This window comes from Cnephaeus nilssonii (assembly GCF_951640355.1).
Source record: "Cnephaeus nilssonii genome assembly, chromosome: 1".
NCBI lineage: Eukaryota > Metazoa > Chordata > Mammalia > Chiroptera > Vespertilionidae > Cnephaeus > Cnephaeus nilssonii.
This window is the reverse complement of record NC_137072.1, coordinates 74,927,609-74,999,697: the sequence shown is the minus strand read 5'-3', so window position 1 is coordinate 74,999,697 and position 72,089 is coordinate 74,927,609. Positions and strand designations below refer to the sequence as shown.

At 36.8% G+C, this 72,089-nt stretch overlaps 1 protein-coding gene and 1 long non-coding RNA gene across 2 annotated transcripts; both read left to right on the top strand.

Annotated features, from left to right (window-relative positions):
• The first annotated feature begins 21,096 nt into the window (after positions 1–21,096).
• ODAM (odontogenic, ameloblast associated) lies at positions 21,097–30,443 on the top strand. Its single transcript, XM_079769936.1, has 12 exons — positions 21,097–21,120; positions 21,840–21,905; positions 21,990–22,031; positions 22,561–22,608; positions 23,164–23,394; positions 23,918–23,965; positions 25,806–25,910; positions 27,652–27,699; positions 28,447–28,518; positions 28,921–29,082; positions 29,313–29,371; positions 30,323–30,443. Exons 2-11 carry the CDS (start codon positions 21,855–21,857, stop codon positions 29,340–29,342), a joined length of 837 nt encoding a protein of 278 aa, XP_079626062.1. The 5' UTR covers positions 21,097–21,120; positions 21,840–21,854; the 3' UTR covers positions 29,343–29,371; positions 30,323–30,443.
• A 13,916-nt stretch (positions 30,444–44,359) lies between these two features.
• LOC307104552 lies at positions 44,360–46,801 on the top strand. The gene is made up of 3 exons (XR_013813900.1): positions 44,360–44,382; positions 44,851–44,883; positions 46,625–46,801. It is a non-coding gene; the product is annotated as an uncharacterized lncRNA (long non-coding RNA).
• The last annotated feature ends 25,288 nt before the right edge of the window (positions 46,802–72,089 follow it).

Here is a 72,089-nt window from a genome sequence, read left to right as displayed (position 1 = left end):
GAGGAGGAGGGGGGAGATGGGATGAGAGAAGGTAAAGGGATTAGACAAAGAGCACATATGCATAGTCTATAGACACAGAAAACAGTGTTGTGATGGCCACAGGAAAGGGGGAGTGGGTATGGGGGGAGGTGGGCAAGACTTAAGGGAGTTAGGCAATTGCGGGGGCCTGATGCGGCGGGGGCCAGACATGGCGGGGGCCAGACATGGCGGGAATCTCCCTTTTCCGCGTCCTGTGCAGAAAGAGAGATGAACGAACCGGTTCTAAATGGAGGTGGCCAGGGATTGAGAAATATTAGAAATAAAGAAAACAAGACACAGAAATAGATTCATGAAGCTGGGAGCTGGGTGGATCTTTCTGTGCCTGGCTGAGGCCACAGAACAGATCCATACTGCAAAGCTGAGGTTTTATTTATAATCGGGGACAAACAAGGCAATTAACAATGTTCTTGTAAGTTTCACTTGTTTTGGCAGCACTTGCTGCCCCTCCCACAGCCCACTAGCTACCCAGGAAAGATCTAGGGATCAGTTACAGGATCAGGCTTAATTATGCTGGGAGGGGTCTGCCCTCCAAACGAACTTGTTTGTGACCCTGCCACAGGTCAGTCCGAGGCTTAACCCTATAACCTCTTCCTACAGGCAATGATAACATCTGTATTAGTACAAATGATAAATAAAGTTAAAATATGTAAAGCAATAAAAATTAATAGTAATAATGATAAAAGTGTCTACTATGTGCCAAGTTCAGTGACCACACACTGCCTTCACCTTCACAGATATTGTAATACCATTCCTATGAAAATATTAAATGCACAGAAATATTTATTGTGTCAATAAGTATCATGGGAGCCCTAACCGGTTTGGCTCAGTGGATAGAAAGTCGGCCTGCAGACTGAAAAGTCCCAGGTTCAATTCCAGTCAAGGGGATGTACCTGGGTTGTGGGCACATCCCCAGTAGGAGGTGTGCAGGAGGCAGCTGATCAATGTTTCTTTCTCATTGATGTTTCTAACTCTCTATCCCTCTCCCTTCCTCTGTGTAAAAAATCAATAAAATATATTTAAAAAAATAAGTATCATGGGTGACTGGGATTACACAAAGAAGGTTATTTTTATATGGAACAGAGGCTGCTGTCTCCTTCCTACCTGGACATACAACTATGTTATATTTACCAGCTTCCCTTGAAGGTAGTTCTGACCATGTGATTACGTTTGGGCAATAGAAAATGAATGGAAATGACAAGTGCCAATTCCAGGCATCACCATACAAACCTCCCATGTGCCCCTCACTGCTCCGCCCTTTCCTAAATGACTGGGATGTTGATATCCTGGGTCTACTTGAAAGCTGCATGTTAATAATAAAGTTTACATCAGCTCAGGTCCGTGAATTATCCCATGGAGGAGACTTGCCCTAGTAGCCTGCACGTATATGCTGATTTGACATATAAGCAAGAGATAGATTCATTTTTGTCTTAGTCACTAAAGCCTAATCTACTCCAGTAGAGATATAAGGTGTTTTTGAGAGGCAAAAAGGTGGGCCTGGTACATAATTAGTGGGCAATTATGTTACATTAATATATATTTTTCCCTGGCTTATTTATATTCTATATGTGTGTGTGTATGTGAAAAGGTGTGAATGTACATTTGCTTGTCTCATAGTTTATGCTCAATAACATCTCCAAATATGTTCAATTATTTTTTGAAAGTGAAATGAAGTCAGCCTTTTCCAAAGGTCCCCTAGAGGATGCAGAAATCCCAACCAAGTTGGAAATACCAGTTCTCTTGAGGAATGTGAGCTACCGTTGGAACTTTGGGGCTGGCTCCAGTCCATCTCCCTCCCATCCCTGACCAACGGTTCTTCCATATACTGGTTAGTTGTTTACTTGTAATCTCTATAGTAACCAAAATGTTCCAGTTTTCCATTTTTCAGAAAGAGCCAAACTTTCTCCTTAATTTAACCATCATTATTAATGGTTATTTTATTTGTGTGTGTGTGTGTGTGTGTGTGTGTGTGTGTTGCATGTGTGTATCCCATTTTTTCTTACATTTCACATAAGAGGCCCACATTTACATCTTCATAATCTAAAACAATTTTTTTTTACCCCTGAGTAGATAATTTCTATCTGACATTAAACGCTCATCCCTACACAATGAGTTTAAGTGTTCAAAGTCCACCCCCTCCCCCGATTTATTCCTCACCTCTAAGAGCCAGACTTTCTTCTTGATTAACAGGAGAATATACTATTAGAAAACTAATAATAACATTTACTTTACCAATGCTTTTAGGCAGAAATCATACAGGGAAATACATTTTCTAAGAAATATCATACTAATCAACCACTATGTCTCTAACAGAGTAACCCAGAGGGACAAGGTGCTGGTAGCACACGTCCTAAATCACAATGACAAGGACCCAGGCATCTGAGTTTACTCTCAGACTCCCTGGGCCCTCAACATGCACACATACATCTCTGTCTCTCAATGTCTCTCTCTCCCTCCCTCACTCCCACCACCCTCTCTCTCTTCCCCTCCTTTCTCTTCTTTCTCCCCTTCTTTTCATTCTCCCTCTTCTTCTCTCTTCCACCCACCCTTCGCTCCCCTTACTCTCTCTTCCCATCCTCCCTCTTTCTTCCTCACTCGCTCACTCTCTCCCTCCATCATCAAAACTAGGAATTCTCTCTCTCTTTCTTTAGAAAACAGTACCTGGTTACCCTATGCCCTGAGAATGTGTGTAACACATACCTCTTGACATCCTTGCAGTTTTGATGAAATACTTGCCTTCCAGATGTTTCTGTTTCTTTTTATGCTTCATGGTTCAACTCTTTAAATCAGATACCTTTCTCCCTCAAACTCTGCTCTCAGTGTGTCAGTTGGTGATGACAAAGAATCAAATTAACAAATACAATCAATATAAACAAATTACTATCAATAAGAGACGATTGATAGACCTCTCCTCTCACCAAATCAATGTTCTGACCAGTGCTTAGGACACCACCAGGGCAGTTATGATGCAAGTCATCACCATGGTCTCAGTGGTGTTCTATGACCAGTGCATGACATCAGTGCACCCTAGGCACCCAGCTAGTATTCACAGGACTGCAGGGCCACCACATCCAGTGGCCAGAGTGATTCCTTTATCCAATGGAAATACTACCATTGACTTGAATTTTTTAAATTGTTTACTTCATATCTAAAGTAAAGGATAGGTGACTTGAATGAAAAAAGGCAATTATTTTATGTGTAGGATAAGCACATTCCTAATTCTCTCCAGTGGTGAGGCTAAGCAATACTGAGAAAATTAGGCTTAGAACCATGCTTGTCTCACAGAAAGTGGTATTGTTATATATATGCTATTGGCAGCTCTATTTCACTAATGTATAAACATGAGTTATATGTGAGGTATATATTGGTGTATATATGTGGATTTGAAAATTACACACAACTCTATCATTTATCGAGCACCCCCCACTATGGGGAATAGTCTCCTACATTTTTACAACAAGCCATTTTCTCTTTGGCTATGCTTTTCCTTATCATGGCCCCAGAGGATTGGGAAAAGAGGGAGCCTCTGGCTGTTGTCATAAATTGTGTTCTTATCAAGCCAGAAGGTCTCATTTCCAGGCTTGTTCTAGGCCCCCAGCTATATCTTCTGGAAACAGCTTGGCTCTAAACAGGGTTTGAACTCTATAGACTTTTTCCATTCTACATCCCACCCACCACAGACTATGCCTCCTCCCTTAAGAGCAATATGTATTTACTTCCAAACCTTAGCAGTTACATTAAAACCTGGCCATGACTTAGCCTTCTCAGTCTTCCTTATGCCCAGTAGGCCTTGCCTCTGGGTCTTACCTCATGTAACGATGGGCAATATTTTCCAATGCTATCACCAACACACTATTATAAATAGTTGTGTAAAGAGACTGCACTTGTGGTGGTGAACACAATAGAGATGATGTATTATAGAATTGTACCCTTAAAACTTATATTTTGTAACCAATATGACTCCAGTAATCTCAATACAAATAAAATAAACTATAAAACAATAGATGTCATTAAAAAATTATGTTTTCAAAGTATTTTGCTACTTCCAGGCTCTTCTACTTTTGTCAATGTTATTCATTTATAACTTAGCACTGGACTCTGTCAAGTGTCTCCTCGTTTTTATCTTGGCACTAGGTTTCTTTGAGAAGGCATTTTTACCTTCATGTTTGAATAGCTCTCTATCACCTGAATTATTATTTTTATTTTGTGCTCTTTGTTTCCCATTTGTCTTTTCCTTCAAAGTTTCTTGACCTAAATTATAAATGTAGAGCTTATAATCCTAGAGAATTTAGTGATATACTTAATAAATAAAGGAGTGAGCAGGATCAAAGTGTATAAACCCTGGTCATCTGGTATATGGTACACTATTTTGTCTTTTCTCATGATACTTGAGATTTCCATAATAACTTAATTGCTGTAGTCATCCCTATATGTAATCTAAGAAAAACTTTTGGATCATCTTTTACTACTATACGATATGGCTAAGATAGACTCCCTCATTAAAACACCCATTATTAGGTTTCCTTAAGGAGGACATAAGAATTAATAGGGTAAGATAGTAATACTATATAAAATATAATAATTAAAGTGTAATGTGCTAATTAGACCAGACATCCTTCCAGACGTCCTTCCAGATGACCTCTGGTCAAAGCCCGGCTGCGAGGGAAGCCCGGGTCCCGGGTGCCTGCTCGTGGCTAGAAGGAAGCCCAGGTCCCCAGTAGGACAGGGAAGCTAGTGCCAGCATCCGGTGGAAGAAGGCCTACTCTTGCATGAATTTCATGCATCAGTCCTCTAGTAATATATAAAACATTTTTAAGCTAGAGGGTTAGCCCTTGCTGAGAAACAAATGATCCAAAGGACCTGATATTGCCTGGGTTATGTGGCTTCCATTCTCATTATTATATTGTTCTTGTGAAGTTGGTGGTAGTATTTACTTTCATCATTTTTGGCTCTACCATCCAATTATTTTATTTGAGGCTCCTTGGTGCCTTTTTACCAATCCATCCCTTTCCTCTCTACTCCTCGTCAGTGTGTACATGTATGTTACCATCCACTCTTGTGCTGTTAGGCTGAATTATCTTGACCTAAATCCTTACTTCTTGTAGGAGAAAGTGTTGCCAAAGCATAGTGGCCAAGCTGGGAACTATTCAGGGCATTGTGATAGCTCCTATATTTGAGAGATAGAGAATACAATTCTGAAATGGAATAGGAACAATAACCAGGTTAATTAAGAAAAGCTCTATTAAAGAAGAGAGAAATGATTCTCAAGGCTACTCTTCAGGAATAATAGCATATTACATCCTCAAATATTTGTGACAAAACTGTATTTACATTGCATATAAATATATGCTCTCTCACCAGAAACGTTGCTTTCAATTTCACTTTGAGGAAGCACCATATTTTGCTACTCCTTCAAAATTACTATTTTTATAACTTTCAAACCAATTTCTTACATTTAAAAATATATATAACATCACATATGATAATAGCATGAATTAATTTATTTAGTGAAAAGGTCTCTACAGAGTGCCAGGCACTCACCAGGATTTGATGATTCTCTTGAAATGATACAACCTCTACTTTCAAGGAGTATTATTTTGATGAGGAAGACAAACAGGTAAAGAGGTTATTACAATATGGCCTGTTAAGTGCTCTGATAATATTCTGCAGAGTTTTGTGATTCATTTTATTTTAGTTTGTTGTATATTTTGTACCCTACTAAACACCATACATACAAAAGATCAATTCTAGCAACATTGTAGAACTAGATATGTAAGATATAAAAATACAACTAGAGCCTGGCCAGCTTGGCTCCGTGGTTTAGGATATATCTATGAACCTGAGTCTTTGTTCAATTCCCAGTCAGGGCCCATGCCTGGGTTGCAGGCTTGATCCCCAGTATGGGGTGTGACTTCCTGTCAGAGTCTGGGTGCACCACAGGACCCAGAGTCAAGTCCCCACCCACCCACATGCACCTCAAAATTGCGTGAGACCCAGACCTGGCTGCCACCCCCCCACCCCCACCATTGGCCTAGATCCAGACCCGGCCAGTCCCACCTTTGTCAAACCCTGCTGGGCAGGGGGCATAGCCTCAGGTCCCTTGGCCTAGCTCCAGGATGGGGGGCATGGCCTGAGGTCCCCAGCCCAGATAGGGGCAGGGAGCATGCCTTGAGGTCCCCCGTCAAGCCCCACCAGGTGGGGGACACGGCCTGAGATTCCCTGTCAAGCCCCTCTGGGTGGGGGGCATGGCCTGAGGTCCCCCATCAAGCTCTGCCAGGTAGGGGGGGCACAGCCTCAGGTCCCCCAGCCCAGCACCAGGAGGGGGTTTAGCCTCAGGTCCCCCGTCAAGCCCCACTGGCAGGAGGGCGCAGCCTCAGGTACCCCATCAAGCCCTGCTGGGTGGGGGGTGTGGCCTAAGTTCCCCCAACCCAGCACTGGAGGTGCACCTTGAGGTCTCCAGTCAAGCCCCACCTGGTGGGGGGTGCAGCCTGAGGTCCCCTAGCCCAGCACCAGGATGGGAAGCGCACCTTGAGGTCCCCCGTCAAGCCCCGCCAGACAGGGGGCATGGCCTCAGGTCCCCTGGCCTGGTGCCGGGGTGGGGGGCATGGCCTGAAGTCCCCCGGCCTGGCACTGAGGCAAGGGGACCAGCCTGAGGTCCCCTAGCCCAGCACCAGGATGGTAAGCACACTTTGAGGTCCCCTGTCAAGCCCTGCTGGGTGGGGGGCATGGCCTGAGGTCCCCTGTCAAGCCCCATGGGAACTCAGGGGGCAAGGGAGGACGTAGCCTCAGGTCCCTGATAATTGCTCGTTAAGGCTCCTTATGGGAACTTGGCCTCAGCTGTGGGTGCAGCCATCTTTGTGACAGATTGATGGTCAATTAGCATATTCCCTCTTTATTAGATAGAAGATATACTAGAGGCCTGGTGCATGAAATTCGTGCATGGTGCTGGGGGTGGGGGGTTCCTTCAGCCCAGCCTGCACCCTCTCCAATCCAAGATCCCTCTCACAATCTGGGACTGCTGGCTCCTAACTGCTCACCTGCCTGCCTGCCTGCCTGCCTGATCGCCCCTAATTGTCCCCCCTGCCAGCCTGATCACCTCTAAATGCCTCTGCCTGCCTGCCTGGTCACCCCTAACTGCCCTCCCCCCCACTGGCCTGGTCGCCCCTAACTGCCCCCCCCAGCTGGCCTGGTCACCCCCAACTGCCCCTCTCTGCTGGCCTGGTTGCCCATAACTGCCCCTCCCCACCAGCCTGGTCATCCCCAACTGCCCTCCATGTTGGCCTTGTTGCCCCCAACTGCCCCCCCACCTCCCCCCCCCCCCCCCCCCCGCTGGCCTGGTCACCCCTCACGGCCGCCTCTGCTGGCCTGGTCGACCCACGCAGCCTGCTGTTCAGTCGTTTGGTAGTCCCTCACTAACCCCCCTACCGGCCTTGTTGCCCCATGCAGCCTGCTGTTTGGTTGTTACTGTGAGGGCATCCTGACCAATTTGCATATTATCTTTTATTAGTATAAATGTGTGTGTGTGTGTGTGTGTGTGTGTGTGTGTATTATGACCACCCCATCAGTACTTCATTGGGCCACCTTTTGCCTTCAATATTGCGGCAATTCTTCTAGGCATTGACTCCATGAGATGTTGAAAGGTGATGCAAGGAATCTGACACCATGCCTGATGAATAGCACTGTCCAGTTCTATGAGATTTGATGGTTGTGGGACCAGCTGCCTGATGGCTCTTTGAACTTCATCCCACAAATGCTCAATTGGATTGAGATCTGGTGACTTTACCACCTAAGCAAGGTAAAGTCTCCCTCATGTTCTTGAAACCACTCCTGCACAATATGAGCACTGTGGCATGGTGCATTGTCTTATTGGAAGAAGCCATCTCCATTGGGATACGCCATCAGCATGATAGGGTGAACTTGATCAGCAACGATACATAGGTAAGTTCTGCTATTCAGACATTGTTCCACACGAATTAAAGGGCCCAAATCATGCCAGGAAAATATGCCCCAAACCATAACACTGCCCCCACCAGCTTCAAGGGTTGTACTCATGCATGTGGGGTGCATGCTTTCATGCTGTTTCCGCAAAATTTTCACTCTGCCCATGATGCAACTGGAAACATGATTCATCAGACCATATGACTTTTTTCCAATGCTCAATTGTCCAATCCTTGTGTTCCTGTGCAAATTGGAGACATTTTATCTTGGTAACTGCAGACAGCAAAGGTGTTTGAATAGGCCTTCGGCTTCCATATCCCATACGATGCAGTGCACAGCTAATTTGCCTACAAACATCAGGTGGTCATCATAATCTGGCCACTCAGTAGATATATATATCTGCTGAGTGGCCAGTATTTATTGTGAAATTCATGCACATTAAAAGGGAATTAGAGGAAATATTTTAATATTGCTATTTGCCCTTTCTCTATAATAGAAGTGTTTGAGATGAAAGAAAATTAGTAAAATGTATATGAAAATCTTCCTCCTGTCAGAATCTGGGGCACGCTGCGGGACCCAGAGTTAAGTCCCCATCCATCCGTGTGCACCTCAAAATTGCAAGAGACCCAGACCTGGCTGGCCCCACCCCCATTGGGTGAGATCCAGACCCATCTGGCCCCACCCCCGTCAAGCCCCACCGAGCAGGGGGCGCAGACTCAGGTCTCCTGGTGCACCCTCAGGTACCCTGGCTCAGCACCAGAGCAGGGGACACAGACTGAGGTCCTTTTTTTTTTTTTTAAATATATTTTATTGATTTTTTTTACAGAGAGGAAGAGAGAGGGATAAAGAGTTAGAAACATCGATGAGAGAGAAACATTGATCAGCTGCCTCTTGCACACCCCCTACTGGGGATGTGCCCGCAACCAAGGTACATGCCCCTGACCGGAATCGAACCTGGGACCCTTGAGTCCGCAGGCCGACGCTCCATCCACTGAGCCAAACCGGTTTCGGCCTGAGGTCCCTTTTCAAGCCTCATTGGGCCAGAGGTGCAGCCTCAGGTCCCCCAGCACAACCTCAAGTACCCCAGCCTATAGCCAGGGTGGGGTTGTGGCCTGAGGTCCACCATCAAGCCTCACCAGGTGGGGGACATGGCCTGAGGTCCCCCATCAAGCCCCAATGGGCGGGCGGGGCACAGCCTCAGGTCCCTGCCTTGGCCCAGTGCCACACAGCCTCAGGTCCCTGCTGATTGCTCATTAAGGCTTGTTATGGGAACCCCATCTCTGCTGTGGGCACAGCCATCTTGTGATGGCGTGACAGAGTGAGGGTCAATTTGCATATTGCCTCTTTATTATATAGGATATATACAGTATATATATATATAATATATATGATGGTTACAGCTTCTGTTTAATGAGTATCCATTATATGTCAAACAATGATAAAGTGCTTCCAAGAATGCATTTTAGTTCTCATAATAGTCTCACAAAGCAGATATTATTTGTCTTATTTTATAGACCAGAAAACTAGGGTATAAAGTTTACATAGTTCACTTGGAGTCACATAGCTAGAATGATCTGATGCCAATGTAACTTATTGCTCTCACTGGACAATAAAATGGATAGAAAAATCCTAGGAAAAAAACTTAGTAGGATTATGGAAAAAATACATTTCAGTCATCTACATTGCAATAAGAAAGTGTTTTGGCAAGGTAATAACATGACAGGGTAATAATAAGGACAAGCTAAATTGTTCTGCAATAACTAACAGTCTCCAAACCTCAGTGCTTGAAACTATAAGATTTCTCCTTATACTACATATTCACTGTGGGTCAACTTGAAGTTCTGTTCCATATTGTTCTCACTGAGGGATCCAAATTGAAGGAACTCATGTTGATGGAAAAGGTAACGTTTGGAACATTGTCAGTGGTCACAACAGAAAGGCAGAGTGGTGGGTGAATTATCTGAAGCTTCCAACCAGAGGTGACACATGCTATGTCTTACTCATATCTCATTGGCCAAAGCAAGTCACTACTTTTCAAGGGCTGGAAAGCAGAACTTTACATGGGACCAGGAGGAGGAATGGAAACATATGCTAGACATTACTCATGACTAACACAAGTATTCCTTGCTTAATTGATAGATGCCAGCTGCCAACAGGACAAAATCCAAGCACATTTATCTTGTCTTCAAAAACCCTCTATGCTGTGACCTCTGAGTACCTGCCATACCTCATCTCCCATCATTTCCCACAGGAACCGATAATTATACCCCAAAAGTATCAAGCTATGTCATGCCCAGGTATTTGTACATGATGTATACTTGGCTTGGAATTTTCATTCCACCTGTGTCTGCCTGGTGAATTCCTACTCTTCTTTCAGGGTCCAGCACAGGGTTTCTCGGACCTATAAAGTTTTATCAACCCACTCCATGCCTGATCCACACACACCATGGCCCTGCTTCTAGTCTATCTTCATCAAGCAGCATCATATTTGTTTAAATATAAGTCTCATCTATTAGACTGTAGATGCTCTGAGTGCAATGTATGTAGATTATTGCTAGTACTCAATGTTTGGTTGAAGGAACAAATTACCTGCATTTTAATAAGGGATACCAAGATTAGCAAAAAAGAATGCAATATGAATATTAAACTCATCAATAAACCAGGGAATGTTTGGAAAAAAAATGTAGGACAGCAAGGGATAGGCATATGAGCATTAGCTTTTTATTCTTTACTGATAAAAGTAACAGTAACATTCTTTACTGATAAAAATAACGTAACTTCTAAATAACTCTTCTTTAATCCACCTGGTTATTTTAAATTAAAATGGAAGGTCACATATATGTAAATCAGTTTGGGAGGCTTTTCAAAACTATTTTAGTTCTCATAAATATAAAGGGAGGCTTTTCAAAACTATCTTTATCTCTGGAAAATATGATGTGTCAAGTTTCCCTTAAAATAATATATTAAGAATCACTTCAGTGATGAGCAATGCATTTTCTCATTTAGTAGTATTTACTTTCCATAGCAACCCTGGAGATAAGTATATAATTTTTCCCACTTTACAGAGAAGGGAAGAGGTTCAGAGAATTTTTGTGACTGGTAAGTGGCTGAAATGGGATTCAAACTCAAGACTTTTAATGATGAAACCATGCTATCAATAATACCATTTATGCAATTAATGTAATAGTGAATACATTTATTATACTCATGCAATTATGGAAGTTGATATACTAATAAATCACCCTTTCCTGTGTTTTATTATGGTTTCTCTTCACAAAGTTTTTATCCAAAGAGCACTTAATAACACAAACTTCAGGCTTTCTCACTTCTGTAGGTGATAGTTTGGGACTCATAAATTTTGCTAAAATTGTACTTCACAAACAGCTGCTGTTTTTGCCAAAGTTTACGGCCTACTTTGGGCCTGGTACTGAATGGTGGTTACACACCCAGAAATCATATTACCATCTCACCTGACATGTCATGGGGTAGAACATGTCCTTGAATTCTTTGGTACTTTTGACAATCAAAGGAAAAAAGCAATGCATTTGTTTTCTAGGAACTTCTACCAAGAATGTCCTAATACCACAATGGAACTTCCAGAGATTTATAAAAAAACATTTTGTTAAATGCCCACATTTAGCCCTAGGCCAGGTTTTCACAATTATTCCTTCTGGACTCAAATTGTATCCATTTGTGCCAACAGAATTTTTATCTGAAGGCTCATCTAATCATTGAATCTAGGTTAGTTCTCTGAAGTAACCATGAAATACAGAACTAGGAACTTCATTCTATCATCCAACATAAAATCATTTGTATTCTTTTATAGACATATTTTTTATATAGAAGTATTAGAACTGTTTTTAAAAATTCTACTTAGAATGGAGATTTTACTTATTTCAGCTTCCAGGAATATCCCAGGCTTATAATTTGTGTTAAGGCCCCAAGCATATGCAATTGTTATTTTCAACAAGAAAATCCCATGAGCAAATAAGTAACATGACTGTTCAGTAAATTTTACCTTCCAGATAAATCAGAATAGCTAATGACTAAAGGAGTGCCCAAGTGGTTAGTTCTGCTGACCTTGCACCCACACAGGTCATACTGTTTCAAAATTACTTCCCACAAATCATTTTATACCTGCTGGTTTTTATGAGAGTCATTTCAATCCAACCTAGCACTTATTCAAAGTCTGGGCTCAGACAGATAACCCAACCTCAGACATTTTGCAAATCATTGCACAATGTTTACTCACAGACTACTTTTGTCTCCTTTATAGAGATTAATTGCCAATTTTGTGAATTGTTCTCAGTAACAATTTTTTTATCCATTCAGACCTTCTGTTTTTGCCAAAGTTTAGGGCCTACTTTGGGCCTGGTACTTTATGGTGGTTACACACCCAGAAATCAGATTAAAATTTACTTTGTAGAATTTTCAATGACTTTCTCTCAACTTACTATTTTTTTTAGAAATCTTTACCCAATAAATGACAGCATGAGAAACCAATTTTTTCTCAATAATGTAAAGTATATTTCCAACATAAAGGAATATTTTAATAATAAATTTACATTTCTTCAACCCCTATGTGTGGATGTTACAACAGGATACAAAAAAAAAAATACATTTGCAGAAATATCGGTTCATATTCATTAGACCCATGTCAAAAACCATTCAATTTACTAAGTGGGATTTTTTTAAAATGTGCACATACATGCAAATGCAAACATTAAGGTTATGGAATAGGTCTGTAATAAATTATGTATTTCAGTATAGTTGGTTGTTAAAGAGAAAATTTTAGAGTTGTGCAAACCTTGGTTCAGATCCTGGCTCTGGAACACTTTTATAATATACCCTTGGGGAGATTTCTGAACCAATGATCCATATGTTATTGACCTATAAAATGAGAATATCAATATCTAAAATCTCAAGGTTGCAAAAAGATTAACACAATTAATCTTGAATTGATTTGACTTGAATTGATTTATGTAAATAAAGCACCTACTGTAATACCTTACACAATCTACAAGTTAGTAAACAATATTTTTGTTCTAATTAATATCATTATTCAGAAATAGGTGTTGAATGTGATGTTTTACAGAAGTTAGCAAATAAATGTATGTTTGTTATACACATTCATACATGAAAAAAGAGAGAATGCAAGTGCAAAAATATGCTTTAGAAGATAATAACACATACATTTAAAAATTTGATGAGGCATCTAATGTAGTCATGAATTTAATTTCAGAAGAAAAGATGAACCCTTTATAAGTAGTATTACCATTTGACAAAACAGAAATTGACTGTTAATTTATAAATGTTTTTGGCTACTGAATCTAAACTATCCAATGAAGCAAATACTTTATAAAGACACAATATTGGTCTTTACATAGCTTCTACACTGAAAGCAACCCTAAGGAAGAAAGTTGTTCGTGACACTGGTTTATTAGTTCTTGGTGACTAATACTGTGATTGTTTTTGCAGGTGGAAGACCTTCTTGGAAAAGGAATAAGAGAAAATCAAACTTCCTTCACTGAAATGTGACCAGAACAATAAGCACTGTTATTGGGTGACCTTCATGGTTAGTAATCTCAGGTGAGGGCACTTAAACTGTAGACTGGAACAATAATCCTGAGTATACTAGTATTCTCTTATCTCAGAATGAGTTTTTTAAAGCCATTAAAGAAGCAGAAACAAATTGTCTGGCTTAACATCTTAGGAAACTCCCAAACAATCTAAGGCAAGCCTTTCAAAATTCAGAATTAGGAAGATATTTACAGAATATATGTCAGAGATTATATAATTTAAGACACCTGTGACTCAAACAAATGATGGGAGAGAAAACTTAATCAAGAAAATTATTACATTTATTTAATGTATCTCAAAAGTACGTGGAAAAAATTTATCTAATATTTGTTCCTGTGTTAAGCATAGAGAATGGTGTTGAAATAAGTATTTACTTTGTAGAAGATCTGTGTTCAAATGTGAACTCTACCACTAAAGAACTATGCCACCTGGGGCAAATTACTTAACTTCTTTGAGTCTTGGTTTCCTTATAAATATAATGATGATACTGATATACATTGCAGATTCTTATGAGAATCAATTGGGGGAAAAATGTATTTAGAAAATATAGCCAAGAACCTGATATATAGCACTAAACAAATGTCAGTTTCCCATTTCTCAAAATACCTACATTCTCAGCTTAAATTGACAGATTTATGACATTACATGAGATGCATCAATAAAATACTTTTGACCAGGGCAATAAAACTATATGATTCAACCTTTATCTATTATGTAAAGGCATTAATTTATGGAGCTTCACTTTGACATTCAATCAAATAAATATTTAGATATATTAAATATTTAGATATATTAAAAGCCAGTTGGTAATTGGACATGGACCTTGGTGGGAGTATTTCCATTATGGAAATTGGGAAATACTACAAATAAGCGTTTTTGTTTGTCAGAGATCTTGTTTACTAGTGCATGACTGACTAAAATAAAGGATAAAATTTGAGAAAAAAGAGAGATGGGTGGAATCAAGTGAATTCTCCTTAATAAAATGTTGAAATTAATATTTTTGAAAATTTTAAGAATGTTTTTAATTAAAGAACTAATTGACATTTTTATTTAATTTTGGTTCAAGGGCCTACCTCTACCCAAGTACTCTGTGGACCTATTACTAATATCACACTGCTTCTTTGCTTTTCACTTTTGTTCTGAATCAAATGTCATTCAATTTACCATGTTTCCCATGTTGATCTTTGTAAGAATGAACATTTCTTTGTATTTATGGTTCATTCTTTCATTCATTCAACAAATAAATATTCAGTGCCAATCTTGTGCCAGACTGAGATGTACAAGGTGCCTACAGGGTAATGCTTAATGTAACTAACATGGGAGCTTTTTATATGCTCAGAGCATTCATTATATCAACAGTCCCATGAGGTTAACACCATTACAGAAAGATAAATTGAGCTTGAGAGAGGTTTAAAATTTGACACAATTCAAGAGTTTGCAGCAGGCAGTTAGGGTTAGAACCAGGCCCAATGCTCTTAATGTCGATGCTATACAGACCCTTTGAACGAAGATGAGTTTTAAAAAGATACTTAGCAAATGAATGCAATAAAGTGGGTGGTTTTTATGATAATTTTTGAAAATTAAATTTCCATAGGCCTAGTTTGTCCTGTTCCTAACTTGGTATCTTGGTATTTATTCCACAAATGCAGGCAGTGCTAAACTTCCTGGTGTAGTCTGTTTTCTCTATCTATCTATCATTTATCTATCTATCTATCTATCTATCTATCTATCTATCTATCTATCATCTATCTATCTATCTATCTCTCTGTCTGTCTTGCAACTTGGTCAAAAATGCTATGCAATGATTTGGAAGAGGGTCAAGTTTCTAAACCATTCTATAAAGTGAGTAACCAGCAAAAATCTCCTACCACGTACTCTATATGTAGGGCCTTAGGGATTTCCTGTCTAAGCATTTTATACCAACTGGATCTTATTCAATATATGTCTAATTACTAGAATATATAATAAACAAAATGAGAATCAACATGGGATGGAGGAGAAGGAAGCAGAAACAGGCAAAGGAAGAAGTCCAACTGCTGTGTAGTCAACAAAGGCTGCAGTCAATTCCATGGAAAAGCCTGGAGCTGGAATGGTGAGAGGCTTGGTCTTTAGTGAATTAATTAGTTAGAGGGTGTTCCTGGCCTGCAAAGGGAGCATGCCCTTAGGAGAGGTAGGGAGGCAAATCCTGAGGAGGTTGTCCTGGCTGCTCTACCAGTAACTGGGGTGTTAAGTCCTTCATTCCTGAATGGAGCTTTGGTTGGAGAATCACAGCCTCACTACAGGGACAGATAGAGAATTTGACAAAGGAGAGTTAGAAACTAAAGATGACTTTTTTCCATCACTAACTCTAGAGTTTAGGGTGATATGAATATGAGTGACCGACTGACCAACACTGGGAATTTAGACAATTATTCCCAAAGTAGAGCAGGATGACAGAGTAATGTATAGCAGCCCTTTCATCTATATTTGTGTCTATAATCTGACCTGATTATATTGAATAACCTTCAGCATACAGTTCCTCTTTATAGCATCATTTTTCATAAACTTCAGATTTTTTCCTAATTCTGATCTTTCTGTCTGCCGGTCTAGCTTCCATTTCTGTCCTTGACACAAATATCAGATTTGACATTCAGCCTATTTTCCAAGCAACAAATATCAGTTCCCCTTCCACTATTAAAACAGCATCAGGGAAAAAAGTAGACATTTCTAAAATTGCTAAGGTATATATAGATTAAGACATTACAAATATAGAACCATATAATTACAAATGACCACTCCTTCTTACCACATTCGTCATGTAATTTCACCAAAAGTGAGGTAACAGATTCTATCATAGAGAAGTATTTAAATCAAGCTAATTGTTTATTTTTTTTAATATAAAGGACATTTCATTAATATGTCTACATGACTGGTTGAATTTCTAGAAAGAAGAGTAATTATATTAAACAATATAAAATCTGATCTCAAACACTCCAATGACTTTCAATATTTGTCAGTGCTGTAAGTAACATTTAATCTCATTATGTAAATGTGTCTTTGGATTTTCCAAGTAAGAACAGGTATCATATAAATAGTTGAATGCGATTATAGGCCAGGAACTAGAGATAAGAAATGGACAAAATAGTCTACACTAATGAAGTTATATTTTATATTCTAGTGATAGAAGGTAAAAAAAATAAAATAAAAACAAATGATTATAAATAATGCTAATCAAATAAATAAACAATTATATCAATTGTGAGACCTTAACACAAGCTTTGCAGAACATCTAAACAGGGTTATATGTACAGTGAACAGAGAGAGTGCTTTCTAGACGTAGAACTTAATGAACAAGAACCTGAGTGAAAAGCCATGAAGCAGGAGCAAGAGCTAGCTCATTAAGGGCTTTGTAAACCAGGTTAGGTAGAAGAAAGGGTAAAGAAACAGAGTAGCAGATAAAAGAGAAAAAATAGTAAATCAATAGATGGAAGAAGGGAAGGAGAAAGAAAGAGGGGAAGGAAGAAGGAAAACAAGATAGAAAAATTTTGTGAGCAATAAAAGGCCATTACTATTAGAAAACATAAAATCTTGTTGTGAAAATAAACTTAATGTTGTAACAAGATGAAAAAAACAAAAGACAATCAACAGAATTCTGAGGGGGAACTAAGGCAGACTGGCCTGGGGTACTACTACTCCCCTTGACTGGGACATATACAAGAGTCCCATGACCACAGCATGGGGTTGGCTAGATGTACGAGAAGGAAAAAGCCAGAAATCAGCCAAGAACACTTATCTTAAATCAAGTTACTAGAAATATAAGATTTTGATTAAAATGAATATGTTTCTGGGAGGTTATAGTACAAAAACCTGGTTGGGGCCAAACTCTGATTACAGGCTCAAGAAGAAACAGATATAAGGATCATAAAGTAGTGGGTTTGAAATTCACAAAGAACAAAGGGTACAAACAAATTCTATAAAGTTTCAGTAGAAAGAAGGAAAAAAAAGAAACATTTCAGGTCAGGGGACAAAAGAAGTGATAGGCCCAGACCAGGATGGGTTGTACTTGAGAGGATGCATTTGTGTCTCTCATTAAATGCTCTGGAGGCCCCGCTTCAGGGAATCACAGGCAGTTGATAGCTTGTAGCCCAAGTCTAGTTTTGTGGGCTGGCCTCTCTCAATTTCCCTGAAACTTATGGGTCCTTTTGTGAAAGGAGGAGGTATGTATTACTTTCATTTTCTTAATACTCTCTATTCCTGAACAAATTACTCCTGGATATTATACTTTATAGTCACAACTCACATTCACATGCAAATCTTAAACATAATAAAGTTAGACTCATATAATCAAGCTAGATCCATTAAGCTAGGACATATTGTAATTGTGGACATGTAATGATTAATGTCCAGTAATATACATTATTTAACAGAAGGGGGCACTTTAGCGGAGTTTCATAGAAATTAAAAGTAAACACTTTATGTGCCAAAATATATTTTATTAAGAATTGCTTATTCCCTTTATTTACTGCACAAGTCATGAATAAAGTAATTGTTAAAGTCAGAAAATCTATTACTTTCATTGAGTTGATATTCATTATTCAACTCTGGCAACTTATAAAAACCCTCATTTTTATCATTTATAATTTTTATTTGTTAACTGTCTTTGAAGCTGTTCTGTGTCTCCTCTCTGGTTAGGCAGCTTGGTGCTTTAGAAAAACTACTTTGATTAAGAATAAAAAGACCTGAATACTAGCCATAATTCTGCATATTTTTAATAGTGTGTGTGTGTGTGGGGGGGGCAACACAGTAATTTTCATGAATTCAAAGACCATGCCTGTTTAATTGACACTAAGTTCTCAATGCTTAGCAAAGATGTGGACTGTTGAAGCTGCATAACTATTAGTTGTATGGATAAATGAGTGAATGAATGAAGTCACTGAGCCTTCTGTAGCTCAGCTTTCTCTGAAATGTGGAAGTGATATATACTTTAATATGTAATTATAAGTTCCTAAAAAATAAAACACATATGTAAGAAAATTATTTTTATTATAAACAATGCTAAAATTCAATTTGACTTTCCTGATTCACAGAATATTGGTCTACTTCACAATAGTTCTCTGTGAGCCTCTTAATTTTTCAGGTTAGTTGAAAGGGGGGAAAAAGTGCAGTGATAACATTTTGAAAGGACTGACTTATAAGCCATTATTGTTTCTTCGTCATTTATGTTATTGGAACAAACCGGATCATTTCAATAGCACTTAATCCAACAGTAATATGTACTTGGCATTAATATGTGTTTTTGTGTGTTTAGGTGAATGAAGGGTGTCCGTTGTTCTAGTAACTGAACTAAAACAAAATAATGAAGGTACAGTAACAATACCTAGTTCAGGATTTCCTCATTTAAGGTTTCCGCTCCTTAATCCATACTGACTGACATTGCTCTGGATAGGTATCACCTTTTTCGTCCCCTGAATGACGGGACTCATTTATTTAATTTCCAAGTGGGTATACCTACTGGGTGACTCACATGGGATAGGAAAATAAGTTCAACATAGCTGAATGGAGAATACATAGACAATATCCACACTGTAAAGTAATATTGCTACTTCCTCTCCCACCCAGAGATAACTTTGCCTCCAATGACACAGGGAGTTAGAAGCTATCAGATAGGAAAGCATAGCCTGTTCTTTATCATGTTAACTTGAAAAAAGGAGTTTCAACTGCTTTTCTTTAGAATATTCAAATAATAGGGGGAAATGAAATTTTCTTCTAACCTCCTTCAGATTTGAGGAATATATCTAGGTGAAAATATCCATCATCAGGATAATTTTTACATTGACTATTTTGGCTCTGTAATATAATTCCTAAATTTTTCTGAGGTTAGCCCTGACAACTTTCTGGCGCAAAGTGAAGTTAGCTGTCTAAATCTCCGCACAATGCCATAAAAATCTCAGGAGACTGAGTTTATGGTTTACTAATTTTTTTTATGTTGTCATATATTTTATTTATACATATGTTATCAACCCCATAGTATATTGTTTTTAATTTGATGATATTCAGAATAGACTATGGTCATTAATTATAAATATGTATAATTAGGCAATATAGCAACATGTACCATGTCTACCACTCAACTAATCTACTGGGTTTTCCAAGCAACAATTTGTTACATTAATCACCCAGCTATAGCTAAATCAGCCATCAACATCTAGAGTGGTCTACTTAGCTAATCTAAAAATACAACATTCATAAATCTTGGGGAAGTTCCTTTCTAACAGATATACGATCCTAGTAGTAGCTTTACTTCTTTAGTAAAGAAAAAGGTTTTGTTATTTTAACTAATTTTCTTTTGTCCTTTTGGTTTTTTAGGCTATATAACAAATGCTATCATCATTTTAGTACTAAAGAGCCTTGTAAGTTCTAAGAAGTGTATCATCCTACTGAGAAAAAAACGAGTTTATTTAAAGGCAATAACTTTGTTTTCCTACATGATAAGGCCACCATTAGTTGTTTCTAGATGAAATTAGCCAAAGAAATCTTCCACAAAAGAAAATTAATTGATAATACATTATCATAATACTTATGATCCTGGACTATCAGAATGGGGTCAATAATAACAACAAAGAAAATACTGACTCAAAAATATTGACAAATAAACACAAACCTCACTTTATAAAGAAAATTTAAATAGCAATGATGAACAGATAATACTTAGTTGTATTTTGAATATTAAAATCATATTTAGCAAAAAAAATGTATTTTTAAAGTGCAAAACACTCACCACTATTTTTTTAAATATAAGCCATCATGCTTTCTATTTATGAGATTATTTATCCCAAGCATCTGATCACATGGGGATATACTGTATTTTTCAGTGTATAAGAAGACTTTTTAACCCAGGAAAATCTTCTATACGCCCAGTCGTCTTATACACCGAAAAATACGGTACATGTCATAGACACAGAGATTTGGCAATTTTTTTTTTAGCATTTCATTCCATTAGTAGAAAGAGATTTACTATTGTTTTTTAACATTGAACCTAAGTGAAATTAGCTCATATTTACTCAGTTCAGCATTGAAGAAACAAAGAATCTTTACTGTCCCTAAGTATGTTTTGAATTTTTGTCTTTTAGACCTCTGCTTTATGTCTAATAATCTATATTGTACTCTTAAAATAAATACCAGCCATTAATCTTTGATCTTCATTAAGGCTTTTAAAGTTATTCTGTTATGGTATCCATTTTAAATATGATTTTTTTAAAAGGAGCAGAATGAAATTATTCTAGAAGATTTAGTCATAACCAAAGCAGAAACCAGGAATGATCATAAGAAAACATTTCTCAGAGGATAATTTAATGGCATTACTAAAAGTGTGGGAATCCATTTACCGCCTAGATGATTAGGAAAGGGGTTATTAGCTAAGCCATTGTCTAAAACCCACTGAATCACTGGCCCTTTTGAAAAATGATTGGTCCCTTTTTTCTAAAGATGGGTTTTAAAATATGAGATGTTCTAAGCAGCAGAGCTGAAAGATAAAAGGAACACAGACCTTGCATGGATCTAGTATCTCTTCATAGGCAACGGAGTGAGGTAAGATATCAAATCTTCACTTTCATAATATTAAAACCAAACTCAGTCAACCCAACAGGATAGCCTACCAAGGTCACCCTAACTACTTGTGCAGATCAGTGAATTAAAGTAGGGCAGGGTTTTCACATTTGGAGGATAAGGCATAATATATTATCATGGGTAGCACTATAAATCAATATTGCAACTTAATTTTATAAGCATTTTTCCTGAGTTAGAAAAATATTGACTGTTTTTTTTTAGTTTTCATATATACTTAATGTTATTAGACTTTTCAATGAAAATTATTTGGTATGAAACTGCTACTGTAAGATCTTTATTGTAGTATTTTTACTACTACATTAAATGGACATGTTCTTTTTAAAATTGTTTTCATAATAAGGACCCAGTCATAGGCTCTCCCATGGTCAAAGGGACTCACTCCTTTCTATGTAGAACAGCTCAAAGCATCAGGCCATCTTGTTTTTAACTCATTCAACTACATCAGATGCCACTAAATGAGTCATTTGGTCAAGCTAAGAGGATGAGCTAACAATTTTGGTTTGTCTCTCTGAGAGAAAACAATAATATATATTATAGATATTTATATTTTATATTAAATCTTAATATATATGAAAATACTGTAAAATTCACCCGACTACTCTCCTATTTGAAAAATACCAACTAATTATTACCATGATTTTTATGTAGTTTTTTAAAGCTAAATTTCATTTTTTTTCTAGCTATTTCATCTGAAAATGAAAACCATAATTCTTTTTGGGCTACTGGGAGCCACGCTGTCAGCCCCGGTAAGTGATGACATGGTACAGCTGAAATCACTGTGTAAAATCTTTAATAAATCCCAAATCCTTCTTTCACTTTTTTTTTTTTAGATTATCCCACAGCGCCTTTTGTCTGCAAGCCACAGCAATGAGGTTAGTTTAGATACTTAAAATAACCTCCTCCTTTTTGTTTGTTTTGTTTTTTTGAAAGTCCAGTGGGGAAGAGATAAAAGCCAAAATTCCAAATCTAGTTAGAGGCATTAAAGATTCTTTGGTTCTTCAGTGCTCTTATATCCACATGCATTTCCAATGTTCATGCATGTTTTTTATGCCAGGTTCTTTCTAAAATATTATTTCACCATTATTTAAAAGCAATGAAATATTTTGAGTATCTTTTTAATAGCACCTAATACAGATGTGTATAGGTGTTTAAGGCAATCAAATGACTAATGAAACCATTTGGAATGGGCTAAAGTTGTACAATCCCATACACAGCAGGGAGAGGTAGTTAAATCCCAACCTCTAATCACTGTAATTTAGTATAAGCTTAGTGAGAAAACATCTCACCTCTAACAGGAACCTAAGATTAGTCAGCTCTGACTTGTGCTATATTTGTAGTAAACATTGATCTTAATAATTTTACTGTATGGTAATGTTATTTTCATATCCTTTCCTTTTCTAGTTACTGCTGAGTCTTAATAATGCTCAACTTCAGCCACTACAGCTTCAGGTATCTCTACCTCAATAATTATTTTAAGAATATTTTTCTACTTTTCATTTCTTATTATGGCACTTTTTATGAGAACAAGATGTTTTCTGATGCCATTTCTGAAATTTCCATTTTTAAAGTTATGAATTTGCCCCATATATACTAATTACCATTTGTTCGAACACTAAAGTAAAAACTATAATCTGATTAGTACTTATTTTTTGAGAACTTGGTACATGCCAGACAAAGATTCTCACAGCTATGAGATCATTAAATTATCTATTTTACAAAAAGTCATACTCAGTTAACTGTGTTAAAAAAAAATGATTCAAACCCAGTCTGGCAACTCAGGAACTATACTCTTTATCGACCTCATTCTGCTCCATATTTCTCTTGATCATTGGGAATTTAGCATTGTTCATGCTATTTGCATGGCTCATAATGTGCTAAGATGCTGTGTTTTTCTAATAATGCAGCAATGAAAATATAGAAATTGTTTATTTGCTCAAGACTGATTTTCAATGGTTTCTGAAATAAAAAAGAAAACCTTCCTCTTTTTCTTTTATATCATTCCAGAGCCCCTTTAATGCATGGATTCCTCCTTTCTCTGGGATTCTACAACAGCAGCAAGCTCAAATTCCGGGACTCTCCCCATTCTCCTTAGCAACTCTAGACCAGGTTGCTAGACTGTTCCCAAATCAGATAACTTTCCCAGGACAGGTCAGCTTTGCCCAGGGAAACCAGGTGGGACAACTGGACCCCTCACAGCCTCAAGCACCAGTGCAGACCCAACAGGGCCCTAATAACGTAAGTCAGACCTCTTCAATCTTGAGATAATGTGGGTGTGTTGAATGTAAACACAAACATGAATCAGCTTTAAAATAAGACAAGAGTTATTGAGCAAGAATTCTTCCCCACAATATGATTCTACCATCACAGGAAGTTCCTTATCTTTTCTGATTTCTAACAAGAAAAATAACACTTAAACCAGCTATTGTATGATAATAGCCACAAATAAAAGGTGTTAAAGCATGTTTTAGAAAATATAATTGGTGGGGGGGAGGCAATTTGCCTTAATGATAATGCATATAATAGATGACCTTTTATTGTCATAGAAGTCTGCTAATATATAAATTTGTATGGAGGGACTGAGAAAAAAAAAGAGAGAGAACTCATGGACATGGACAACAGTGTGATGACTTCAGGGATGGAGGGGGATGGGTGGATGTGGTAGAGGGCACAGAGGGAATAAAAGTTGATGAAAAATTAAATTTAATCACATTTAAAAAAAATGTCAAGTAAAACTTTTTTATGATTCCTTTTTTGGCAGGCGATGCCCTATGTGTTCTCCTTTAAAATGCCTCAAGAGCAAGCCCAGGTAAATGAATAAGATATCACTCCTATGGCTACTAATACTTGCCATTGAATGAATGCTTTCTTTTATATTTGTAGCTCTGACTCCTGTAGCAGGGCTATAAAAACCCATCCAAGGATATCACTGTCTGGATGCTGCTATTGCTGGGTTGGCATCAGTTTATTAATGTAGGGCTCACTCAATAACTCCTGAAGAAAGACCAGCTAAGAAGAGTTCTCAGGACTCCTGAGCTCCCAGGGCATTACCATGTTAGGAATAAAGGAACTCACTAAACCCTAGCTTATGTCCTTTCTGCATCTGAAGTGCTGGCAAATGGGAAAAAATCAAGAGAAATAGCATAGGTAGACTTTGCCCAACCCTAAATTTTGTTTCAGAGGAAAATGTATTAAATTGATAAAATATGATATAATGATATAATGTAGAGATAAGAAACACTTGCCAACATTATTTGAAAATTATGAAGTTCTGGTCAAAACATTTCCAGGTTCTTATATATTGTTAATTTAATTCCATATTATAATCAAATGGTGGTGATTTTCATGAAATAGGAGAATCTTAAAAATATGAAGGTGAACTAGTAGAATCATTGGATTCATATGGAAAATCCTCTCAAAAGTAGGCTAATTCTATAATATCCTGGGTTCAAAGAAATAGGGATATTGGTAAATTATATTATTCACCACCAGAGTACTGAGCATTTATAAAAATTTACACCACTTGACTACACTGTAATCATAATTATGTAATTTTGTCCCACCCCATAACAAACCAAAATTTACTTCTAGACATTATCTCATTGTATGCCATAGCATTTAGAGAGTAGGATACATGGTGCAGAATTATTTCATTTTAAAGATCAGGAAAATAAGCCTTAATGAGATTAAATTCCCAATCCTAATAAAACTAAATAGCAGAGTTGAAATCAAATTCTTCACCTTTTCTGTAACTACTAAAACAGTGTTTCTCTGCCCTGGCTTTGCATTATAGAATCTTAATAGCTTACAGAATTCTGGTAGTAATTCTGAAAATTACAAATGCCTAGACCCTTCTCATACCTAATGAATCAAAACCTCATGAGTAGATCCCAAATATTATTAACTATTAAAATGTTCAATAGGTGATTTTGATTTTTAGACAGGATTAAGAATCACTGCACAATATAAATTTTTTCAAACCACAGTTGTTTTTTAACTTCTTATGCCATTACGTAAGGAAACAAAATATATAAAACTTTATGTATGTACTACGATTCCCATTTTTAATAAACATATGCATGTATAGACACACAGACATAAGTGGAAGCCAAAACTTGATTATGTGGATGGTGAAGTTACAGGTGATTTTATTTGTTCCTTATCTCTGGATTCTCAAAATATTCTAAAATGCATATGGATTGGTTTAATTAAACTGTCAATTATTAAGGGCAATATATTCCTGACATTATATTCATTATGGTAGAACTGCTTGTACCATGTTCTGCAGAATGATGATTCTCCAAAAAAAAATAAGGGAAATGCTATATAAGCTATCCTCTTCTTAGATATTTGTAAAGCAATTTGTGCATAAAGTATAAAATTTGTACATAAAGTCCGAAGTGTGCTTTTACAAAAACCTATTATTTAATTGAACACAATCCTTCCTAAATGTGTTTGACCAAACAACCTTGAAACAAAGACCAATCCAGTATCACGTGCAATGCAAGTTGTTTCTAAAGTTTAGGAAGGAATGCTTTTGTGTCATTTTTTTCATAAAATTTCTAAATATGAATCAGTTTTAAAATAATATTGACATTAGAAGAATTTTTTGAAAAGGACTATGCTGATTCATTTCTGTTTACAAATAGACGCTTCAATACTATCCGGTTTACATGCTCCTTCCCTGGGAACAACCTCAGCAAACAATTCCAGAGTCACCTCCACAAGCAGGGCAGCAGCAATTTGAGGAGCAGGTACTGCAAGTGTTTGATTTTAATTTAATTAGTTCTAGTTCCATCTGAGAAAGGAGAAGATAAGGTAAATTTTAAGAGGAAAGAATAGCTAAGTACATTTAGTGGGGAAAAAAACTTAATAGCTTGAACTGTGGTGGTCGTAAAAGAATTTGGTGTTTTTTCTTAATGTACAACTAATTTGGAAATGTTCTAAGACTAAATTTTATTATTTTCTTTATATATATATATATATATATATATATATATATATATATATTTTTTTTTTTTTTTTTTTTTTTTTTTTACAGAGAGGAAAGGAGAGGGATAGAGAGTTAGAAACATCGACAAGAGAGAAACATCGATCAGCTGCCTCTTGCACACCCCCTACTGGGTATGTGCCTGCAACCAAGGTACATGCCCTTGACTGGAATCGAACCTGGGACCCTTGAGTCTGAAGGCCGACGCTCTAGCCACTGATCCAAACCGGTTAGGGCTAAGACCGGATTTTTAAATAATGAGATCAGTGAGTGGACTTAATAAAATCAGAGGCCAAAATCTAAATCATCTTGGAAAATGAAGTTTTCTAACTTTAAAAAATCTGCCAGCATCCCTCTGGTCATATATACATATGGTTATTATTAAAAATAAAAACAAACCCTGGCCGGTGTGCTCAGTGGTTAGAGCATGGGCCCATGCACCAAAGGGTCATGGATTCCATTCCCAGTCTAGGGCATGTAACTGATTGCAGGTTCCATCCCTGGCCAAGTCGCAGGATATATGGGGAAGGCAACCAATCCATGTGTCTCTCTCACATCAATGTTTTTCTATCATCTATCTATCTATCTATCTATCTATCTATCTATCTATCATCTATCTATCTATCTATCATCTATCTATCTATCTATCATCTATCAATCTATCTCTCTATCTATCTCTCGCCCTCCCTCTTTTCCTTATTCTCTCTCCTTTCCTCCCTCCCTTTCACTCTCTCTAAAAATCAATGGGAAAAAAATATTCTCAGGTGAGGATGAACAAAAAATAAAATTAAAAAATGAAAATAGCTACCATAATAAAAGCTGCTTATGATCACCAGATCTTGAGATACAATTAGATAACATTACACTAAGTTTTGTGGAGCTGCAATACATTTTTAGAATTCTAATATAAATTCAGGTGGTTCATAATAACTAGATTTCTTTTCATTAGAATGGAGAAAAATAATATTTTACACCACTCTAAAACTTGCCAAGCCAAATTAGAGAAAACTGAAAATTTGTGCTTTAAGTGATTGATAGTAGTAATTCTAATTGTCATGCTAAATTAGAGAAAGGAAAAGTTTTAACCTAGAAATCATATGCTGTTGAAAGGATGTTTAGTGATTTAACATTTTTTGCCACCAAGAACATATGAACATTCAAAATAGCATTTAGTATAATATAAATATATACATATTTTAGTCCTGGCCAGTGTGGCTCAGTTGGTTGAGCATCGTTCCCTGCACCAAAAGTCACTGGTTTGATTCCCAATTAGGGCGCATGCCCAGGTTATGAGCTAAATCCCTAGTTGGGTGCATATGGAAGGCAGCCAATTGATGTTTCTCTCTCACATTGATGTTTCTCCCTTTCTCTCTCACAAAAAATAAAATAAAATAAAATAAAAAATCAATGAAATATATATATATATATAATTTTATGTTATCATTTAACACAAAATTATGACAAAAACATCAGAATCTAATGCATTTTTTTCAAAAATCTGACAGATGCCATTCTATACTCAATTTGGATATATCCCACAACAAGTCGAACCTGTAAGTAAATGCATACCTTTTCAAGTTAAAAATAAAAAAATAAACAACTACCTTTTAAAACTACTTGCTTCAAGATTTATTAAATCTATAAGTGCCCTTCAGCCAAATACCCTAGCTGAACAAAGTTGGGTTTATCTATTCATTACAATAAGGGAGGACACATACCATGGGGAACTGTGCGGTGTCTTAACAGGAAGGTATTGAAGTGACTTCACATAGGATCTGGGTTGTCAGGTGATTTGGGGCAAGTTCAAAGAGTGCTGGTTCACTCTGGTTCTATGATTGGGTAACAAAGATTCTTACCTTAAAGGAGCGAGGCCAGGCCATGATAGTAAAGAAGCAAGAGTTACTCAGATTAGCCAGGATAAGAGGATTTTCATGTTTTACGCTGTGATCTTGTTTTAGACAAGATGATAAAGCAGTCTTGTTTTTGTCACTTCATTGTATTCAGAGGCAAATTTGTCCCATGTTGGTGCTCTGTAGGGATTGTTAATATTCAACAGAACACCACGGCTGGCCCAGCAGAGAATGGCGGGGAAGAAGCTCCTGAGAACGTGGGCAGGGTTATACTGTCAGACCAGTTTCCCTGTGTCGGGAGCTGCTTCTCTCTTTCTCAAATCGAAATGATTATTTTTGTGTATAAGAAACTAATTTAAGAAGTTGGGAAGTGTTTAACTGCATTCGATGCAAAACAACGTATTTTAGAAATTAAGAATTTAGACTTCTATAAACTTTCCAATTTTCCAGGTTATGCCAGGAGGACAGCAGCAACTAGCCTTTGATGCCATCATAGGCACAGCTCCTGAAACGGCTGCAATGGTAAGATTCCTTACCACACTTCGCTAGATGCGTGCATTCAGCAACTTACAACTTACAGGTTCCTGCACTATTGTCTATTTTCATGAAAACTTTATTATTATTATCCCATCAACAATTAGATCTTTGGTCAGTCAAAATTCAATTTAATCAGTTCATCAAATATTTATTGAGGGGCTATTATAGGTCAGATCCTCTCCTATTACACTCTTAAACAGGTATCAAGAGACATCCACGTTTGCACAGTCTTTCTAAGGATAGATTATAATCTAGAAAATAATAAAAGCATTTTCTTCTTAAATTAATTCCTTGCCTTGCATCTCAATTCTGTTGCTTTATATTCTTCCCAATTTGACTTTGTACTTGAACCTGAAAACACTTTGTTTTCTTTCTCATTCTCTATAGCCAGCAGGAGGAGTGATGCCATATTTACAAAAAAAAATGATAAACTTTAAGCATGCCAGTGGAGGAATTGTCATTCCTTCAACTTCACAAAAACCCAGCACAACAAATGCTTTTGCTTCTGCTATAGACCCAACTATTACCCCAGAGCTCATGGAAGAGAAGGTAGAGTAATCAAAGATTCATTATATGTAAGGAATTATTGTCTAATAGAAAATATAAGTTAGTGTGTAATTTATAGGAAACTTATGAAAATAATTAGTTAATGGTATAGTAGGATATGTGGTCTTGACCTTGAATGAGGAGGCCTATAATTGCTTACTGATAATTAATCAGAATATAATTTAATTTTGATCTATAAGAAATTTTCATGAATGTCCTTTTTTTTTCACTAGGCCAAGACTGGTAGCCTAAAGGAACCATAAGACGTTGTCCTAATAATGCAAAAATTTTGGTAGGTATTTACTAAGAGACCTGCATAAGTACCATGACATATCCTAAATTCAAAGAGAAAAAAAAAACTGTCAGGGGAACAATTAAAGAGGTCTTATAAAACAAACAAAAAAGTTAGTGCTTATATATTCCTAAAAAGCTAATAATCATTACGGGACTTTAGCAATTTTTTAAACCAAAATAAATTTTGAGAATCATGTCTATCTAAACCATAAACTTGGTATAAACTCTGAAAACACAAATAATAAATATACTAGGTCCATATAAAAGTCATTCTACAGACACTATTTGCAAAGTCAATTCTAAATCAGCACTTTACTTTGCAAACTACAAATTGTAATAATATCAACTAATCTTAGATTGTTAGATTGGTTGGAATGAAATAAAGTCTTAAAGTGATACCAAAAAATGCATAATCACCTGGAAATTTAAAACACCATGGCTTTTATATCAAACATAACTTCATTACCTGTCCTAATGGGCTTGTTTGGCTATGAGGCTACTGGGTATTTGATAGAAGGACAAGCTGGCATGACACCAAGAATTTAAAAATGCACACTAAAAAATTTGGCCTAAAGGGAAAACCAAAAGGCAAGATTCTTTGAAATCTCCTCCCTGCTGCCTATAAGTCTCTTCTGATTCCTTCTACTATGAAAATGAATACTCAGCATTCTTCAGATGAAAAAATAAAGTCTACAAAAATACAACCAGAAATGAATAGTGTTAGCACTGTTTTAGAAAATTCTCTTTTGCAATGTAAACTTTTGTACAATGCAAGTTAATTTATTTAATCGGAAATATTAAAAGTATTTCAGTATAGTGTGACCTTCAATCTACATGGCAGAAAAAGTAAAGTTTTCCATTTCTTTATTAAGAAATTGAGAAAATATATAGGAAATTTTACACGTAACAGTCTAATGGTCCTAAAATGTTCTTCCATCTTATTTTTCAGAGAAAAGGACATGGAAATGCCTTGGATATCATTTTAGGTTATTTGCTTCCTCACTGCTAATATCAGTTCTTTGAAATATACAGAGTATCTTTGCTCTTCTTCTGAATTTCTTTATAATTTTGCACTCTTTAAATAAGTCATAGAAAAAGCAATACAATTATTTAATAACCCCTGTCTCTAAAACTTGTAATTCTTTTCAAATACCCTATCATTACATAATCTGTAAAGTAGCAATGATAAAACTGATACTACTGAATCAACTGAATAATTGCATTAATAAAAGATGGCTCTGAAAAATAGTGTAATTGATGAGAATAAAGATATACTGTCATTGGATTTCTGAGTGTGATGATTGGGACTGAGGAACTAAAGTATGTACCTAATTTTGGCATATCCCATTATTTCCCCCATCCCCATTCTGCCAGTTTCCTTCTGAGTATTCTCCATTAAAATCAAAATTATTTGGTGGCAGATATCATGAAGTACATGCTCCCAGTATGTCACAGCTACAGAGAGAGAGAGAGATGGTTGTCCTCATCCAAACGGATAGATCCCCAGGAGGATGTATGCTGGTTTGGGGAGGCGGTATCCTATATAATAAAAGTGTAGTATGCAATTTCCCCCCTCGGCTGGGAGGTCTTCTGGGAGTTTGACCAGGGGCGGGGCTGGTCAGGGGAAGGGAGGGAGGCCCCAGCCTACAGCAGCAGCAGCAGGAGGCCCCAGCAGTGGCAGCGGCAGGTGGCCAGGGGAAAAAAGGGTGACCCTGGCTAGCAGCTGCTAGGGACCCTACCAGTACATGAATTTCATGCACTGGGCCTCTAGTCCTATATAATTGAAAGGCTAATGTGCAAATCAACCAAACAGCGGAATGGCCGGTAACTGTGACATGCACTGACCACCAGGGGCAGACGCTCAATGCAGGAGCAGCCCCCTAGTGGTCAGTGCACTCCCACAGGGGGAGCACCACTCAGCCAGAAGCTGGGCTCATGGATGGAGAGTGCAGTGGTGATGGCGGGAGCCTCTCCCACCTCTGCAGCAGTACTAAGGATGTCCGAATGACGGCTTAGTCCTGCTCCCAGGGGAGCAGGATTAAGCCGTCAGTCGGACATCCCCCGAGGGCTCCCAGACTGTGAGAGGGTACAGGTTGGGCTGAGGACCCCCCTCAAGTGCACAAATTTTGTACACTGGGCCTCTAGTCCTATATAATAAAAGCCCAGCGACCAACATGGTGGAATGACCAGAACAACCAGAGACCAGAACACCATGGTCCTTGCCCCAGCTGGCCTTGCCCCCCAGGGAGCTGTTAGGGATGATCAGGCAGGCAAGCAGAGTGGTTGGGGCAATCAGGCAGGCAGGCGAGTGGTTAGGGGAGATCAGGCAGGCAGGAAGAGGCAGTTAGGGGCGATAAGGCAGGCAAGCAGAGTGGTTAGGGGCAATCAGGCAGGCAGGTGAGTGGTTAGAGGCGATCAGGAAGGCAGGCGAGCAGTTAGGAGCCAGTGGTCCCAGATTGCAAGAGGGATGTCTGACTGCCAGTTTAGGCCTGATTCCGTGGGATAGGACCTAAACTGGCAGTTGGACATCCCCCGAAAGGTCCCGGATTGCAAAAGGGTACAGGCTGGGCTGAGGGACCCCACCCCACCCCCCATGCATGAATTTCATGCACCGGGCCTCTAGTCTTATATATAATATAGCATAGATTTTATACTCAGTAGATCTGGCTTTCTATCTGGTTTTGAACCTTCAACAAGTTACTTGTCCTCTCTGTGTCTTAATTTTTTCAGATGCAGAACAGAGATAACCATACTTACCATTTAGAATTTCTAGAAGGACTACATGAAAAAACACTTGTAAGAAACCTGACTCATACAAAATATACAGAAAATGTTAAACATTGATCTTATGTGGGCTTTTGTTTTTACTTATCATATATTTATTTCACTTCTGTCCTTGATGTTAGGGCTAAGCTAAGTTCTATCAACATGGTCTTTACCTGTGAGGTTCCCTTCTGGCCTGTGGTGTTTATCAAGCTCCTCTAAGTTGGTGGGACTCTAGTTCCTACTCAGTCTCCACAGCAATAGGAAATTGCTGAAATCTCTACTCTGCTATTTCACCTTCCTACCTATTGTTTTCCCTGGGATCCTTGATATTTTGCTTTGCATATGCATATTTCAGGGGTTAGCCAAGGATTCGGGAAGAGTTTATACACAGATTTTGAGACTCCCACCTCAGTGGTCCCTTACATATGGGACTCTCCTTCATGGGCATCCCCAAAATCCCTCCTCTGATGTCTCAGAAACCGTTACTCTCTTATTGAGGTCTAGGATTGCCCCTCCACCATGCAGATGGGGAGTGCCTATAAAAGAAAAGTGATATGAATGTAGATTTCACATTTATTGCAAGAGTCTAATTTCCTTAAGTTTCTACCTGCTTTTGGTCGCTTTCTAATGCCTTTCAACAGTGTATGTTTTTCCCCAACATTATGCCCAGAATTTACAATTGTTACTAGCAGGAGATTTAGTCCCATATAAACCTTTTTAAACCTAATAGAAGCTGGAAGTCTATATTCTGAAGATTTTCTCTCCTAAGTATCTTTTTAATCTTTTTATCTTTATCTTCACTATCTCTCCTGGAGACCATGTTCAGTTTTCATGAGGATTGATATATAATCACCTCCATATTTGTTCTACCTGAAAGAGACTTAACACCCTGCTTAAAACCACATGCAACACCTTCCCCTTGGTTTCTGCTTAAACTCCAAGCTCCTTTAATTGGCTGAAAAGGTTCATATTCCTTGGTCCTGACATAAATGCCTTCATCATTTGCCATAAACCCTTTGATCATTACATTCCAGCCAAAGTAAACTCCCTTACATTTCATAGAATATGCCATGAGCTCCTGATACTTTAAATTTCACAGTGTTCCCTCTGCCTGGAACATTATTACTTCTGCTTTTCATTTGACTAATATCATATCATTTCTTAGGCCAGTGATGGGCAACCTTTTGAGCTTGGTGTGTCAACTTCGCCAAAAAACTGAGCATAACTCGGGTAGTGTGTCACTTTGAGGAAAAAAAATAACTCCAAGACTCTAGTCGCAAACGTTTCATCCTCAAGAGCAGCAAAGGTTTCATCCTCGGCATGCGGCCGCGTGTCATCAGAAATGGCTACGCGTGTTAGTGCTGACACGCGTGTCATAGGTTCGCCATCACTGTCTTAGGCTTTTACTTTTTCTGGTATACTTTCTCATAGACCATTTATATTAGGCTGGGGTACCTCTACAGTACCCATACTCCCTTCATCATTTCACTTACAAATGCTATTGAAAATTGGCTTATTTTGTCTAATAACCTATGAACTCTAGGAAATCATGGAAAGTATCTTCTCTCATCAGTATTATACAGTGTTTGCATAGTACTCGATCTCTAATTAAAGCACAATAATTGCTAATACAATAATCTACACTAATAAAAGAGAAACATGCAAATTAACCATCACTCTGCTATGCCCACAAGCTATGCCCACCAGTCAATCAGGAGCAAGTATGCAAATTAACCCAACCAAGATGGTGGCCAGCCATGGAGCTGGAGCAAGCAGGAGACTTGGGTTGCCCCGGCAATGGAGGAAGCCAAGCTTCCTTCCTGCCCTGGCCAGCCCAGGCCTCTGCTCAAGGCTACAAAGTTTCAATTATAGAAGATAAATAAATCCCAACAAAAATGGCAGCAGCCATGGAGCTGGAGAGAGCAGAAGGCTTGGGTTGCCCCCGGTGATGGAGGAAGCCAAGCTTCCCACCCGCCCTGGCTGGCCCTGGCCTCAGCTCAAGGCTACAAAGTTTCAATTATAGAAGATAAATAAATCCTAGTTATTTGCTTCCAGCTGACCCTGGCCTCCACTCAAGGAGGCGCTAAAAAAAAGAAGAAAAAGAAAAAGAAAAAAAGGAGGGGCTGGGACCTTGGGTCGCCGGGGGGTGATCAGGCCAGGATGGGATGGCAAGGGCCGTTGGGGGTAAGCAGACCAGCAGGGGGCCAGTTGGGGGCAAGTAGGCCAGTGGGGAGGGAAGGTGGGTGTGAGAAAGCCAGTGGGGGGGCAGTTGGAGGTGAGCAGGCTAGCATGGGGGGGAATTGGGGGTGAGCAGGCCGGCAGCAGTGGGCAGTTGGGGGCAAGCAGGCCAGCAGGCAGAGTGGCTAGGGGCAATCAGGCAGGCAGGGAGGGAGGTGAGCAGCTGGAGACAGCAGTCCCAGATTGTGAGAGGGATGTCTGACTGCCAGTTTAGGCCTGATCCCTGTAAACCAGCAGTAGGACATCCTTCAAGGGGTCCCAGATTGGAGAGGGTACAGGCCGGGCTGAGAAACACCCCCTACCTTGTGCACAAATTTTGTGCACCGGGCCACTAGTAAATTAATAACTAAAACTTATTTAAAATACAACCTGATTCTATTCATTATTAATATCATAAATTAAATAGCAAAAGCCAACTGCTGAGCAGCTTCATTTATTAGTTCTCCCCAAATCATAAGACATAAAAATGCTACCAGCAGGCTTTGAATGTCATAGCAAATTCTATTTAAAATTATGTATATTTGATATATCCTTAAAATAAACAATTTTAAATATTTGACTTCTATGATGTCTAGTTATTATAAAAATGTTTTGTGGCTGATACAAAAGTTCCCTTGTTCAAATCAAATGTATAACCTTTTTGAATATGTAGTTACTAGTAGCCCTGTGCACAAATCCATGTGCCATTAGCTCTCTGCAGGGCCTGGCCACTCCGCGCCTACTGCCCAGTGGCTCTCCACAGCCAGAGGCCTATCTGCAGCCGGGCACAGAATGCTTGCCTCATTACCGGGGCAACAACACAAGCATTCCACACCCTGGCCTGGCCAGAGGCCCATCTGTAGCTGGGCACAGAACGCAGCCTGCTCTCAGCGGCCGCCCCGCCCGCCCTCCCCCCCTCCCCCCCCCCCCGCCGCCTGGGACTGGGTGACTCTGGCAGGGCTGAGAGGACTGGGTGCTGCCATCTTGTGGCTATGGGTGCCGCCATATTTGTGATGGAGTGGTGGTTAATTTGCATATTAACCCTTTATTAGCTACGACTACAGGCCCGGTACATGAAATTTGTGCACGGGGGGTGGAGGGTGGTGAGGTGTGTCCCTCAGCCCAGCCTGCACCCTCTCTAATCTGGGACATCCCTCTCACAATCCAGGACTGCTGGCTCCCAACTGCTCGCCTGCCTGCCTGCCTGATTGCCCCTAAATGCTTCTGCCTGCCAGCCTGATCACCCCCTAACCACTCCCCACCAGCCTGATTGACACCTAACTACTCCCCTGTCGGCCCGATTGTCCCTAATTGCCCTCCCCTGCTGGCCTGGTCCCCCCCAACTGCCCTCCCTGCAGGCCTGGTCCCCCCCAACTGCCCTCCCCTGCAGGCCTTGTCCCTCCCAACTGTCCTCCTCTGTAGGCCTGGTTGTCCCTAACTGCCCTTCCCTGCAGGCCTGGTTCCCCCCAGTTGCCCTCCCCTGCCAGCCCGGTCACCCCTAACTGCCCTCCCCTGCAGGCCTGGTCCCTCCCAACTGCCCTCTCCTGCTGGCCTGATCGCCCACAACTGCCCTCTCCTGATGGCCATATTGTGGCAGCCATCTTGTATGTTGGAGTGATGGTCAATTTGCATATTATCTTTTTATTATATATGATTATTTCAAATACATAACATTAAAGGACTAATTTTCTTATACAGTGTAGCCTTTTGTCCAAATGGGTTAGACTGTAACCTTTTTTATAGAAAAAAATTTTTAAATAACAGATTATATAACTATTTAAAATCTTTACAGCCCTTTTATGATTCACTAAGTGTGTTTTTCCCTAATTCCTTTCATGTTACTGTACAATCTGTGGTTAGGAACTAATTTTGCATTCCAATTATACAGTTTGTGATCTTAGAAAATAAACTTCCTAAGCCAAATTTTTCTCATCTGTAAAATAAGGATAACCACCTAGCTTATCCCATAGGGCTACTATGAATACATATACATAATATATTTCACGTAAAGCATTTGTCAGCTTCTAGCACATAAGCAGTTTGGCAATGTTACCTTAAAAAATGTAAAGCTTTTAGGACATTTTCTAATTAAGTGGATCCTTAGGATTTAGTGTAATTAGAATATTTACTAAATACAGGAAGCTTCTTATATTTTGATAATTCAAAGTGGACCATAAATACGGAGATCAAGTGCGTACATAAAGGGAGACCACAGTTCAAGTCCAAGACCTTTGATTTTCACACACTGCCATATAGAAAACATCATTTCTATTTAAATTGTTAACACTATGAGGCAAACAAGGAAAAATGTTATTGTTATCTTAATGCTCAGTTGGGTTGTTTTAAAAGGTTTACAGATTCATCCAAACTAAGTAAGTGGAGGGGTGTGATTCAGATCCTGGATGACTTTGCAGGCCACTGTCTTAGCCTCGGCCCGAGGAGCATACCTCAGGGGAAACCAGCTCCTCAGGAGGGACCGCAGGGGGTGTTGAAAAAGCTCTGAGTAACAGTCTGGGTAGTAGTTCTGCAAACTATGTTTTATATCAAAATCGTCGGTGCTATTCAAACATTTTAGAAAAAAATGTAAAGTGTATAGAATAGGAGGAGGTCATTAATACTTTATGGTTTTGTATTTACCATTTTTAATTGAAATTTGAGAAACAAAATTTTTTTGCAGAGGGAAAGGGGAGTTTTGAAATTGGCTACATATAATATGGCAATTTCCATCAGGTGAGCCATATGAAAAATACCAAATTATTAATAGAATTTGGTATAAAATTTAAATTATGCTGAAAAAAATATGTCTTATAAGTATGGAAACATTTAATAAACAGGGCTTCTCAGCTGTTAGCTTTTGGGCTTTAAGATATGGTATAACTGATAACACCAGGAAATATCCAAAGAAATTTTGAAGAGCGCAATTTTTTTTTAACTCAGTAGGTATTTATTAAGCACACACGTGGTGCCAGTGTAAGCCAGGCCCATTCCAGAGAACACTACAGTGGGCATGGGCTACCTACTTGCCCATGACTCTGGCACTTGCTGGTGCTGACTCCCGGCATAACAATTCTATGACCACTTTCCTTTTCAACAGCTGGGGGTCAAGTGTGCCGTAGAGATTGGGAAATTGACAACCACTCTGATTCTACAACATGGCCACATAGGATTCCAATTCTTTTGCAGGAATCCACAGTCACTATGGTCAATTCCAGTTAAATATATAACATTTACATAGGCTTCAAAGTGAAATCAAAATTTGTATCCACTCTTTTAGAGGGAAGATATCACAAACTTTTTTAAATAAAAATTCCTCTTTAGTATTGACAGGCATGCAAATCTATTACAGTTTAGGTTATATTTCATGGTTTTCAACACACACACACACACACACACACACACACACACACACACACACACAGTATGCCTACAGAATGTGCATGCATTGAATTTCTACAAACTTTGTCAGCCACACAATGCGGAACAAGGTATTTCTGCTTTCTTTTTGAAGTAAGAGTCAGCTAATCCACTGCTAAGGCTTCCCATATGTGGCTTAAAATGTGAATTTCCCTACCACTAATTCTAATTCTTTCCTGAGATTAGGACTGTGGATTGTGTGTGGGGTATTGTTCCCACTAATTGCTAAGCCTGTTCCGGTAGGTAGTCTCTTCCTTATTTACCACTCAATCTGAGAGTCTTGTTATTGAAAGGGTACAGAGAGGTCATCTAACAAAATTTATTGGCTATACAAAGGTTCCCTCAGCTATACTTTAGCCTGTGGTCATTCAACCTCCTCTTGAACATCTGCAGAGATATGGGTTTTTAACTTTTAACAAGTTTTTCCTTACAGATTATTTTTTAATATCTTGATATACTAATTTTTACTTCTGCAATTTGCATCCCCAAATATAAACCCAAGCCTTCTTTCATATGCTAGCCTGTCCAGCTTCTGAAGGCCATGCACAACCCCTTCCTGGGCCACATGCCCTGATTGCTCTTACTTGGCTTACCCTTGTGTTCTGAAGGACAACCATCTTCCCGAAACTTTGCAGAAGGGATTTTTGTTTATTAGCTGCTAGCCACATTAATTAGGATTAACACAGGAAAGTAACAACAGCTGGATTCAGCCAGAATTGCAGCTTATGAGACAGTGGTGGTGGGCTGTGTGGAGGGTGAAGTTAAATCACCAACCAGAAAGAATGATCCACTTTCCTGATACTGCTTGTTGTAAAATTCCCCTATGTATATTCAGATTTAACTAACATATTAAGTAAACTCCTACATGGTTCCAATTACTATGTAAGTTGCTTTCATATACCTTTATATCATTGAGGAACCTAATTATCTGAGGAACCCTGAGCATATGTGGGAAGAAGAGTTCTGATTTATTTAATGCTTCACCATGGATGCTGATAAAACCATCATTTATTGTCAGACACCAAGATAAGTGCCTTTAAACATTTCATTTCACTTAATTCCCAATTCCAGAGATACTTATCTTTATCTTCACTTTAAAGATAAGAAAACTGAGAGTCTGACTTGCCTGCTTACAGCTAACAAAGACGAAGATATAAAAACCTAAATACAGATCTGTCAGATCTACCGCTATTATTATTTAACCCTTTGCACTCGCTTGCTTTTTTCTCTATTTCTTTATTCTACTCGGGATTTAATTTTTTAAATACCCCAGATTTTACAAAGTGTGGCAGTAGAATAAAAAACTGGAGTTTCTTTTCATACAAACTTATTTATTTGGATTTTTTTATATTTCAAATTATTCATACATTCAAAGAGTAATTTTAATCTCGACATCCGAGTGCAAAAGGTTAAACCCTGTTTCAGTTGTGTATACTCATTTATGACATATAATGTATTTCTAAACTGTGAACTGCACTTTAAAAGGCTTGAAAGTCTTTAGAAGAATATGAGGAAGATGAATTGAAGAGGGAAAATATTGGAGACAGGGAATCTATTTAAGAGGCTATTTATATAGTATGGAAAAATAATGAGGAACTAAATGAAGGAAATAGCAAAAAGAATGGAAGAGACTGATTCCAGGAATACGCGGGAAGGGAAAACGTAATTACCATTAGATGCCAAAGGGAACGGACAAGGAAAGTACAGGTGAGCTTCAGATTTCTGACTTGGGTGGAAAAGCAATTGGTGACCATTTGCTGTAGGATTAAATAAAAGCCAGGAGCAGATTTGGAGTGAAAAATAATAAGCTCAATTTTCAATTGTACTCATCAGTTGGAATATGCAGTTGAATAAAGACTTCCAGATGAAGACAGGTTAGGAAGCCAGAAGTAGACATTATTATTCATAAAGAGTATACACTAAAAAGATGAGGGTATATACAATGAACTGAGAAGAAAGAATCATCAAAGACTTAAGATAGCTATCAGGAAAGTTGAAAAGGAGCAAGAGAAGAGTGATTTTAAGAAGCCAAGAATAAGAAAAATATGCTTCCAGATGGTAGCAGTTGCTACTATAAAATGCCAAAAGATACCAATACCATGAAGACAGAAAAGCATTTGTTAGAACAACTTCAGATAAGCAGAAGAAATTGAAACACAGGTTGAAAGATAAGGGAGTAGTATGTTATGCACACACACTGGAACATACATACACACATTCACACACACACACACACACACACACACACACACACACACACACACACACATTAGGCCTGGTCCCTGGGAAATCTACTCTAACCCTAGACTGGTCAAAATTAAAACTGATTCAACATAATACAGGTTTAATAAATTAGGTTTCTAATTGAAGCTGTTTTCTTTAAACCAGTGAGATAAGATTGAATTTTCAGCTACTGGTAAAGAAAGTTTGTGTCTCTGGGTTTTCACTGATTTTTCTCACCTGCTGTAGTGATAATATAAAGAACTAATGAATAATGTGAGTTTTAAAACAAAATTGCAAATGTTTCATTCTTACCATAGCCGCAGAAGCAATAATTGTGATACCTTAGACATGTTACTAGACTTTCTAGAATTCTCTACTTCTTAGTTTCTTTTCTGTAAAATGGGGTGATGCTGATAATAGCACTTTGCTCTAAGTGTTGTTGGTTTGTTTGTTTAAATCAATAAAGAATAGTTTATTGATTTTTTGAGACAGAGGAAGGGAGAAGAGAGAAATAGATGGGAGAATGTAACATTGATCAGCTCCCTCTTGCAGGCCTCTTCCCTCCCTGGGGATCAAGCATGCAACCCAGGCATGTGCCCTAGCAGAGAATAGAACCAGCAACCTCTTGGTACACAGGATGACACCCAACCAGCTGAGCCACACCAGCCAGAGCAGGGTTGGTTGTTTTAAGGATGAAATAATGTAATACAGATGAAGTGCTTAGATTTGTGCTTGAGCACTTAACATTCTCAAGAAATGTAAGCTTTATTACATTATTTTTTTCATTATTTTTCTGAGATCTCTTGAAAAACAATTCCTAGGAAGGAAAAATGGAACATTGATGCATTACTGAGATTTGGATCATATAAACTAAGCTAAAATAGAAATTGACCTCAAGGATCCAATAGTCTTGAAAGCTCTCAAGTAGATAGTAAAAAGTCATGTTTTATGACTTGACTATACAGTATTGCACACATATTTAAGGTGATTCTTGAATTTTTTGAGGGCTCTGGTTTTTATTCCTACAGATGATGGTTATATCCTTTCTCTTAACTAAACCTTTAATTGAAAAAGAGACTATAGCTTTTTATAAGGTAACCACAATGCTTTGATGATCCCAAATATGGTCCATTGCTCTGAGAAGCTCTAGCCCTGCTCGCCAAAACATACAAGCTGAACACAGAATGATGCAAAAGGTTTTCATCCCATTTTTAACATTTTTCAAGATTCTTTGTTTCTTTAAATTATGACACTACCAAAAATTGTTTTCTAATAGATTATAATCACTCCCAATAGGATACTTAGAAAATAAAATTTTAATTAGGGAAATTAAAAACAAAGTTTAAGTAAGAGCAGGAGCAATATTGTGTGACGTGATAAGCTTTCAATATATGGGATGCACTCAATTTCCAAAAAGCCACAAATAGATGTATTTAGTAGTCACTCAACCAAAGTTTCAATGAAACTGTAAATGTTGGTTATTCCCCAATTTCAACACATTGTGATGGTTGATTACTCAACAGAGACCTCACTGATCCCGGGGAGAGGCCTTCAAGCCACAGACTTCATTCCACTTACTTCTGAATGAATAAAATAGCTGTAGCATTACAGGGCCAGTCATTTCCCATTTCCTACAGCGGCATCATAGAGAAGAAACTGACTGCAAAGTCTGAGGTAAGAAAAGTCTTACATACCATTGTAAACTAAAATATATAACTTATATAGAAAAAGATAGAGAGATACACACACATCCTGTAATGCTTGCTTGGGAATTTATAATCTAAGTAATTAGACAATCATTTGAAGTAAAACATTTTCTTAAAATCTTCACCCAGCCCACAAAAAAATCTTTGTGGGGATGGAGGGCTGGCCGGGTGGCACACTGAGGTGGTTACAGAGTGAGGCTCATCATTTTGAATTGCATGGGTCTCAAGTCAGCAAAGGGAACATGCAATATCAGATATTCTCTAAAGTATGAACAACTGCCGCTTTATTTGTAGCCTCCTGTTCTACCTTTAACATGTGCTGTATTTATATTCCAGTTTGTGACCTATCATCCTGATTTTAATATAAAAATTACTTGAGGGTTTTCTTATAAATCCTTGTATAAAATTGATGCTCCAGGAAGATGTTTCTCATGTTTTCAGAGACATACATCCATGTACTGCTCTGGGTGCTGCAGATGGAGAAGTAGTTGGTAATTATGCTATGTCCTGACTACAAGACACGATCTAGAAGTCTGGGATGTGGCTTATTTACACCTTGCTTAATGTGGTTTTGAATAAGTCTTGAAACCTTGAATATCTTACTGTTGTAAATGCTCAGCTTGAATTCTATCTTCTCTAAAATTGTCTCCTGAATTTTTTTCTCTTTTATCTTCTATCTGCTCTCAATTTCTGTGATTTCTATGTATAGTGTTTGTGACACATTACCTTACATTATAAAAATATCTGTATCTGTCTTTCCTTACTGTCTGCCAGATGGCAGAAATCATGCTTAATCATTAGATCCCTGATAGCGACCTAGCACAATGCTTTGCACACGGAAGTTAAACTATGTGTGAGTATATGTATGCCTGTGAGGAGCCTATGTGTGTCTGTGTGAGTACATATAACATTTTTACTGTTTATTGCCTTTACTTCCAGTCTTCCAGAATTCTTGCCAGAATTCTATAGAATTCTGAACTTTATCATTTTGTCACAATCATAACATAATCTGTGTTTTTTAAATCTCAATTTGAGTTTTGATCTATATGATAAACAATGAAGACAATATGATCATCACTTAAAGACAATATGATCAAATCTTGAGTACATTTTTTCTGTTACATTTTATTCTTTAATCTCATAGATATTTAGGAAACATTAAGAGGTGATAAAATCCCCCTAGAATCTCAGTTAAGCACCTCAAAGCCACCCAAAAATAATAATAGTGACTTAGGTAATTGACATGTTTCTCAATGCAAAACTTTAAATAATCTTTAGAAAACTGTGTAATGTATAGACCTATAATAGCGTGCTTACTAAGGTCCCAGAAAGCAGGAACTTTCTCAAATCTATATATTCCTGACATTAGAATAGTGTTTGACACTTACTTGGTGCTCAAGAAATACTTCAAGAGCAAATAAATGAATACATATGAGGGCAACCTGAAGAAAAGTCCCCCAGTCAACCCCTCTTTCCAACCTGGTTGCCTCCCCGTCCCTTATATATTCTCTAGTTCTACTGCAGCTGCACCATGACAAAGAAGTGGATTAAGGCCCTGGCCAGTGTGACTCAGTTGTTTGGAGTGCCATACCATACACCAAAAGGTGGCAGGTTTAATTCTGATCAGGGCACAATTGATTGATGTTTCTCTCTATCGCTCTAGCTCTCACTCCTTTTCTTTCCCATGGACACAGACAATAGTGTGGTGAAGGCTTGGGGGGTGGAAAGGGCAGGAGTGGAGTGGAGGGGTCAATAGGGAATAAGGGGGACATCTGTAATACTTGCAACAATAAAGATAAATTTAAAAAATAAAAATAAATAAATAAAATGGTGAATTAAAAGAGGGGGTTAATGACTAGTGATAGCATCAATTAGGGGAAATTACCCACTCATGTTTAAAGTCAAGTAATAGGTATATGTTTACTGTATTAGTGACAAATTTTTTAAATGCAGAAGATTCTATGTTTTATTGTCCAGATTTATATAAATATGTGATTGATTAAATATTTAATTGAACTCAGTTTTCTCAAATATTTATTAGCAACCATAACTAATATATTAATTATAACACAGTATCACAAGATAAGGAGTTTACAATGAAAATTAAAATAAAACAAAATGCTTTGGAAATACCCTTTGCCAAATGTCAATAATTGGTCCCTTTAAACACCATGGAATATTTTGGGTTGTCTAGAAAGTGATGCAAATAATTCTGTCACCTAAGTTAATTTTTTTTTGGTCATTATTATATGAAATGTTGTTTAAACTTCCTGGGATCTCAAATAACTGCTTACCCCCCACACTGATATTCTTTTTATAAATTGAGGTAATATTTCATTCCAGAAACTACTTTTATTACTGTGTTCAGATGAAGTATTATTATCCTTCAGTAATATGTGGATGTTTGTTTTTAAAATATTTGATGTAACATAGTTATAAAATTATAAAGTAACTTTGATTTTACCTGGAACAATGTTCTTCATTAACAAATAGTTTGAGGCCCCAAGATTGTTGTGTCTTGACTAACATCAAAGAGCTATTGATAATGCAATATAAACTATAACTGGATCATTTGATTTTATGCAAACATTTGGTCTTTTTGCTGACTTTTAGGCTATTTCTGCATAAGATGAAAGTTCTTCTTCTGATCGCAGCCATCTTGGCAGTCTCTCTTGGTTTCCCGGTAAGTATCCATTCTACACTCCAGAATATTTACTAATTTTCTGTTCTAATCAGGAATCCTAAGATTTTTTCCCCTCCACACAGTATGCTACTTTATAAGCATGCTTAACATCTGTGCTTTTTTGCTATAATCCATTTACTTCTTTTTTTATTTTTTAACATAAACATTATAGTCTAGAAAATATTATAAATCATGTATTGTTCACTGCATAGCTCAAGTCCATATAGCCTTGCTACAGTTGTGAATTTGAATCATTTAAAATACATATTAAGATTTTTTCAGAAAAATAGTTCATACAATATTTTCTGGATATGTAAATCCTAGATTTTTTGAAAAACAAATACTCAGAGTTAGGTAATGGGTAGTCCATTTCTTTCCTTCATACATATGTGTGTGTGTATATATATATATATATATTCATGTGCTTCATCCGCATGAGTTAAATTAATTTTATTGTTTGAACTTTAGGTCTCCCAAGACCAGGAAAGAGAACCACGAAGTGTAAGTTACATTTCCTCTTTTTAACATGTAAGATTTCCATGAGAAATATCTGTAACTATGGTTAAAGATACTCCCTTATTCAAACTTCTCAAACTCTAGAGAAATTCTTAAAGAGCTTAGGTATTAGCACTCAACAATGTAGACTTCAGGGATTTGATCTCTGCTTATAAGAAGGGAATTACCTGAGCATTGCATGTAACAGTAGAATCCATATTGAAACATGAACCACTGTGTAGCGAATTGTTATATCTTTTTCTAAAATTATCAAGCCTAATGAAGGCTCATAATTGCTCATGCCCCTACTCTGCTTTAACTCTACCAAGTCCATTTCAGGGAAAGTTAATAAAAATCTATATATATAAATGCCTAAGCGACCAAACGACCAAACGACCGGTTGACTGGTCGCTATGACATGCACTGACCACCAAAGGGCAAACGCTCAATGCAGGAGCTGTCCCCTGGTGGTCAGTGTGCTCCCACAGCCAACCTCCTGCAGTCCTTCCCCCAGGCCTATCAGCCTAATCGGCCCCAATCGCTGGCCAGGCCAAGGGACCCCACCCATGTACAATTATGAGCACCAGGTCTCTAGTAGTGTCAGGGACCAGCCTGATGGGTTGAACCGGGCTGAGGTAGGGAGGTGGGATTTGAGAAAAGAAAGAATAAGAGAAACAACAGCGGGATCAGGAGGTCCAAGAACTCTCGAGAAGTTCTGGCAATCTTTATTAGCAGTACAATGCTTTTTATACATAAGACACTAAGCAGGGAATCAATCAAAAGGAAAACATTCTTTGTTTCTCTAAAATCACTACTGGAGGGATACGTTGAAGGACAGGTTTCTTGTTACAATAAATCTCACTAATTGGAATACATATTTCTTGGTAAGCCATGAAAGTAGCTCTTATCCTACTGATAGCAGTCATATAAACAAACCCTGGGAAAGCTTTGTAGGCAGGGGCTACTCTCGTTATACTGATTAGTTGCCATCCAAACAGGCCTGGGAAAACTGTGTGGGTAGGGTGCCAGCCTTGCTAGCCCCTACAGGTGCAAGGACCGTGTCATCTTACATCCCGCTCCCCACATAGTAGTAGTAGTAATAATAATAATAATAATAATAACAATAATAATAATAATTCTTACTATTATTCAGTGTTAAATTCACACACAAAAAAGACTATTTGGGGCTAAACAGGTAATCAAAAAAATAATTTAAAGAGGAAAAAAAATTTGAAAAGGAGGAGCTTTATTTAGGAATTTGTTTATACTCATAAAAATATTATTATCTGAAAAGAAGCATGGCTTTTAGGTTAAAACTATACAGTGTTAAGGATACACAACTTGATAAAGATATCAATAGAAAATGGGGAGAGGGGAAGGGAGAAAGATGAGATAAAGAGGAGAGTGTGTTTAATGGATGGTTTGGGTAAAGACCTTATATAAAGGCAAAGGGAGAGATTTGATGCCCTCTTACCCACCCCCTCTCTCTTGACCTTATAATTATAGAAGCAATTATCAGAAAAATTTGGCTACGAGTAGAAAAATACAAGAACACAAGTTACCTCTAAGTAATTTCCTAAAATTATCCAAAATGATGCAAATTAATCAAATACCTGTTTATAGTACATATAGAAAAGGTAAATGATTTTAGAGCTTCTAAAGCCTAAGATCCACATGTTAAAAGACTATTTTTTATCTCTCCTTTTTAAAGAGTGAAACAAGCCTTTTAATTTCTTTTTTTCAACAGGTGAGTGGGAGCAATGAATCACCCTCACAGTATTATGTGCCTCCTTACCAATATCCATTTGGTCTATATCCACCATTCCTATATCAACGATACCCATGGTTTAGATATTACTACTTTCCTATCCCAATACCTCTGCCTGATCCTACACCTATTAGTGGACAGTAAACAAAAAAATGTCCCAGTTTTAAGATAAAATAAGTGGTAAGTATACAAAGTACAAAGCATGTATTTTTTAAGTTTGTTGTCTGTGGATTGGAATGCATCATTCCATGAAAAATAAAATTACAAATAGGTTGTTGTTAATCCTCACCCAAGAATATTTTTCCATTGATTTTTAGCGAGAGTGGAAGAGAAAGGGAAAGACAGAGAAAAACATCAATGTGAGAGAAACACATAGATTGGTTGCCTCCTGCACAAACCCCGACCAGGGCCAGGGCTGGGGAGGAGCCTGCAACCAAGGTACATGCCTTTGACCAGAATCGAACCTGAGACTCTTTGGTCCATAGGCCGACGCTCTATTTAGTCCAAACTGGCTAGGACTAAAATTACAAATTTTTAAACTTAGCCACACTAAGTTAGCATTTGTTTCGATCTTTTTTCCTCTGAGAGAGATTGTTAGGGTGTCTACTTAGAGGTACATACATGTGTCCTTCCATAATCCAATCAACAAAGTTTAAATCCCTCATTTTCTGTGATGTAATAGAAACAATTTCTTATTAAAATATTTTTATTAAATGTTTTTAACATTTTTCTACTATAATCAACATTTGTGTATGTTGGGGATGAATCAAAAAGCTAAAGAAGGCAAAACTTTAACCAAAGTTCAAATCTTATAGATGGACTTTTGAATCTAGCATCTTCCAACTATGTCTTAGAAAATTATGTATTTTTCTAATTAATTTTAAAACTCCAAACTTAGTCTATGATTGTCACATTATTATAAAAATTCTGAAGGCTGAATGTTTCAGTTATAATAGAGACCCCTATCATCTTATTATATCAAAAACAAAGTTAATGGTCTATCAATTACCAGATAAATTGAGGGGAAGTAGACTATATTAAAGATTATTAAAAAAAGAAACTGTAAGTTTACAAGCAAATGACCCATTAGGATTAATAACTGTATGGCTGTGATTTATTGCAGGTCACTAAAACTGATCGTGAGCCACTTCTTTGAAGAATCAATAATCCTGTTAATAAAAGAAAAATAAATATAATTGAAGTAACATACAATATTCTCTCATCAATTTCTTTACTGGTCCTCTTTTGTTAACATAAAAAAAAAAAGATAATGGTTTCCTATTTTCTAAATGTGCATTGACAGGGCCTGGCTGAAATAGCTCAGTTGAAGAGTGTTAGACTAGAATTGGGATCACTGGGTCAAATGAGATTACATTTTTAATTTTTTGAGGAAACTCCACACTGTTCTCCACAGTGGCTGCACCAGTCTGCATTCCCACCAGCAGTGCATGAGGGTTCCTTTTTCTCTGCATCCTGGCCAACACTTACCATTTGTTGATTTGTTGATGATAGTCATTCTGATAGGTGTGAGATGGTACCACATTGTCATTTTGATTTGCATCTCTCAGATGATTAGTGACTTTGAGCATGTTTTCATAGGCCTCTTGGTCTTCCTATGCCCTCTTTCGAAAAGTATCTATTTAGGTCCGATGCACATTTTTTGATTGGGTTGTTTATCTTTCTTTTGTTAAGTTATATTAGTTTCCTGTAAATGTTGGAGATTAAACCCTTATCAGAGATAACACTGGCAAATATGTTCTCCCATTCAGTGGGCTTTCTTGTTGTTTTGTTGATGGTTTCTCTTGCTGTACAGAAGCTTTTTATTTTGATGTAGTCCCTTTTGTTTATTTTCTCTTTAGTTTCCATTGCCCTAGGAGCTGTATCGGTGAAGGTAGATACATATGTCTGAGATTTTGCTGCCTGTGGATTCCTCTAATATTTTTACGGTTTCCCATCTTATGTTTAAGTCCTTTATCCATTTTGAGTTTATTTTTGTGTATGGTGTAAGTTGGTGGTCTAGTTTCATGTTTTTTGCATGTATCTGTCCAATTTTCCCAACACCATTTATTGAAGAGACTGTCTTGACTCCATTGTATGTTCTTGCCTCCTTTGTCAAATATTAATTAAGCATAGTGGTTTGGGTCAATTCCTGGACTCTCCATTCTATTCCATTGGTCTATATGTGCCAGTACCAGGCAGTTTTGAGAACAGTGACTTTGTAATATAACTTGATATCTGGTATTGAGATTCCTCCTATTTTGTTCTTTCTCAGGATTGCTGCAGCTATTTGGAGTCTTTTTTATTCCAGATGAATTTTTGGAGAGTTCATTCTAGGTCTGTGAAATATGCCTTTAGTATTTTAATGGGGAGTGCATTGAATCTATAGATTGCTTTGGGTAGTATGGACATTTTAATGATGTTGATTCTACCAATCCATGAACATGGAACATTCTTCCATCTGTTTATGTCTTCCTCTATCTCTTTTTTCAGTGTCCTGTAGTTTTCCAAGTATAAATCTTTTACCTCCTTAGTTAAGTTTATTCCTAGGTATCTTAATTTTTTTGGTGCGATGGTAAATGGAATATATCCCAAGAAACTAGAAGCACCAATCAGAAAGGATATATGTACCCCTTATTCATAGCAGCACAATTTACCATTGCTAAGTTTTGGAAACAGCCTAAGTGCCCATCAGCAGATGAGTAGATTAAAAAACTGTGGTACATCTACACAATGGAATACTATGCTGCGGTAAAAAAGAAGGAATTCTTACCATTTGCAACAGCATGGATGGAACTAGAGAGCATTATGCTAAGCGAAATAAGCCAGTCAGAGAAAGATAAATATCACATGATATCACTCATTTGTGAAATATAATGAACAACATGAACTGATGAACAAAAACAGAGACAGAGAAGCACTGATTAGACTGTCAAACCTCAGATGGAAGGTAGGGGAGGGGAGGGGTAAGGGGGAGAGATCAACCAAAGAACTTGTATGCATGCATATAAGCCTAACCAATGGACACAGACAACAAGGGGGTGAGGGCATGAGTGGGGGGGAGGGGCAACACGGGGATAAGGACACATATGCAATACCTTAATCAATAAAGAAAAAAGGTGTTAGACTAAATACCTAAATGTGCATTACCAGTAATTATGAAAAATAAAACTTAACAAATTCTAATATATACTTCTTGCTGATTAAACATTCTAGGGAAAGTATGGGAGTGGAAGTAACCAAAATCAACCAGCCCTGAAATACCTTGAATGAAAGTCTATTTGGCAGCTTATGCTCTATAGTTGCACTGATTGTATTAGTAGAGCCAAAGTTTGATTTAATTTAACTAAAAAAAAAAAAAGTATGAGTAATTGAGTCTCAATTACTCAAGTAAATCTGTAATTTATTTACAGTAGGGTGTTAAGCTTGATGCATGGGTAAAGGATATCAAAAGCAATCAAGTACTGTCCCTAACTTCAAAAAACTCATAATGATTGAGATCCTAAAGACAACATTTTTATCATGCTTGTAGTTACAAAGTCCTTTCTTTGAATCATTTATAACATCAAATCTCTATATATAAAAGGCTAAGTGACCAACCGTATGTTCATTCAACCAACTAACTGGTACATATGACGTGCACTGGCAATCTAAAAATAAACTTTGACTCACACATGCGCAATACATTTAAAGCTCTCGCTGGCACCAATTGCATGCATGTGTTTCAATCTGTCATTGTTGATCATGAATTTGGTTGTTTTTGATGACATTTTGAAGCTGAAAGAAAGTGGCATTGTTGACACAATATGTTGACACTATTGACACAACTGTCCCCCTCTAACACTGGCCTCCCATTTAAATTAATTTGAAGACAGTTTCCAGTGATGCCAGCATTTGTGATGACTATTAATAAATCACAAGGACAAACTGTAGACAGAGTAGGAATATTCCTACCTGAACCCATTTTTGGATATGGTCAGTTATATGTTGCTTTCTCTCGAGTTCGAAGAGCATGTGATGTTATAGTTGTAAATACTTCATCACAAGGAAAATCCGTCAAGCACTCTGAAAGTGTTTTTACTCTTAATATGGTATACAGGGAGATATTAGAATAAGTTTAATCAATTTTTCAGTCATTGTTTTTATCAATATTGTTTTTACATCATGTTTTTTCTTGTTTTTAAATCATGTATTTTTTGTTTTTATATTATGTTTTTGTTTTTATGTCATGTCTTTGTTGTTGTTATATCAGGTTGTTATTGTTTATTTACTATTTTATATATTATTTTCATATACATTTTACTAATTTTCTTTCATCTCTGACACTTATATTATAGAGAAAGGGCAAATAGCGATATTAAAATATTTCTTCTAGTTAATTTCCTTTCAATGTGCATGAATCCATGCACTGGGCCACTAGTCTTTACATAATCTCTGTACAGTAATCACATTTCTAATGTGAGGAAACTGAAGATTATGAAGGTCCTGTGGACCTACACAGTCATAGATCAAGTATGTGGCAGAAGAGAAATACAAAACCAGGTCATTCCAATTTCTCGGCCTTTGTTTCAGCTGAAGGTCTACTAAAACAAATTCTGAGTCCAGGACTCCATGATGACAGTGCCAAAGACTAATTAACTCCATCTTTTTTCACTTTATTTTAGGAGGAAAAATCAAACCCATGCAAAAAAAGGGAAACTGCTACCAATCTCCTCCTCTGTTAATGCCTGCCACGCTGCCACCAATGTTATCTTTCAAAACACATGCTGACTTCTGTTTCTGACTTGCTCCAATGCCTTGGAAGGCTTCTTATTGCCTACTAGAGGCCCGGCGCATGAAATCATGTGCAGGTACAGTTCCCAGGCCTAGCCTGTGATCAGGGCCATCTTCCCTGGCTGCTGGCAGCCAGCCCCGCCCCCTGCCGCCTCCCACCCTGGTTCCCTGTTCACCATCCAGGGTGGGAGCCTGACATCCAGGGGAGGGACAGAGAGGTCGGCCATTCCTGCCCGTTCGCCAGCCCCATCCCTACCGCTGGTCGCCCTCTGTGTGTGGGGCAACCAGCAGCACGGGGCCTTGGCCTGGCACCACCTGCATCCCCGCCACCTACCCCAGGTCCCTGTTTGCCATCGGCGATCAGAGCCTGCCAGCCAGGAAAAGGGACCTAGAGGTGGTCAGTGTACCTCATAGTGACTGGTTGAGCGGTCATTCTGATTGTTCTGCCATTGTGGTCTCTGGGCTTTTATTATACAGGATAGTATAAAATCTGCTTTCCTTTACATGGCATCCAAGGCCTTCTACATACTGACCTCAAGCTTCTTTTCAAATGCCCCTGCTATCAGCCCAGCCTCCCTTACAGTCCCTGCTGTCACACCAGGCCATTGCCATTCCCCACAACTGGCCTTCTCTATCACACAGTTGTGCCTTTGCTTATGCTGCCCTCTCTTCATGGAATGTCCTGTGTTTTAGTGTGTAAATCCAACTTATCTTTCAAAACCCAAATCTAATATTATGACTTTCATGAGAAACTTTCTCCTATCTCTCCAAACAGAATTAATCACTCATCACTTTCACCCTTCCCCACTGAATTTTTTCACTTATTTATGACTCTCATTATGCTTTACTTTCCAATAAGTAATTTATTTATATTTCTATAGCCTTCTTGAGGATATTGTAACTTCCTAGAGTATCACAATAATATAACCATTCCCAGTACTTAGCAGAGTAGAAGGTAGTCGGTGAATGTTTGATAAATGGAAGATATTAATAAAATCTTCACATTTTTTTATTTCCAAAATATATATTTTTATATCTTTGACCTATATCAATGCTAGGGCTAACCAGCAGACCCTGTGAAAGAGAGGTCTAAGGGTCTTCCTGGCTAAAGGAACCAGACATCCTCAATCGCCTGCCTCATTAGGCTTTTATTGTAGCAGCAGTTTGAGAAAAGTTTATATTTTAGATACAATAAGTAGGGAAAGTAATCTTGGGAAGACACGTGTTTGTAGTGTCTTTTAAGCAAGGACACCCAAAAGATTAACATAAGGATTCCAGTAAACACCCGGGAGTCTGCTCGTGCACAGACTTGTTCGGAAAGGTCAAGGAATAATTAGGGGCACCACCTTTGGCACTCCCCTAAGTCAGAATTCCAATAAACATGGAAGGTGGCCTTTTGCACACTTTCCTTTTCTCAGAATGTCCTCCTTACAAACTTTCCAACCAAGTCTTGTGTGCTCCCCAGTATATCAACATATAAGTTAGCAAAAGATTCCCTTTTGTGAGAGAAAACAAAAACTTCTTAAAATAAATATTTAAATGATAACAGTCCTTTCTTAGTTACATTAGCGTCCATCCTCTGTTACAGAAATTGTAGGGCCCATAAAATGTCAAGTTGTGAATAAAATTATTTGTTCCAAGACAATGCAAGCATCACAAAATATATTTATGTCTATGTTTTAAGTATTTAATATTTGTGTCAGCTTTGTAAAAAGACAAGTTTAGAGGTTTTTAGTTTAACAAGTATATTTTCTCTTTCATATAAAGTACAATGCACATAGCAAAAGCTTTGTGAACTTTACTGAGGAACAATTTGTCCTGATCACCAGTTCCCATAAAGCCCATAACAGACACTCTAAAACAGAACTCTGAAGGAGGAAAAGGTAGCAGGCAGTGATGAAAATAAACTTTCTTGTGGTACACAACAGGAGTCATCCAACAAGATTGCACAATGAGCCTTCCATTATGTCACAATGGCAGCCTTTGTCCCTACCGGTAAATTATCAGAAAATTACAAAAATTATCTTTGAACAAAGATTATATTTATCCGCCCAAGTTTAAATTGTTCATAGCTGAGACCCTTAGAGTCATGAAGGAAATTCTGCCATGACCCATAAACTGGCTATGCACCAAGGCCAGCCTAATGAACCTTTTGGCATGATTTGAACAGGGAAACTGCTTTCTCCCTTAGCCATTTTCAGGGATTATGTGTTCCTCAAACAATATTCATTGTTTTCTATGAAAGTCAGTGATCCCAGCTAAAACTATGGGAGGGACAGCAAGAAGATCAAACTGTCCTCAATATAATTTGGTAAATTGATTTTATAGAGAGTGTTTCCTAACCTTACAGCTGACAGATTAGAGGCTATTGCATGACTAAAGCAGGGCATTAATGGGAAACCAAAATGAGGGGCACAAAGAAGGTAGGAAATCAGAGCTTTAGGAGGGGCCAAAGGCAAACCTTGGCAGCTCTGAAGTTTGGGAAGGCCAGCTCTGTAATTTACTGTCTTTCCTCTGAGAGAGAGAGAGAGTGTGTGTGTGTGTGTGTGTGTGTGTGTGTGTGTGTGTGTGTGTGTGAAGTCTTTGATATGTCTTTAACTTTCAAGTTAGAAGTTTTATTCATCTCAAATGATGCCATTGTAACCTTTGGGGGGAGGGAGAGATGGGAGATACTCTCATTAACTTTTAACTACTAGATTTGTGAAACAAATATATTCTATTAAAATTAATCAGTTATTTCCCCCATTGGATTTTGGGCAACATCGTTCCTGGTCCTGTCACCTTTGGTTATTGTGATTGGTGGGACAGTTTCTCAACAAATCAGTCAACCAGAGTTCCTTTTGTTTTGTTTTGTTTTGTTACCTAATGGTTTTTGGAGATAGAATCCACAAAAGCACTATTTACCAACGTGTGTTTCTTGAAGCATTATTTTCATCAGGTAGCTCCCCAAAATAAATATTCATCCTCAAACAGCCATTCAAAATTTACAATATACATACATATGTCAAAATCCTTGAGAATGCCAGCTTAACAAATCATTTTGCTTAATTATATTTCCCCAACTAAATTGACAATAGAATGATCTCCATATAAAATAGTTAAGGTCAGTGTGTCCTTGAACACACTGTTCTATTTTAAAATGTAATCAGTGATAGAGACAGAAGGCACCACTAACTATTGAATAAGTTTTTATGGAAAAGTAAACAGAGAGCTAAATTCATCTTGACTACTCTGTTAGTTTCTTAAGAAGAGGACTCATATGTCTTCCATATAATCTTTCAGATTGTATTAATTCTAAAAAAAAAAAAATACTTACTTTGTGCCAATCATTGTGCTAAAACCTAGGGATTTGGGCAAAGGATTTTTTTCGCCTTTAAAAATCTTACAATCTAGTGAGGGGAGATAAACATGTATGCAATTTTAATAAATAAACACACATAAAGCATTTAATGAGTTGTTTGTTTTTAAAACAGAAGAGAAACTAGTTCTGCCTACATAAATTAGGAAAGGTCCCACAGGTGACTTCGAGCTGAATCTTAATGGATAAGTAGGTTATTGACAATTAGATAAGCACAAACTAAATGTTCAACCATTGTTTGCTAGATGGGAAACTATAAAATTGGTATTTTTAATGGCATTTTGCTTCATTGGGCAAAGTAAAAGAGAGCAAAGTATGGGAATAAAATAATTAAAAACCTATTTCTAATTAATGCATGAAGATTTTTAGTCTTGGGAGTAAACTCTGTCTTTGGAAACAAAAGGAAAAAAATAAATATCTTAGTAATACTCTTAGTTCTTCATGACCAAGTTCTGACTTTATGCAGAAGAAAGTAATGATTTCCAAGCTTTCTTCCATGTAAAAAAATATTCAGGTGCTTATTAACTATGCAGATTTCTGGGAAAACACTTTCCCTAAAAATTCAGATTTAATAGTGTGGAGTGAGACAAGAATTTGCAACTTAAACAAATAGTTCAGATAATTAACCATTTGTGCAAAAAATAATTTATTTCTAATATGTGTCAGACTTAGGTCTATGCACCGAGAAACTTATCTTCCAGTGGAAGAAGATAAAGAATAATAAGTGAACATGTATAAATTTTAAAAATCATTTTATATTGTGAAATGTTATGAAAAATAAAAAGGGATGGAGGAAAGGAAATGACTAATTAGAAAAGGTGCCAGAGAAAGTGCTTCTAAGAAAAAAACATTCAAGCTGAAACCTGAATAATATAAATGAGACACTAATGAGAGTAATTGGAGTAAAAGCATTTCAGAGACTATGAACAAAAGTAAAAAGTTTTTAATTTGGGAAGGAATAGAAAGGCCATCGAATCTTACACATAGTGAGAAAAAAAATGCAGTCAATGACAAGGTAAGAAGGATAGGGAGAAACTAAATTATATAGAAACCAATAGGCCCTGATGAAGTATTTGGAATTTATTCTCAGTGGCTTTTAAAAGACTTTAAGCTGGATAATAATCATATCAGTAATATATTCAAAAAATAACATTTTTATAACTGTGTGAGGGGTAATTATAAGGTGAAAAGAATGAAATTAGTGATACCAGAAAGGGAACTATTCAGATGGCCAGATGTGAAATATCACTAAATGGGACTGACAAAGGCAATAAAGATACTAGTAAGACTAGAAAGTGATGACAGATTTAAGATATGTTATTAAGATAGGGCTTATAATTTTTCTAATGGATTGTTGGGGAGGAGGAGACAAAGATGAAGTAGTTGAGAAATAAAAGACAGAAGAAAAAAAACACACACATGCATGTGAATATCACCAAAATAAGAGAAAATAAAGTACTTATCAGATGTAAGAAATGCTCACAGAACAATAAGAAGTTGTTACAGGTGAAAGAATGTATATGAGTTAATAATCATCATTTCACTTATTACAATATGTTTACTTCAAAGGGCTTGAAATGTGAACTGATGAACCCACAGTAGCCTCTTACCCAGCTTCATTGCGTGAGTAGTGCTATAAATAGACACTGATTATCAGGACCTAAACAAAAAGAAGCTGTAGTTCAGGGCTGCTGGTCTTCTTCCCAGACTCCAAAAATGTTTCAGGAGTAGGCCGCGGCACTTAAGATGAGTATGTGACTAGATCAATGTTGGTGAGTCAGTTCCAAATACAAACACTCTGTTTTGAGCCTTCGTTCAGCATCAACCCATCATCCTGAGATTTATCATAGAACTTGTGATATTCCTGTTGCTTTTCTTTGGAAAACAGTAGGGTATCTGAATAGCTCCAATATACAATTCACCTAGTTCATCTACAACAGCCACTCAAAACTTCGAAGATCTCTTAGATTGCCTTACGTCAATATATACAGAGAATATTCAGTGTCATTAGTATTCAAGTAATACTAATTGGACTGTGCACTCCATAGAGCAAGGATCTTTGCCTGCTTTGTTTGTTAATTTATCCCTACTGCCTGGAACAGTACCTGAAGTAATTTTAGTACTCAAAGAATGATATTCAGTCTTACAAATCTCTCAAGAGAGCCAGGTTCCTATTTGAAGTGGATGGGTGACACACTATAGAAATGTTTTTCTTTCGATAGGGGGAAGATTCCTAGCATTCCCAGGTAAAATACATTTTCCTGCTAAAACAATATTTTAAAGTTGTTCTGAGTCTCTGGTACTTGTGAATTAAATAACAATTCAAGTGAGAATCAATACCATTTTGTAGCTTTACATTAATGACTGAGAAATTACCATGTGAAATAAAATATTTTCATAATTAATTGACCAGACCATAATCTTCCAATTATCACTTGGTCATCAAAACCAAAAGAACAGTGTGACGAAACAAGTCCAAATAGACACCTTTCCCTGAACAGCAGAAGCCAACTATTCTGAGAAATAGAAAATCTTAATTTACTCTGTACAAACTAGATAAACATTCTAGGGTTATGAACATTTTCCTAACTCTCTAAGACATGAAATACTTCTAAGAAAAAGACAGGAATGTAAAAAACCCACAATACTGATATTATTTCTTGTTTGTACTCTGGCAGTCCTACATGGATTCCTGTAAATACCTCAATCAGGCCAGGCCTTCAAGCTAAAGTGAAGTCACAGTTAACATATTTCCTAGAGAAATGCAAGCAAAAGGAAATATTATTTCCTGAGTTATCTAGGCAAATTGTTTGCTTAACTGTATTTTACCAAAATACCCTTCCCTCATATTGGTGGTATTTCAGAAATAGCTGTCATTGACACAGAAAAATTATTCCCAATTCAATAATTTAATTTTGTACATCCTTAATGGTTCACCTATATTATTGAAATTTAAAAATCTGAATACAATTTTTATTCATAAAAAAATAAAAATCAGCCAAAACCGGTTTGGCTCAGTGGATAGAGCATTGGCCTGTGGACTCAAGGGTCCCAGGTTCGATTCCGGTCAAGGGCATGTACCTTGGTTGCAGGCACATCCCCAGTAGGGGGTGTGCAAGAGGCAGCTGATCGATGTTTCTCTCTCATCGATGTTTCTAAATCTCTATCCCTCTCTCTTTCTCTCTGTAAAAAGTCAATAAAATATATTTTTAAAAAATAAAAAATAAAAATAAATAAATAAATAAAATAAAAAATAAAAATCAGCAAGTTGATAGCTTATATATTAAATGCATATACCATTAACTTATTTACGAATACAAGTTGCAGCTCAAATGCAAGTGACTTGCTACTTTATATTGATTAAAATATTTTATATTTGGATTTAACTTGTAAGAAATTGCACTTGGGTGTGTAAGAGGTGGTAACTTTTCTAATTTTTAAAAATCAATAGTTGTAATTCTAGGAGGAAAAAGTCCAACTGCAGCTCATAATATGTGTAGGGTTGCCTGATATCCAGGTTCTTAAACTAAAAAGAAACATTTAAAATATGAAATTGTGGCTAGCTATTTTTAATTCTAACAATAGCTTTAAATTCAAATAGGTGGGATTGGTTCATTATGAATACAATTCATATTTTAAAAATGCCTCTATACTTCTTCATAAAACATAAAAATGAATTTTTAAAAGGTGTGAATAGTCTCTTTTCAAGCTTTATGAATTGTAACTCTATTTCCCCCTCTACATTTCATTAACTAAGATTGACCCCAAGATAACCCGGCTGTCATCAAATCTTTCCTTTTTGTCATCTTCCTATTGGGTAAAACATAGGAGGAAAATAAATTGCATAATGTAAGGCACTAACACCCTTTAATTAGTCTTCAGTTATTTACCTTGAGACTTCTCTAGAGTTGGGAATCTAATTCAACCTACTGCCAAGCAAGACCCAACAAGCACAAGGAAAGGTAATTATACTGAAACATCAAGAGAGAATGATTCCTTTTCACACTGGCTATTAATAACACTACCAAAGTTATTCTAGAACTGCATTTTCTTCCTTTGAGCTTTAAATTGTTAAGCTTGAATACATATTGACATCATTTTGAAATTAGTGTCTAATCTAAACCTTAGATTTTGTATGGTGCTATGACCAAATTTATTTTTAGTTTTACTTGGATTAAAGTCAAGGTTTGATATTGGCTAAGCTACTGAATGTGATGTAAATTCTAAAATAAGAAGGTGTTCAAATACAGAGGACTAACTTCTCAGGAAGATGAGTGTGTTATAATAATTCACATGGGTCCCTTAATTAATTTCTAATTTTATTTTTATCCAAGTGTCAAAATTTTATTTGTTATAATATAACTTGTTTTAAAACATGCCTTTCATATCCTCATAAAAGGTGAATAATTCTATTTCACAATAAGGCAAATTTAAGTACTCATAGGTTTAAGTGGGTGATAACTTAAGTATCATCTTATCTCTCTGATTTCTGTTTATGCTAAAAAGGGAGGAATTACTATCATTTTTCAGAATGTTTGTGTGTGTGTGTGTGTGTGTGTGTGTGTGTGTGTGTGTGTGTTATATAATGTTGTGTGAACTAAAGAGTTCAAATTCTTACAAATTCCTGTTAGATCGATCATGAAATTATAGAATTTTAGAAATCACTTCATTTAAATCTTCATTTTACAGATTAAAAAGGTAAGGCCCAGGCAAAGAAAATCACTTGGCCAAAGTTACGCAAGTACAGATAGAGCCTGAGACAGGACTCAGTTCTCTAAAGGAAAGTAGTCACATCAGTCTCTCATTCAAAACCACTCAATTGGCTTTGTTTTTTACAAAGCCATGCCTAATTCTTTAACCTGACATATAAGGCCTGTCCCTTTTCTGCCCTAAATTTTCTTCCCAGATTTCTTTCTCTTCTCATAAAACACTTCATTCAAAATGTCCCTGGGTCTTCCCAAGCTTTCTCCTCGACTTGAAAATTTTATCTCCCTATAATATTCATCTCTGCATGGGTAAATCCCACCTATATGCTATCACTTACATTATTTCTTATGGAAAACTTATCTGTAGAAAACTACTTTTGTGGCATTTTCACTTTCTTTCCTCTTATAGTAATTTGTGTATGGTCCAACTCTCTTCCTAAAATTAATGCTACCTGTTGGCAAGAGCAAATCACCATGATAAACTCAACACTCGACACACTGCCTTTTTCCTACTATATTCTTGGTATGTGGTAAATAGATTATTAACCTTGTAATGGTACTTTCAGTAATATAGCCAAAAGTTAAAATTATAAATTATATACTCCAAGTTTGGGTGTTCTAAAGCTTTTGATAAAATAGATTTTCCACATTGGCTAAATCTACCCATCAATATGCTTTTATTTCCTTAAAAAAAACACTGTTTTAAATCACTCCTAAATAATTAGTAACAGACCCTTCTAATTTAATACTTTTAATTTTTAGGTGCAATTATGAAGAGTTTTTTCCTAGTTTTGAATATCCTGGCATTCATCTTGCCTTTTTTGGTAAGTTAATTTGATCTAATCAATTTATATTGATACTTTGAGAAATTTTATTTAAGAGGTTTAATTATATAAATTTGTAAATACATTATAAAACAAAATAATTGCATATTAGATATATTTTCTTAAAAGTAATTTCTTTTTATATTTATATTATAAAATTAAAGTTCAGTTCTTCTGAATATCCTTTTAGTTCCTAGGAATTAAGAAATTCCACTTTGTCATGTATAAAAACCTTTAAAATTCTAATACTATAGAGAAAATATATTACAAGGGGGGACTAAAAATATTTTTAAATTATAAAATGCTCTAAAAATAATTTATAAAGAAGAATACAGAAATTTCAGTCGAGGATCAGACTCTAATCTTACAACAACCCCAATCTCTTCAGGAACTAAATTCTTAGGAGATTAGAAGTTTATTCAAGCTTTCCTTTTTTTTTTCCCATTCAAAACCATTTAGTGAAAGTTCCAAATAATTTTTATTAAGAAGCCTTGTCCATAAGGTTATAATGGCATGGAACAGTATAATGATCAAAATATTTACAATAGCAGCTTCTTAGTCTTCTGTGTTCATAGATTATAATGTTTTCATATACATTACTAGAGGCCCGATGCACAAAATTCACGCAAGGAGCTCAGCCCCCACGACCCCGGTGGCCCAGGAGCTGCCTCTGCCTCGAGGACATCGGATCTAATTAGCATATTACACTTTTATTATTATAGATTGTATAAGACCAAAAAAAATCTTTAACATTTCTCCTTTCACATATATCTATGTGTATGTAAATATATAGTCACAAGAGATTGATTCTGTGGGGAACTATCCAAACTCTCTGAATTAGCGTCATGAATATGTTCTTTAATTATTCACCGTCTACTCTGCCATTTGAAACTTTGGTGTGCTGGCCTTGAGAAAATATACAGGAAAGCAATTTTTAAAATGTCAAATCATCAGTATTCATTGTTCATCTTTGACAATTGGAGGAATGGAAAGGACATGGAAAAAAACAACATCAAGGATGATTCTATATTGAAAGGGGTCAGAATCCTGTTCATGTTCTTGATTTTAATTTTTAAACATATCAATAATAGAAGAAGAAACAACTTCATTTGTGTCAATGTCAAAGTCTCATAAACTTGGCTTGGGGGAGAAAGGAAAAGTGCTCAGGCTGTCATCTTGAGTAATGAAATAGTAATTCCTCATTATTCAAGCTTTTGCAGCAATTTCAAAGATTTGACACATCTATCCTTAAATATTCAAACATTATGGGACCTTTTGTTATACTCTTCCCATTATGTCAACTGATTGATTCCTTTCCAGGGATTATATGCATTAACAACATTATGGTTTTTAGGTATTTTCTTAAATTACATGTATATTAAGGGTATTGGACCAAGATAAAGGTTTTGGAGTTTTTTTCTTTTAATTTTTTGTACTTGTTTTCATTGTTGTTTTGACTATTGCACTGTTTTATTTTCATGTTCATTTGGTGAGTCCAGGCACTTATTTGTCAACAGCAAGAATAGAAAGGCAAATATAAAATGATGTAATATCATTGTCTCAAACATAAAATGAAATGATGTAATATGGTCAACTCTTAGATCATAAAATTTGGAAAAGCACTAGTCCTTGTTTCATAATTCATTTATTGTTAAATTTAGACTTGTTTTTAGGTTAATATCTCTTAAACAATTGTATTATATAAATTACTAGAGGCCCAGTGCACAAAATTTGTGCACGGGGAGGGGTCCCCTCAGCCCAGCCTGCACCCTCTCCAATCTGGGACCCCTCTGGAGATGTCCGACTGCTGGTTCAGGCCCGATCCCAGCCTAAACCAGCAGTCAGACATCCCTCTCACAAGCTTGGACCGTTGGCTCCTGTCTGCCTGCCTGGTTGCCCCTAACTGCCCCTCAATGCCAGCTAGGTTGCCCACAATTGCCCCCCTCTGCAGGCCTGGTCACCCCATGCAGCCTGCTTGTTCAGTCGTTTGGTCATCCCTCACTAACTCCCCTGCTGGACTGGTCATAAGCAGCCATCTCATGAGAGCATAATGGTCAATTTGCATATTACCTCTTTATTATATAGGATTGGTGCAAAACTTTTTAAAAATTTGAATTATTATGACTTTCACATTATTTTCTTTTACTTATTCTTTGAAATTCTATCTTATTGTAGCCACCTGTACATTTAGAACTTTGATTTCCTCTTTAAGAGATAGGCATTGAAGTTTAAGTCAGAATATGATCCTCAACTGCCTGCTCTACAGCACTTCTTCTTGAGCTACTAGAGCTACTCTAGCCCCCAAACAGTCCTTCCATCTTCACAAAAGTTTCAATGGACTCAAACAAATAATTCAAAAGGAGAATGAAAAATTTATAGATTTTATCATTCGGTCTTATGAGTAGTTAAGATTACACAAATTAAACGAATAATGTGATAACATCTTTTATGTGTTCATTTATTCTTTCTCTCTAAAATAAAAATAATTCAAATCATATTTATATTAGCAATTATGATATGAACTGCACAATTTTATATCCCATTGATTGGCATTATAAATTGGCACAACTTTTCTCTACAACAATATGATAGTTCCTATCAAAGATTTTTTGTTCCCATTCTTCCCAACCCAAAAGTCACATTTTTGAGAAACGATATTAAGGAATTAATAGAAAGTATTTAAAAGGCCACTGGTATACAGATGTTATTTATCTCTCTATAATAAAACATTTTTGAAAGAAGCCTAATGATTAACAACAGAGTAAAATATAAACATTTCATGACATAACCATTGATGATTTATTTTTTCAACCATAAGTATGAAAACTATGAGAAATATGGAAAAATATTATGAAAGATTATACCTCTTCAAAAAATACTAAAACATATACCAGAAATACATAATATAGATTGATATAATATTAAGATGTTTAAGTGATCAAAATTTCTAAGTGTAGGCAAAGTTTCTATAATATTTATATTGCTATTTAAACTTTAAATTAGTAATTTAAAAGAAAACAAGTCTCTGAACACAACCTGAATTTTGTTATTTTTATCAAGTTTTTTATTTTCTAGTCCTACAACTTTCAAAAGGTTTCTAGACACTTTTTTTTTAATCCAAGGGGTATGTGTGACAAGACTTAAATGAGAACAATCATTTAAAATATATTTTATATTATGATCTCATCTCCAAAGTTTATAAAACCTTCATGACTATTTAAAGCTTTATACATATACATATACTAGAGGCCCGGTGCACAAAATTCGTGCACGGGTGTGTGTGTCCCTCAGCCCAGCCTGCACCCTCTCCAATCTGGGACCCCTCAAGGGATGTCCGACTGCCCGTTTAGGCCCGATACCGGTAGGATCGGGCCTAAACGGGCAGTCGGACATCCCTCTCACAATCCAGGACTGCTGGCTCCCAACTGCTCGCCTGCCCGCCTTCCTGATTGCCTCTAACTGCTTCTGCTTGCCAGCCTGATCACCCCCTAACCACTCCCCTGCCAGCCTGATTGATGCCTAACTGCTCCCCTGCCAGCCTGATTGCCCCTAACTGCCCTCCCCTGCAGGTCTGGTCACCCCTAACTGCTCTTCCCTGCAGGCTTGATCACCCCCAACTGCCCTCCCTCGCAGGCCTGGTCCCTCCCAACTGTCCTCCCCTGCTGGCCATCTTGTGGTGGCCATCTTGTGTTCACATGGGGGCAGCCATCTTGTGTGTTGGAGTGATGGTCAATTTGCATATTACTCTTTTATTAGATAGGATGGGAATTTTCTCACTTCTGATTTCCTGTAACATTGCAAACTAGATTAAGAAACATACTATAAAAACAAATGAAACTTGATTTAAAAAAAAAAAACATTAGTACAATGTCACCCCAATAAAATTTAATAAAAAAATAAAATAAAACATTAGTATGTATATAACATTTATATATTGATGTTATGCTAGAGGCAATTGTTTTAAATCTATATAAAACTCATAATTCTTCTTAGGAGAACAGAAAAAGAAGATATGCTCTCATTGCTCCCCTTATTTTTAACAGTGTAGATTTAATACAAACAATGTTATTCATATTTTTATTTAAATAAATATCAAATGCATTTGTTGACAAGAGTTAGATGACCATATTATTTTCAACCTTGAATATTTTTCCCTAGGCAATGATTTTTAAAGACAATTTAACCATGAGGTTCATTATTATTATTGTAATAGGTAAATTGCTGTCACTTTTTGAGTGGTTCACAGACCTTGTAGATGAAATAACCATGGAAAATGCTTTACAATATTTTACAATATTACAATAAAAAAAGAAACTATCCTATATAATAAAAGCCTAATATGCTAAGTTTCTGACTGTAGGACCAGTCACTATGATGCACACTGACCTCCAGGGGGCAGTCACTCCAACCAGTAAGTTAGCTTGCTGCTGGGGTCAGGCCGATCAGGACTGGGTCGGACATGCCCTGGAGCCCTCCCGCGGTCCCTTCCCAGCCCTGATAGTGCACCAGTGGGGTCCCTCAGCCTGGCCTTCACCCTCTTGCAATCCAGGACCCCTTGGGGAATATCAGAGAGCCAGTTTTGGCCCCATCCCTGCAGACCAGGCTAAGGGACCCCACTGGTGCATGAATCCGTGCACTGGGCCTCTAAGTGTTTTATCTGTAATATAAAAGCTTTTAATAAGCACACAAAAATCTAGACCCTGACTTTTTTTAAAAAATGTATTTCTTACTATATCTTTCTTTGAACCTCACCAGGGTGCAGAGGTGCAAAACCAGAAACAACCAACAGTAAGTTTACTTTAATTACTTCTGGTAGAGACATGAACTTCCAAGTATAATATTCTGCAAAGTCCAATGATATTAAAATGCATCTGTCTAAAAACTAAATAAATATTTAAACTCCATAAAAAATCTAATAATTATTGTTAAAAAAAAAAAAACCTTCAGCAAACATGAATCAACCTCAATGTTTTGTAAATCTTGGTTTTGTTTTATAACCTAAATCATGTGTTTTTGGATTTCATGTATATTTAACAACATGAGGAAACTCTTTCATTAATTTAACATTGAAAAAATATGAAAACAAAAGCAAAATTCAATGATATCTCTCCTGCCCACTTTTTAAGACTTTGGGAAAGAACCCGCTGAGCACCTTTGAGTGTTTTTCATGCACTTGTATTTACTTCCTCCTTTTGTTTCCCAAATATGTTTAAATGAATATATTTAAATTTCCCCTTCATGAGAAATGCTTGCTTGTAGTGTAATTTTGTTGATTTTGTCTATGTATATGGAAAAACCTAGATATATGTTGATAAATACACATAATCAGTAGAACAGAAGCAAATAAAAATGGAAAATTGCCTAAATTATATTTAATGAATAAAATTAAGCTGAAAAAATTTTAAAGTATAAATCCAGAATCTCCCATATCCTATTATTTTACTATTCTGCTATAATTAATTTAGGGAAAAAACAAATGTGCCCTCAGCCTAATCTCTAGATAAATAAAATTTTAAACAATTATGAATATGTGCTGAGACTGCATATATACTAGTTAATACAAACATATGTGTGAAAAAATATATATCTATTTCTCTGTGTGTGGTATGTTTATGTATATTATGTCAAAGGTCCCTAAGAGATTTTTCTACCTGTTGTACTTAACATAATGCTCAACATTTACTGAGCACTCTTCATTTATGCCAAGCTCTTGGCAATGTGGTTTACATGGGGTTACCTCATCTAATTTCTTTGAAACTAATACTATTTTTAATATTTGTTGAAAATTAAGAAGTGGAAGAGAAATGTATAAATCATATCTTGTAAAATAATAAATATGGTTGTGGGGTTTACTACTTTTAATGTTGTACTTATTCAATGTTAAATACCATAACATTATTTCAAAAAAATTCTGATTTAAGATATCTCTACATTCTATCCTATAATAATACCATTCTGCACAATTTATTCTTTGCAGTGCTGTGAGACTGATAGAAGATTGTTTGATCAAAGCACAGTCAAATATATTCCAATTCATTATGCGTGGAAGAGTTATCCTCGCATTGCACCCAATTACTACCAATATAGACCAGCTGTACCAATTAATAACCAATATATGCCTTACCCATATTATACAAAACCAGTTTTAATTAGGCCACATGCCCAAATTCCTCAATGGCAAGCCCTGCCAAATATCTACCCACCCACTCTGGTACGTCACCCATTCCTACATCCATCACTTATTTCCATTCCTCCAAAGAAAAATCAGGATAAGGCAGTCATCCCTACTGTCAATACCAATGCTGCTGATGAGCCAACACTTATTCTGCCCAGTGAACCAACTCCATCACTTATTTCCATTACCCCACAGAAAAATCAGGATAAGGCAGTCATCCCTACTGTCAATACCAATGCTGCTGATGAGCCAACACTTATTCTGCCCAGTGAACCAACTCCATCACTTATTGCCATTCCCCCAAAGAAAAATCAGGATAAGGCAGATATCCCTACTGACAATGCCATTGCTGCTGATGAGCCAACACTAATTCTGCCCAGTGAACCAACTCCATCACTTATTGCCATTCCCCCAAAGAAAAATCAGGATAAGGCAGATATCCCTACTGACAATGCCATTGCTGCTGATGAGCCAAAACTAATTCTGCCCAGTGAACCAACTCCATCACTTATTGCCATTCCCCCAAAGAAAAATCAGGATAAGGCAGATATCCCTACTGACAATACCATTGCTGCTGATGAGCCAATACTTATTCCGCCCAGTGAACCAACAGTGAGCACTGTGGCTACTCAGGAAGCTTCCTCACAAATCATCACAAACACACCTGAGACCACCACAGTCACAATTACTTCACCTACCCCCGTGGTCTAAAAACTCCATGGAAGCATCAAAGAAGACAGCACAGGTAAATGAGCAAAAGAAAAAAATAAACACAAGATTTATGGATTTATCAATATAGTCATAAAATTGAAATAGTAGAAATAAATAAAGTCTGTTATGAGGACAGGCAAAATAGGCTACTTATAATTTTAATTTGGTGGTGCCATAGCAATGGTACACTAGATTTTGTTCCAACAAGAAGTAAAAAATAACCTTATTTTACAAAATGAAGAAAACTTGGGCATTTTATTATCAACAATTTTTGGACAGTTGGAACACTCCTAGAATTTATTAGTTTTATTCCATTACTATTTTCATACTAGTGTAAAATTCTACCTTAAAATCATGATTTTTCTTATTTCAAAAATGTTTTCTTAGAAAATATGTATAAGATGTGAGTTTAAATATATTTTAATTGTTTAACAGTATTCTTGCACTCTAATTTTTATATGAATATAGTGAAAGGAAATATTTTTCCCATGCATTCTTTTATTTCATATATAATTTGTGAAAGAATCCATGGTGTTAGACACACCAAATTTATCTTATTTTAAGATAAATTCATGGAAGAATCTAATTCTTAACTTGAAAAGCATACACATATTAAAAGGATACTTTCAGAACCTAAATATAATGTAAAATGTTTCTGTTTATTACTTAAATCAATGGATAATGGCAGAGTTTAAAATAATTTGAAATTTATGGGAAGAAAATAAAATAAAGAGAAAGATTAATAAATAAAATAGGCAAGGACCAGAGTATGAAATAATTTGGGGAGAAAGTTAAAAATATTTGAGCCTCTGCAACAAATATTTTCAGTGCATTATATTGTCTCCTTGTTTTCTGATCTAAAATACAACAGTGATCTGTGATATAATGATAATAGTATTAGATCAGGGGAGGCTGTTTCTTCCATCTGTCAATACCATTGCTGCTGTTGAGCCAACATTTATTCCGCCCAGTGAACCAACAGTGAGCACTGTGGTTACTCAGGCAAGTCATTAGTCTCTCCAAACTTTCCTTTTCTCAGAATTTGGTTACTATGAGATGTAAGTGAGACTGCATATTGCAGAATTGTAAAAATTTATCTATCTGTAAAATGTAATGCATTAGAAAAAATAAAGTAAAATTAATAAATATTAAATATTTACTTATAGCCAATATCTTGTCCTTATTGATTTCAGATAGTGGGGCTTATTTATTATGCCATCTATTTCCATATGGACTGTCTAATTAGAAGAAAAACAAAAAAATAACTATTGTTTACTTAGATCAGTATATGTGTATAATGTATTACTTCATTGATCTTTAATAGGACATCTAGTACAAAAAAAAGAAGATAAGCTGGATAAATTTTTGATGTGTTAAAATTTAGAAAACAAAATGAGAAAAATAATGGAGATAACAGGAAAACAAGTAATTTAGTATGCAGTTATATATTTTATTGACCTAAAATATATTATTACATGATTATGGTTTTAATAGAATAATCATTATTTCTATAGTTATATTTGTTCAAAACCCACAAATATAGATTTTAAGTTAAAACCATTGTACAAAAATCACTTATAAATATGCACATAAAGGACAGTGTCCATATATAAATATTAGGTGAAAATTATTTTCAGTTCACTATATGGCAAGCTTAAATATTTAATTTGATAAACTCTTTTTATGAAAGCTTAATGAAATCTACATATCATGATAACTATTAACAGATTAAGAACTAAATTCCTAAACTGTCATTTTTTTATAGGTCTTGTTGAAACCAATTCAAACTCTCCTTTGGCCACTTGTCTACCTTCAGTCAAGAGAGAATGAGATTTTCACAGATTCGGCTCCTTCTTCTCCCCTTACATTCTACTTTCATGTGACATTTAAATTTTTGGTTCTTGTACAATAAAGCCAATTGAATGCAACTAGATATAACTTGAGAAGAGTCTGTGGATATGTCTCAGGGACCTTTAAAACCTTGACTTTCCAAGACAAATTTAGTGTGAGTTTGATTACACAAGTTTAACTAAGGGCCAAGTTCATAATTCCATCTGATTCTCAAAGTGCTCCATGACCTAACACCGATTAAGAATGTCTGCTCCAGGATAACACTGGAACATCTAAATTTTCAGCCTGGTCATTGGGACGAGAGAAGATCTAAGTCATGGTGTTCCAATCCAGAGGACCCCAAACTGACTCTTTGGAATCATGGGGACCCTAGAGTTAGCATTAAATTTAAGTGCCAAAATGTATTGCTAACTTTAGATCATTCCCAAGAGCAAATTCTGGCACAAGCAGGCTATAGATAACCACAACTACAAACAGATCCATGGCAACATTAACAGGAGTTGATTGAGGCTCTTGACCTACAATATTCTTAATCAAATACTGCAAGGAAAATTAGTGGGTCATATATGTGCTTACTCCATATTTAACACATCATGCCAGGAAAAATACAAATCACTCAACCCTTACGAAGTTCTTACTGATCACCCATAAAATCTTTTGCTGAAATCTTCAATAGATGTGCTATTATTGGAAGTGGTTTATGAGCCTTTACTTTCTCTCTCACTCAAATGCAAGAGTCTGGAAGAGAGACCTGGTCAGGAATCTGACATCACTAAGCCTCATTTGCTATGACTATTAATTTATTGAAAAACAATTTTAAAATGTGAAAGAGGTAGAATTGAATTCATTAATTAAAAAAACATTTACCAGCTACTATATACAAGGTACTATAACAATTGTTGTGGGATATAAAACAATAACATTTAATAATAATAAGCAAACAAGAGTTACACAATACATACTGTAGGCCAATATTCTCCTTGTTTACATGTATTTACTTATTTAATGTATACTCATGGGTTACATATTATTGTTGTTATTGTTATTATTGTGAAAAGGAAATAAGTGATTTCCCCCAAACTGGAGCTGGGATTTGAATGCAGGGAGTTTTGCTTTAAAATCCATGCTCTTAAGCATGTGGACACTACTTTAAAAGCATTTCCAGTCTGGTGGGTAAAATAAAATGGGAACCAAAATGTTTGGAAACAAGAAAACCATTCATAAATATTAATACTAGCTCATACCAAAGAATTTATGCACACAACCCATGGTCACAGACAATAGTGTGGTGAAGGCCTGCGGTGGGGAAGTAGGAGTGGGCTAGAAAGGGGTCAGTGGGGAAAGAAAAGGGACATCTGTTATTTTGGATTTGGGTCAATTACTTTCAGATGCTAGGGTCCATTCAAGTGAAGGTGGTTTGTAACTGATGAGAAATTCAGTCCTTTAGCACAGAAAAGAAATCTGATCTTGAGATTCACAAATAATCATTCATTTATCAATTATTTGCCAAATGCCCACTGGAACTTCCAAGTCTAATGAGATCTAGAAAAACACTTTATTTATTTATTTTTTTTAATCCTCACCTGAGGATATTTTTCCATTGATTTTTAGAGAGCGTGGAAGAGAGAGAGAGAGAGACAGAGAGAAATATCCATGTGAGAGAAATATATTGATTGGTTGCCTCCTTCATGTCCTCCAACCAAGGACTGGCCGGGGAGGAGCCTGCATCCTAGCTGCATGCCATTGACCAGAATCGAACTGAGGACCCTTTGTTCACAGTATGATGCTCTTTCTACTGAACAAAACTGGCTAGGGCAGAAAAACACTTTATCAAGTTGTTCAAAACAACCATATTTGAAAGTTCTCAGGTCTTCTAGAATGCAATATATATATATATAAAGCCCATGGTCATAATGCTGTAATGACCAAACAACCAGTCACCAGGAAGTGCATTGATGGGTCCCACCTCATGTGGCGGGTCTGGGGTCTGGAGTCCCACCTCACACAGTAGGTCTGGGGTCTTGGGTCCTGCCTCGTGTGGCGGGTCAGGGGTCTTGCCTCACACAGTGGGACTGGGGTCTGGGGTCCCACCTCATGCGATTTCAGCTGATGCAGCGCAGCCCACAGGCTGTGATTGCAGCAAGGCTGGTGGCCGGCGGGCAGGCGGGACAGTGGGGTGGATGGGTGCGAAGAGGCTGCATAATTTCACATGCTGGACTTCTAGTGATATAATAAGCATCTATATAGCACTTTAAAAATGTATAAAACACTCACATACATCAACCTCTTAGTCTTCACCTGTAACCTTTTGAAATAATTTATTAGTTCTCATTTTGTATATGTGAAAACAACTTTAAAATAGTTAAGCATCTTTAAAATAGTGAAGATTTATGGATTTTAGATTTGGATAGAACTGGATTACAGTTTTAACTCACATTACTGAACTGTGTGACCTTGGGTAATAAATAGAATGGAAACTAACTTTTGTTTGTTTGTTTGTTTGTTTGTTTATGTGGCAGGTTCTATAACAAGGATTTTACAGGTATTTCTTTATTTATCCCATATAGTACTCTCCTAGAGAAGTAGTGTTATGGTGCTCATATGTAAATGAGAAAACTGAGGCTCAAAGAAATTAATTTTTCCAACATCAAAAAGCTACTAAATAGTATAGTTTAGCTTTGAACTCTAGTAATTCAGTCCACCAGTCTTTATTATCTTACTACTAGAACCTACGACCTTTAATCTGAGACATTTATTAGAGTCCCTATATTAGCTGAGTGTTCAATAAATTATTGTTCCTTAATTCTTAAATCCCCTAAGTGACATTTCCAAGTACATTCATTGTCTGCAAATAAAGTCAACTTTCATGATCTTGCTTTCATTGCCTTGCCCCCTCATTTCTCTCTATTAGATCTTCATACTGCACACCCCAACAATTCAAAAACGCCATGATGGCTTTACTGCATCATCTTACTAGTTTCTCTGAAACTTCCTAAGTCCTTTTGATAATTCATATCACATAATCAAAATTTGATTCCTTGACTTAGAT

Coding starts and splice junctions, on each gene's coding strand:
- ODAM (XM_079769936.1), top strand. CDS start 21,855: ATGAAAACCATAATTCTTTTTGGGCTACTGGGAGCCACGCTGTCAGCC. Junction 21,906..21,989: donor GAGCCACGCTGTCAGCCCCG/GTAAGTGATGAC, acceptor TTTTTTTTTTAG/ATTATCCCACAGCGCCTTTT. Junction 22,032..22,560: donor CTGCAAGCCACAGCAATGAG/GTTAGTTTAGAT, acceptor TTCCTTTTCTAG/TTACTGCTGAGTCTTAATAA.